This window comes from Equus przewalskii, chromosome 8 (assembly GCF_037783145.1).
Source record: "Equus przewalskii isolate Varuska chromosome 8, EquPr2, whole genome shotgun sequence".
Lineage (NCBI taxonomy): Eukaryota > Metazoa > Chordata > Mammalia > Perissodactyla > Equidae > Equus > Equus przewalskii.
Genome location: NC_091838.1, coordinates 2588882 through 2660970, shown reverse-complemented (window position 1 = coordinate 2660970; position 72089 = coordinate 2588882). Strand labels below are relative to the sequence as shown.

The window sequence follows — 72089 nt, the reverse complement described above, 5'->3', positions numbered from 1 at the left end:
ACTGTCTTTCTAAGTTTTCTTGTAACTCCTTGAATTTCTTTATGACAGTTATTTTGAATTCTCTGTCATTTAGATTGTCTTATTTTGTGACATCAGGTTTGGTTTCTACAGAGTTGTCATTTTCCTTCTGTTCTGCAGTGTTATGGTGGCTCTTCATGGTGTTTGATGAATTGATCCTCTGCCAATGCATTTGTGGCAGTAATAGCCTTTTTGTATTTGGATACGGCTTTGGTTACTTTGGTTCTGGTCACCTGGGTCTTGTGTTCCTCCACTGGCTCTCCATGGTCTCAGATGCTGCTATCCCATGTACCACCTGCGTTGCTGTTCCAGGGTTGTCTTGGGGTGAGGGTTGCACAGCTGCCAGGGGTGCTGTGTTCATGGATGTTTCTGTCACTGGCAGGGGAATAGAGCCCCAGGGACTTGTATACAACCCAAGCTGTCAGTGGAGCTAGTAACAGGGCTGCTGCCACTGGGAGCTGAGTCACTGGTTTTGCTGTGGTTCCTGTTGCTTCTGGTCAGATTCCACTTGCCACCAATTTGTGAGGAGAAGGGGTTGTTTTGTCTGTTCCTACTCCATCTGCTCATAGTTGGGCCAGTCAGACCACTGTGCCTTTGCATGGCCCAGGCTACAGACACCTAGCAGGGTGCCTTCAGGCTGGCCAGGCAGCCACCTCTTGGTGGGTTGCACTCATGCAGGCTGGGCTACCAGCACTCAGCAGGATGCCTTTGCATGGGCTGAGGGGCTGAGTTGCCACCAGTCCATGGTGAGCATTCGCATGGGCAGGACCATTATGGCAGAGTGGGTGTTCCTGCTCTGCAAGCATTCATGCATAGGCCAGGCTGCCCCTGCATCTACTCACAGCCACGCTGGCCTCTTTGGTAAGAACTCATGACCTGGAGGGAGCAGGGGTGCACTCCCCTAGTTCCACTGCTTGTTGGGGGTCCAGTCCACCCACCTTCAAATGAACAGCTGCATGGATCTCTCAGATGTCTTGTCGTGCTGTGCAGGGAATCCTCTGTTGGTTAACAAACGTCATTTAGTTGTAACTTAGAAGGGAGAGACAAAGGGAATAATTCACTCTGCCATGATGCTGGTATCACTCCCTTTTTGCCATTATTTAACGCTAAGTGCCAAATACATAAAATCATTTGGAATGCTGGTTACCAAAGCTTTGGTTTAAGATTTTAAATTTAAAATGTTAATAAGTAAATTACATCATGACATCATAATCTCCCTCATCCATCATATACAACCCATCAATAAATTCTCCTAATTCTACTAACAAAAATATTTCTTTAATCCACCATCTCAATCCAATTTTTTATCATCTTTTGTGTAGTTTAAGGCCATAAGCCTCTATCTGATCTCTATTCTGTCCTTATCCCCACTACAGTTGAGAAAGCTTTTAAAAACCTCAGACTTCATCACTCCCTTATTTAAAACTCTTTCATTGCTTCCCACTGCATTAAAATAAACTCAGACTTTACTATGACCTACAAGGCCCAGAATGGTGAGGCCTTTGCTGCCTTCCCATTCTCTTCTCCTACTGGCTTCCCCTGTCCACTATCCAGCTCTCACTGGCCTTCTTTCAGGTTTCCAAAATCCTGACATGTTCCCATTTTGGGGCCATCTTGCATGCTCTTCTCTCTACATGGAATCCTTTTCCACTGAATTTTCATGTGGCTGGCTCCTTTCTTCCAGGTTTTAATGTCACCATGTTGCCCAGCTCCAGAGGGCACCTTTCGTATCTTTGGAATTGTGCAAAGCACCAACACTACAAAAATGCATGCTCACCACCTCAAAGAGGTCCTCCAGTCTTAAGGAGGTACACGGTCTGGCTCAAAGCATCCTGTTCTTTCCCTCATGATCCTTACCACAATTTGTAATCATGAATATGTTTGTTTTGTAATGTTGGTCTTCTTCATCCAGCTATGCTCTGTGAGGGTAGAAAATTCATTCTTTTTGATCTCTGCTGTATACTCATTCTTTGGCACAGAACCTGGCACATGGCAGTATTTAATACATATTTGTTTAATGTATGAAGGAGCAAATTCTCCCACTTGTGAAATTCTATGACTCAAATCATAGAACTGCTAAAAGATAAACTGAGGCATATCCAAAATTTTAAGATCTTAGAGGCCAGCCTCATGGTGTAGTGGTTAAGTTTGTGCACTGTAGGAGAGGAAGACATTTCCTCTACCTGCTCTGGGTCCTTCTGACCAGGCTATGAATTAAATTCACATGAGACAGAATAACAGGAGAAAATCAAACAAAGCTTTATAATATGTATACATGGGAGAAAGCCAAAAAAACTGAGCAACTCACCAAAATGGTAGAAGCTCTCACCTTAAATACCATCCTCACCTAAAGACAAAGGAGGATGTTGGGGGTGGGGGGAGTCAGTTATGGAGATGACCAGAAAAGCACAGTAAACGAGAGTAAGGTCATCATGCAGATTAAAGTCCTTGCCTTCCACATTGATAAGAGTTTCCAGAGATAAGGTCGTCCCCCCTTCTTCCTGGTACAGAGAGGCAGACACCTTTACACATGGAGATTTCCCTTAAAAATGTAAATGTCTCTTACAAAGGGTAACTTCTACTTTGCAGAAGTCTGCAGTTTTTAAAAGTAACCAGCCCAAAATAATCCTCATGCCAAAGAGACATATCTTGAGGTGTCCCATTCCAGTCCCCCACAGTGCTATGCTTTGGCAGCCTGGGGTTCACTGTTTGGATCCTGGGTGTGGACGTACACACTGCTCATCAAGCCATGCTGTGGTCGCATCCCACATAGAAGAACTAGAAGGACCTACAACTAGGATGTACAACTATGTACTGGGGCTTTAGAGAGAGAGAAAAAAGGGGAGATTGTCAACACATGTCAGCTCAGGGCCAATCTTCCTCACCAAAAAAACATTGCATGCATTGCTTAAAAAAAACAATTAAGATTTATCTGAGCAAAAATCAGTTCCAGTCAGGCAGCTTCCAACCAGAAGTAGTTATAAATGCTCTACATACAGGTGCTAAGGGAAAGACTTTTATATAGAAAAGGCTGAAGCAAAGCGAGGAAATTGTTCAATTGGCTATACTTTAAGCATTGGCCTTATTTGGAAAAGCCTAGTTGGCTGTTTGTGGTTGGTCATCCTCAGGTTTTCACTTCTTAACCTTGAGGCATCGGCAGACCGAGGTCTTGGTTTGCCCTCATAGGCTGCTAAGGCATTAGAACCACCTCAGTCTAATGGCCTCCTAGTTTAATTAATTTAACAGAAGGAAAGGCCAAAACATAATTAAGCCAGGGATCCATAAATTTCCTTTGGGGCATAGACATTTTCAGTGACTAGGAAGACAAAAAATGCAAAGCAACTGAGTCTGGAAGATTGCCGCTGCTCACTCAGGGAAAAGATAGAATCACTCAGTGGTGGGGACCTGGCCCATTCCACCACCCACGGACCTCTGGAGCCACTGCAACACTCACCACGTAACAGGCATCCAACACGTATTTGTGGAATGAATAAATCCACGTCTGGGGCAAGTACTGCCTCAGTACCCACACTGGACCTGTGCATCCAAAGGGGAAAATGGGAACCTGGGATCTGTACCAAGCACAGCACTCGCCAGGAGAACCAGAGCAGCCAGATCACCATTCTTTGCTAGAGGTCATATTTGGCACAGCACTTGCAGTCAGACGTCAAGCCAACTTGATCACAGAAATATACTTCATCCTAGAACTACTTAGCTAAATGGAGCCTGTTTCCTGTGGTCTACAAACACAGATGTCTACCCAGGACAAACCCGAAGGACAGGTAAATTCACCAAAATTGCTCCATGGGGTCCCTTGAACATCAAAATACACCTGGGTAATGGCTCTCAATCCCATTTGGCTGCCTGCTCGAACGCTCAGTGTCGACCTTGAAATTCACGGGAGTCTGGAATGCAAAAGAACTGGCTGATTCTCTCATTTATGGAGTGTATGAAAAGAGAAAAATTTAGACCGAATTATCAAGTGAGATTTACTCTGCCAGGCACTGTGTGTTTATTCAACCAATGATGGTCTTTCTTTCCTTCAAAGGCTTCAAAGCATGTAGTGAAAAGCAGAAGGACAGAATATTCTACTTTAGGGATGAAAATTAATGGGTTTTAAGGGGGAAGACGATAAGTGATACTTAGAAAAAGGAGAGGGATAGAAATCATTTCCAACAACTGCAAGTGGCATTTAAGGTTGACTGCAAAGTCCCCGACTTTTCTGAAACCGGGGTCTGTCTGTACGCCAGCACCGAGCCACACCCCACTCAGCAGGTCAAGATTGGAAAGGACTCAGAGTGGCCGCTCCACTCTAAACTAGAGGAGGGTCTGATGTTTTCTGAAATAATTGTTTTGAGGGTTTCACATTTATTAAATACTCTTAGGATGGTCTCCTGACTATTAGGTAGCATTTAGGCATGTGTTCAAAGCAAAGAACAATGTGGAACCCTTGGGGAGAGAGGGAGGGCTGTTCCACCACGGACTCCTTCAGGCTAGGCTGAGATTAAGTAAACCATGCCCAGACACGGACTAAAAGCCACGTGAACACTGGAGTCTTATGAAACCTTTGTAGTTAAGCAATTCTTCTCTGAGGTGAGGAATGCTAGAAATGCACTCATTGTGGAGTAGCATTGTGTTTCCTCAGCGACACCCACTCCTCCCGGGCACTGAAACAATCAAACTGGTCCGCCAAGTGTTTCTCAAATGCATCATGCCAAGAGAAGGGAGCTTCAAAGGAGACACTCCCCAAGGAAGCCAGTTCAATAGTCATCATGCTTCAATTTATTCAAACTTAGGAAGACGTGAAATGTACGCCTAGGTGAAGGAAAGCAACCAAAGATGAAGATGTTTTGGACATGCTGGTCATTACTTTGTGGCTTTTCTGACCTTCTATCTTAATCCCTTCTTCAGAACCTACTTCACAGTCATGGGGAAATATATCTTAAGACAAGGCTACTTCAAAGCCTGTTAATTGCTTTGATAGTATGGAGGAGTGGGGATTTAAAAAATCAGTGTGAACTGATTTCGGAGGTGAGCTTTATGCTCCATATTCACCCGTCAGGATAATAGCGAGGTGCCTGTCCTTCGTGGATTCCTTCCCTCTCAGTCCGTTACTGCTCCACCCTCCCAAACAGCTCACCTTCCCTCTGCCTGGCAGAGCTCAGCAGAAGACGTCCTCATGAACAAATGTTTCGAATCTTGTTAGGCATCAAACAAACAAACAATTTCTAAGAAATTAATTAGTTAGAGCAGAAAAGCCTTTGAGGAAACAAGTATGAGAGTCAGAGGAATTTGAATCTATTTTCCCTAATTTCCAGAACTTTGTGGTCTTAGGCAAGTTCCTGAACTTTTTTATTTTTGGTGAGGAAGATTGGCCCTGAGCTAACATCTGTGCCAATCTTCCTCTGTTTTGTATATGGGATGCTGCCACAGCATGGCTTGATGAGCAGTGTATAAGCCTGCACCTGGGATCCAAACCCCCTGCCACCAAAGCAGAGCACATGAACTTAACCACTACCAGGCCAGCCCCTTACTGGGTTTCCCCATCTGTGAAAGTGAGATAATTATATCTACTTAATATTGCTATAGGATTTAGATTAAATGATATGTTGAAATGCTTAGTACACAGGCTGACAAAAAGTAGGAGCTCAATTAGTGTCCTATTCATGCCTCCTTTGGACAGACTCGTGTTACAACGACTTGTGAGTGTAGCCATCCCAGTCACTAGATTAAAACCATCTGGAGGGCTGGGCTGGTGGCTCAGTGATTAAGTTCGTGCACTCCACTTCCGCAGCCCAGGGTTTGCCGGTTCGCATCCCGGGTGTGGATCTATACACCACTTATCAAGCTGTGACAGGCATCCCACATATAAAGTAGAGGAAAATGGGAACAGATGTTAGCTCAGGGCCAGTCTTCCTCAGCAAGAAGAGGAGGATTGGTGGTTGATGTTAGCTCAGGGCTGATCTTCCTGAAAAAATAAAATAAAAGCATGTGGAAAGTGAAGACCGTCTCAATTATCTTTGTGTCTCCATTAGTCTACAACACACTTGCTCAAAATCATACAGACGTTTTAAATAAAATCAAACATCTGCTGCTGATATTGACACGAATAGATACGCAACTAAAATAATTTCACGGTATCCTCAGATTACAGTTGGTTGCAGATTAATCAATGCTAATAAACGAAGACCATCTTCTTGCATGTCAACCTGCACACACTGCATGGTCTTTTCTGTACAGCTCTTGCTCTGTTACTGATCCAGGGCCTCCCTTCCCCAAATCCTTAGAGCATTTCTTGGGCTTGCCTTGGGTTCCAGCTACTCCTCCCAACCCTCCTGGCCTCTTCCCCTCCAAGCCCCTCATTGGACTGTGTGCGGCGGCACCACTCAGCCTGCAGTCGCGCCCCCTATTCCGCTTCCTGGGACTCATCGCTCTTCTTCTTCAGTCTCCTCCCCTCCTCATGCCTCAGCCCAGTTCTAGAACAAATTCTTACAGACATTTAGATAAATACATCCCTGCCTTCTTAAATAGAAGGCTCTGCACTGGATAGAAACTCTTCTTGATTCTTGAGATAGTTCCCTCCGCTCCCCCGACTCCCATCTCCACCACCGTTGTTTTCTTGTTGCTATTTTTGCTTTCGTAATTTATATTTTAATGATTTGCCTTTTTAGAAAGCATCTATGGGGCTACAAAGTCTGTGTTGACAAGAGGTCCCGGGGGACCCGGACACCTGGAGTCCTGCTCTGCCTGTGTCAAGGACACGGGCACCTCTCCGCACCTGAGGGACAAGCGCTCCCATGGGGCAGCCAGTGCTCAGAATGTGCCCGCTGCGCCCACCTGTCACCTGACACTTACAGGCAAGCGTGCCCATGGGCGACTGCTCTCTCCAACCCTCCCTTTGGCTGCTACATGCGCATGTATAGGTATATATTTTTTTCAATCCACAGTATATACTTAGGTCCAGGAGTTAAATTTATTGCAGCCATTCTAAAAATACTAGTTATAAAGTAAGTATATTTCATTATAATTTCACAATATAAAAAGGCAAAAAATAACAATAATAACGCCGCGTTGCCTGGCAGGCTACTAAACTGGATAAGCCCATTTGCCCTTCTTTGAAAGGACGCCAGACAAGTCCAGGTGGGGTAGTTCTATGCTTGCTTTTTCTCTAATTCTCTTGCCCCTTCCCTCACTGTCAGTGTAATAGAAGTTATTTGTTATTATTTTTCTCTAGCTTTCTGATTTGCTGCTCACCTCCTGGGAGCAATACAACTAACCTTTTATACCGTTTAGAATGAAGCCTGAAAGAAGAGGAGATGGAGGTCAGGTGGAGCTGAGAGTCAGTACCTGGGCGTCGTGACACAGCTTCAAATGCTCAGGAAGGCCTTTGGCTTCATGAATTATTTTCTGTTTCCTGAGAGCCGAGATTACTTTGTTAAATCACCACTAGTACGTGAAGAGTTTTTATAACATTAGCATTCTTGTTGACAGGAAGTGGGGGAGCTGAATCAGCAGCCTGCTATGTTCTCTAAATTGGTAATAAATCACGTCTCCTGACGATCCTTGAAGATCTCGGGTGGTGGAGATGCCAATTGCCAGACTGCATCGCAAACCCGCGCCTTGCATTCCTCGGATTATTAAGGATTCCGCTGCGTGTGTGCGTGATAACAAAACAGGAGAGGATATTTTCTTCCCAGTGTTCTGCCAAGTCGCAGCTTGACTCTTAACTCTTTGGCTGAGCATATTTCCCCTTTCTGTTTCGTCTGGATAAATTCTGCTTTTTTGGTTTCCTGTCATATAAGGTTATGTTTACAAAAAGGCTGTAGCTTATAACCTCTCATCTTTGGGTAGCAGGAGTTTCAGAGGGTACTGTCGGGCTAATTGGTAAGTAAAGCTGCTTAGTAGAAGCTGCAATAGAAACGTCGATGCTACGTTATGTCGGCCTGTGTCACTTTAGCTGGCACTGATGGAAAATAGACATAATCTCTAGGAACAACCTAAGCCCAAATCCTCTATTAACGTGACATGTATTTTAAATTTGAAGTGAAAAATCAGTTTCTTGAAGGGGAAAACTATATTCTTTTGGTGAAAAACATGAGACTAGGACACCCGAAAAGAAGAAAAAAAATTGATTTAAATTGGGTTGATATGGTTTGTGGAAAAGATTCTAGTGTATTTGTCTACCTCTGTTTCTGCTAAATCTAATCTCTTAGAGAGCTATAAACTCTGTCTGCTCAAAGAGCTGCGCCGTGTGACTCTATGAGAACCGAATCATTAAGCCACAGAACAGAGAATCTGCCAATAACAGTTACCATCCTTCAGTGTTTTATAATTGGTTCTTTGGTTAAGATGCTTTTATTTGCAAGCAACGGAAACTGACTCTAGCTAATCCAAATGAAATAGGAGAGCGTGTTAAAGGGAGTGCTGGCAAAATCAATGGAAAGGCAGAACATAGACCTGGCAGAGGACAGAAATCAGAGCAGATCCAGGGCAGTCCTCAGGATTGGCTGCTCACAAACCTTTTCCCTAGGACACTAGATGTCACATCACATCAGATGACTCCGGTCCGAGAACCTTCCGTTTCTGCATATTTCAGTTCATTTCAAATGTCTGTGGAGGGCATATCCTATTGGCCCAGCCAGACTTAGCATCTCTACCCTTGGACTGACAGCCACTGCCAAGGACAAGAGGTGGAGAGTGGAAGGGAAGGGAATATAGTCAGGGCCTCCAGGAGAATCACTGTGCACTGAGCCGCAACCCCAATTTGCATCTACTGTGATTGGTGACCTCATAATCAGGCTCTAGATTCACGTAGCTATAAATAGAACCTTGGTTCTCCTGTATTTTTATCTTTTAAAATTAATGAATAATTTCAACGCTATTAGATCCCCACAGTCTGCCAGGGAGAAGACAAAACTCCAGGTATAAAGAGATGTCACTCAAGTAAGAGATGCAGATGTGTAAGTAACATGATTAGCATCATATCAGATATAATTCAGGCTTGTGCATATTTAGGGAGTTATTAGAGCTTTAAAGAAAATATCCATCTACATACACCTGAAGATGTTAGGGAAAGCTTTTCAGAAGAAAGAATATTTGGGTTGAGTCTTGAAGGATAAGGGAGAATTTGTTATGAGATGGGGGTGAGAGTCACGCCCTGTGTAAAAAGTACATTTCGAAAGCGTACGATACTTACAAAGAGTAGAAGTAAGAGACAGCATGGCTCATTTGGGAGATGTGAGTAGTTGAATATCGTTGGAGTTTGGGGATTTGAAGGAGAAGTGGCTGAAAATGAGTCTGGAGGAAGAGGCAAGTCCCTGGAGTTTCTATTATGCTACATTAAGGTGAATAGAGTAGATGCTTTAGACAGTAGAGGGTCAATAAAGGATTTATGATTTGGGTGAGGGGTAACATAACAATGCTGCTTTTAGAAAAACCACTTTGGCAGCAGGGTGAAGGAGAGTTTGAAAAAGAGAAGAAAACCGGCCATGGGACAGGAGCAATAGAGCAGAGAAGGGATGCCAGGGAAGCTCAGTCTTCGCTCTCAGGCAGCAGACTAGCTGGCGAGGTCACTGATGGAGACGAGGACCTAATGAAGAGAGCGTTGAAACCGTGAGAAGCCAAGCGCATCCATGGATCTGCAGTCAGGAGAAGAGGGAGAAACTAGAGACTGGTATTCCTGAGTCAACAACACAACGGGGTCGTTCAAAGTGTGGGTGTTGATGAAGTTTCACATGCAGAATATTTAGGATAAGCACAAACCTCAGGATGGAACCGTGAAGGCAACAATTAAGGGCTGGATCAAGAAGAAGAAGAGTGAGTTCGAAAATCAAGAAGAAAAGAAAGAAGAACTGTGAAGAGCAGATATCACAGAAAGTGGACAGAGGAAAGGGAAGGGAGTTTCAAGAAAGCATGGGTATCAGTTCAGATTCGACGTAGCTGCAGGTTCCAGTTCCTTCTCACATAGACTAGCTGTGGAGTTAGGCAGCTGGTACCAGCATGAAGCTCCATTATTATCTGGCTCTTTCTGTACTCTTTTCAGTATCGTGACAGTATGAATTGGTTCCTCAAGATTCGTCCCAATGGGAAAGAGGGCATGCTGAAGAGGGGAGTACCCCCTCCCTTTAAAGATACTTACTCTACATTTTACACACTCCTACTTCCAATCCGTTGGCAGAACTTAGCCACGTGGCCACATCTGACTTCAAAGGAGGCTGGGAAATGTACATCTTACTCTGGGCAACCATGAGTCCAGCTGAAAACACAGCTCTAGTTTATTAAGGAAAAAGGGGAAAAGAGATCCTGAAAGCAACTGGAAGTCTCTGCCACACAGGAATTGGTGAACAAGGACATAAACTAAAGAGAGTTCTTATAAGATAAGTACTGAAAAGGACTTGCTGAATTAATCAGTGACAACCTCGGCAAAAGTCCTTTCTTGATGTGTGAAAGAAAATGTAAATCAAATGACAGTAGAGAGGAGACTAACGTGAAGATAAGGAAGATGGAGATGAGTATAGATTCTGCTTTCAGCAGGCTGGGCTGTGAAAAGGAAGAAGAGGTAAGATGTGATTAGCACAGCACTGGCATGAGAATGGAGCCTGCGAAGAGTCAGGGCTGACGCTTTGCTGAGCCGTGTGCAACCTGACACGGAGGAAGCCAGCCATCAGAAAGAGGACAACGGAGCAACCTCTTCTCCTGGAAACTGCTTTCTCCTCCCACCTCCTCCCAAAGTAGTTTGATTTTTTTTTTTTTTTTTTTTGAGGAAGATTAGCCCTGAGCTAACATCTGCAGCCAACCCTCCTCTTTTTGCTGAGGAAAACTGGCCCTGAGCTAATATTTGTGCCCATCTTCCTCTACTTTATATGTGGGATGCCTACCACAGCATGGCTTGACAATCGGTGCATAGGTTTGTAACCGGAAGCCCAGCCAGCAAACCCCAGGCCACCAAAGCAGAATGTGTGAACTTAACTGCTGTGCCACTGGGCTGGCCCCAAAGCAGTTCAATTTTTATGTGGTTTTTTTTTTTTGAAATGTCATGTTCTTATATGACCCATTTCTTGCTTAAGGTTGATTGGTTGAAAGTAAATCTAATCCAAACTGGTTCAAAGATGCCAACCCCACGAACCACTTGAATGAATGAGGAGTGGCAAATTTATTCAACTGAGCCAAACCATCCCTACAATGGGATTTTAAGATTTTATACCAGAGAAACAGAGAGTCGATTTCCTGCCAGTGATTGAAACTATCAGCCGTAAAATCGGCGGTGGGCAGCCATGTTTTTCATCATGTTTTGAAGAGCAACGTGCAATGGGAGAGACAAACGAAGCCACGATTAGGAGGAATGCAAAGCTAAAAGACTGACACACAAAAAGAAAGGAAGATGGGAGTCCTGGCAACATTTAGCTCCTTGTTTCTGGTTGTTCCTGAGACCCAGCAGCATTCTTTCCCCTGAGATCTACGAGATCATCCAGATCCTTATAATGAAAGTCCCTTTCTGGCTTAAGTAAATTCTTTCTGTCATTTACCATCAAAGTGTCCAATTAATACTGAGAGCAACATGCTTATTCGTTTAGGAAAGAGAGCCAGGAGATGGGCTGAAGATACAAAAAGACTTAAAATTTGAGACTGTGTCCCAGACGGCAGTCCTGTTCTTGCTTGTCCCCAGCTCCTTACCAAAGCAACAGTCCCTGCCCCAAATCCCTACTGTCCCTGTCGCCTCAATGCCTGGACACAGCTGTTCGGATCACGAGGGGCCCCTGCCATCCTTCTGTATCCCAGATGAGCTGGTCTGAGCCGATTCCTTCGTGAGGTTTGGAATTGAGATGCGTAGAGACTGCGCTCTGTCTGTGTCGAGTCAGAGACCCTGTGCCAGCTGCGGTGCGGGAGGCCAGCCACGGAAAGGAGAGAACGGCACGCTCCTCCAGAGGGAAGCAGGGGTGACTGTGACCCTGAAAGAGAGGGCAATGGAGGAAGTGGCTGCCGTGCTCCATGCCAACTTGTATGTTGTTCGAGAGTATGAGCTTCGGAATCAGTTAAAACCAAATTTGAGCCCTGGCTCCCTATCAACGCGTGTGACCTTGCACAAGTTACTTAGCCTCTTTAAAACTCAATTTTCTCATCTGTAAAATGGAGTTAAAAGTAGTATCATTCTCATAGGATTGTTATTAGAATCAAAAGAAACGTGTATGAAATACTGAACAGTGTCTGACCCACAGTAAACATAATTAATGCTAATAATATAATTATATATTATATATAATATGTTATTATAAAATAAAATGACAAATAATTAAAGTCTCTCCAGTTCCAGTTTCCATCAATCCTAGATCCTGTCTTTATTTCTCAATGAAATCTTAGTATCCTTGTCAAACTCTTTCTATCTGATCTGGTTAGGCTGAGGTTTTGTTTCTGAGGAACGCAGAGTGAGAATGCCTGGCTCCTGGTCCCCAGGGCACGTTCAGACAAGTTCCTCCCTGAATCGACATCCAGCAATATAGCCCCCTCCGCGTATGCTGAAGCACTCTCAACCTTGGCTTCTGTGACACCACACTCTCCTGGCTCTCCTCCTCCTCCACCGGCCGTGGTGACTCTCTTGCTGGCCCAGTCTCTTCTGCCTGACCTCTAAACGCTGCAGGTCCTCAAGGCTCATTCCTAGGTGTCCTCCACTTTTTCACTGTATATTTTCTTCCTAGGCAATAATACGAGCACACCGTGTCAATTATCATCTAACTGAACCCTTGACTCCCAAAAGCTTATCTTTAGCCCAGCTCTCTCCTAATCTCCAAATCCTCGTATCTGCTGCCCACTCCATATTTCTCTTGGAGATGTGAAGGGCAACTCAAAATCTACGAATCCAAAATTGATCGCATGCTCTTTTCCCCCAGGGTTTTCTGTCTTGATACCATCACCCACCCAACCCATCCAGTTTTGCAAGCCAGAAACCTGTAAGTTATTCTTGACACCATCCTCTTCCTTAACACGCTAATGCATCACTAAGTCCTGTTGATTTTACCATCAAAATATTTCTTGAGTCTTCTATTTCTCTTTCTCCATTGCCACCACCCTTGTCCAAGCCATCATCTTTCACTTGAACCCCTCAACAGAAGTTGTTTCATTACATCCTAACGTATTTTTCTCCAATCTTTTCTCCATCCTGTAGCCAAATTTATGCTTTAAAATACAATCTTTTCCAGATCGTTCTGTTGTTCCTTAAGATAATAAAAATTTCATCATGGCATACAAGGCCCTGGAAGGTCTGGCCCCTGTATGAGAAAAGGGGTGTGTGGGAGCTGTGGCTCGTACCGACTGGCACCAGCACTCAGATGGTTAAATTCTCTGGCACTTTGCAAACTGATTGTTGAATCGACAGTAGTTTAAAGTTGGTTGTGGTAGGAGTATGTACGCTGTGGAAAAGGGCAAATGCTACAAAGCAGGGCTTTTTTTTCTGGGAGAGCCAGTTGACCAGCACTGCCTCTCTCTCTCCAGCCTCCGACTCCCTCTTGCATTCTGTGCTTTAGCTCACAACCAACTTTAAGTTCCTCTGCTATGTCATGCTTCCTCTTATTTAAGAACTATGACATATAGCCCTTCTTTCCCAGGGAACTATAAACCTCAAGAGGTCACTGACTCTGTCTGTTGGCCCAACTTCACATTTTCAGTGCCAAGCAGTGGCTGGCACCGAGAAGATGTTCAATGATACCCATTGACAGAATACCTGCTTTCATGGATTTCATAAATCTCAAAATAATGTGATGCCTGTGATAATAACTTGAAAAAATAAAATAATATGTAAGTATGATTATGTATATTAAATATGCTTGGCTTCTTGAAAAAAATGTATTTCTTTCTATTTTTATTAGCTTTTTCCATTCTCCACTTAAGCTACTATCACAATTTATTTTCTAAATGATGAATTTTTATTTCCATAAAACAACTGAACTCTGATATTAATGCTTATTTAATTTGAGTTAGATAGGACTTTTAGTATCATAATAAAATTATGTCAGAATACATGAAGGTGATGTTTACAATGAATTCTTTGAAATGCCTTCATTCTTATTTTAAAAGACAACTTTCCAGAAACACATATTCTTCCTCTTTTTACAATGATGTAGTTAAAACATAATGTTAAAGGATTTCCTCTAAAAAGAGATTGGTTTAAATTAGCAGAACTCTCTTGGAAAACACTCCCAGTAACTTCTAACGAAGTGAAAAATGCATGAGCATCATAATTATTAAGATAATACCCACTAGTAGAACTTTCCATTTATATGGAAAAGAAGTATGTTCATGGCTATTTCTCTATCAATACTTTTCATACATACATACATACATACATACAATACTATTGTTGATGAAAATAATCCATAACAAATCTATAAATGAAAATTTGGGTGAGTTTATTCTGAGCTAAAATGTGAGGACCATGGCCCGGGGCCTTTCTTCCCAAAGGAAGAAAGGGCACCAAAGAAGTGGGGTGCACAGAGTGGTTATGTACCCCCAAAGAGGATGTTTCACATAGGATTGAAATGTCCCTTTTACAATAGTCAGGAGACTGCTCTGTCGGCACAGCCATTGATGGACACAGCAGGTAGGTCTGCTGTCTTGGTGGACACAGCAGGGTGGCAGGTCTGTTGTCTTGAGCTGGGTGCTAACAGGTGAGCTGGGTGGTCACAGGTGACCTGGGTGGCCAAAGGTGAGCACAGCCATCAGTTCCTAGCCTAAGGAAAGATGCTTATCCTGGAGGAAATGGCAATGTGGTGGCAAGTTGCACCTTTGTCTTAAAGCCATTTGTTCTTGCCATAGGAAATGTTTAAAGCAGATATACAATGCATGCTCGATGGCCATGTCAGGCCCTTTTGGAAAAACAAAGTCAGGCTGAATTAGGTTTACACCAAATGGCTTCCTCATATACTCCAGTATATCCTATTGCTTGCCATTTCTGTTTGTTACTATTCATACATTTTTCATGCTGCTTTCTTCCTCCCAATGAATATTTTCTTTTGTCCTTAAGGCACTAAATGCAAATCATTTAGCATGTGAACTAATTAGCCAAGGCAATAATTCTTGCAAACATCATAGTTTTCCTTGATATATCTATTTCTTTCTCATAATCGCATCTTAATTTGGGGAGACTAAGATGCTCCATCATGGAGTAATATGGGATAACAGTTCAATATGTAGAGTAATATGGGGTAAATAGCTACTCCTTGCCATGATCACTGGCTGTTGTTTTTTAAGTTTTGCTACCAGATATGATTGAGTAGATATGATCTAGATTAATATTAATAGATTAATGGGGACCTAGTCAATCCCATGTAGTTCCAAGTCCAAATTATTCCCACATTAGACAGAACAGAAAAACAGACCTGTATAGAATAATCACCTCAAGCTCTCATGGAACATTCACCAGGATAGACCACATTCTGGGCCGTAAAACACATTTTAACAAATTTAAAAGAATAGAAACCATACCGTGTCTGCTCTCAGACCACAGTGGGGCTAGACTAGAATAATCAGATGTGCTCACCTCTGAATCCATGTGTTGGCCTCTCCCCACTGGTTTTCTTTCTCTTGTATCTGGAGGTCACCCAGCAATGCAATGTCCCCTGGTGGTAAATTTGCATATTTGTGCATCCCCTTATTAAAGTTGCTTGTGTGTCTATCATTCTAAAAATGTTTCCTGCTCCTCAATGAAGCATTGCTTGAATTTTATGTTGTTTTTCCCTATTAATACACAATAGTAGTTGTAATTAGTCTCTGGCTCCAAGTTGACACGAAGTGAACAGACAGATGCACATTTGCATTCAATCAGCGTAGACAACAAGCCAACAACTTATACCAAAAATACCTCATTCTTTTCCTAGTAAGAGAAATAGCTTGTAGTTTTTGCTTGGATTTCTTGTGCTTCAGCTGTCCTCATGTGTTTGTCCATGTAGATTTACCTATAGAAACATTTTTCTCTGCTGTTTCTTTAATAAGCTGAGCATTATAATTTAAATACTAAGAACGTTCTGTTTGGAATCTAAGATTTTTTTCTCTTTATAAGACTTATAGCTTATACAACTTACTAGACACCAATGTTGGATAATTCATCCTAATGCAGTGTCTTACAAGATGCTAAATATTTTTCATTTTATTGTAGTATTTCACTTGACTATTCTGTATACAAGACACTTGAAATTGCTCCTTCAAGTCCAAGGGCCACATGAGGCAGAAAGGTATTTAGGTGATGGCCTTCAAAAAACTGGCTTAACGTAAAAATTACTGTTTTTTAAATTATCAGATACTGTGTCCAGCACATCTCTGGTGCTCACTCCGTTCTTGCTCTTTTTCCAGTCTTCTCCGACTCCCTCAGAAAAGGTCAAATCTCCTCATTAAATGCTCTTATATTACCATGTTTTTTTCTTATGTAACTCTTATCGCAGTTTGTAATTGTACATTCATTTTGAGATTGGTTGATTAGTGTCTAAGATTCTCTGTAGAGTGTAAGCTCCATGAAGGCAGGGATTGCATTAATTAGGGTACAGACTAAAATGCTTTAACAAAGAGAACTCCAAATAATGCAACTTATGCATGTTGCAAGTTTCTTTCTTTTTCCTGTAACATTCCATATCTGGACAATCTGGAACTAGTAGGATGGTTCTGCTTCCATCCGTAAGTCCAGAGAGCTGCCAATTCTTACTATGTCCCTGTCAAGTAGAAGAGGAAAAGGACCAGGTCCGCACATGTTCAACACTTTAAAAGTGAGATCCCTTAAGTGGCAAACAAACGTCACTGCTACTCACATCCTGTCAGCCACAACTTAGTCACGTGGTGGAATCTAATTGCAAAAGAACCCAGGAAACGACAGCTTTAGCTGGCAACCACCTCTAAGAGGAAAGAAGAGGAGATTAAATTTAGGGGGACAGCTAGCAGTCTGCCACCATATCTGTGTCTATTATTACTGAACATTGCATTTCCAGAGCCTACATTCCCACTCCATAGCAAGTGCTCAATTAATAAATATCCATAGGGCGAATGGATGACTGGATTTCACATCTTCACGCCATCGCTGACCTTCATTTGCATTTGACCCTGCCCTCCCACTGATCTGAGACAGCTGTGGATCCAGAAGAAGACAAGAAAGCCCAAGACGACTTACAGTAATGGAAGAATGGGTAAATGCGAAGCCCAGAAAGCAGCTTTCTTGCAAAGTTGAAGCTAGTAAGATTAACTGATACCTGTGTCATGAGAATCATTAATCCTTAAGATGAAATGAAGATATTTCAGAATATACTCACGTAGGCAGGGTCTTCCAGCTCTAGTCATCCTTTGCCACATCACCCTTCACTCTAAGCTGAAGACATGGCAATTTCTTCCTCCAATTGAACAGAAAGGATTGTTGAAAGGAACACATGCACATTTCCAAAACCCAAATATTAATTCTGAGCGATAATGCAGTACTAATACATAATAAGGAGAAGAAACATTTTTCTCTTTCCCAGCTGAATTGCTACTTACCATTAACAATGGAAATAAATGGGCAATAGAATCATGACTCCCCAAGGAAAATTTAATTGCAATTTTATCCATGCCCACCCAGCACATTCTATCGTACTTTTCACATGGTATTATGGTTAATTACCCCATGAGATATTTGTGGACTGAAAGCATACCTTACTTATATTTATATTTCTCCCAAGTACCAAGTAGCACAGAGTAGTACTCAACAAATGTAACAAATGTCTGTTGAATGAATCAATGAATAAACAAAAAATTAATGAATTAATTAATAAATCTCCTGAGTTATTGTGTTAAAAATGTTACTGAATGAATAAGAGGTAACTAGAAGAATAAACCTTCTCTTCTGCCCCCTCAAAAGAACATGAAGGGATCTCAGGGCCTTGCTAGGGCATTTGTGGAGAAAAGAGGTTGTCCGCTAAAAGGAACACTTGGAAACAAGGGAAGAAGGAATATATTATTTTTTGCTTAGCCTAAAAAATGTGAAGCAGTAATTTGGTTATGGATGAGAAAAATATTTCTCTACCTTATTACAGGATTGGAATTCACTATTTATCAGAATTAGTATATAACTTTGGGAGGTGAGTGTGTGTATGTGTAAGTATGTGTGTGTGTGTGTGTGTGTGTGTGTGTCTGAGTATTTTAAATCTTCCTCAATGTACAATTGAGGGAAGAAACTGGCATTCCTTCAACTTACAGTGCCCTTGCCCTGGAAGACCCATGCCCATCCACACCAAACTACTTAGGGAGTGTCGGCATACATCGTTGACTCCCCGCCACCTCTCGAGAACGTTGCTTCCAAGTGAATGACTTGGACTCAGGAAAATGTACTTCTGTGAAAGAGAAGACTGGACTGTGGGAGGAAATCAACGTTTGTGGTGAAGAGGCACGGTTTCCTAAAGGGAGGGCAGAGATTTGCAGAGCAGAAGTCAGAAAATGAAGTATGAGGCGGAAGGTGCCAGATTAGGAGCATGCATGTGTTCCATTGTGAATGTTTTAGCTCCTTGGGTGCTGTCTCTCAAGGCCTTGGGAAAGTCGTATTTGGGGCACATTTGGTGATGGCCTTGAATTACACTGAGCCGTGCAATAAAGTCTGAGAAAACTATTCTGTGTATGGTAGTGGTGGGAGGCCTGCACTAGTGAGCCTTGCCGCCTTGGTGCCCATGGACAGGGGCAGGCGGCCTTCTACCAGGCTGGGATGGGGCCAGAGGAGGGGAGGGGTGCTACGAGGGGACCACTCTCACACAGAGGGGAGGCAACATTTCCAATTAGACAGAGCAGCCTCCCTTCCCCACAAGGCAGATAACTTTTCTCTAACCTGCTCTTTGTTGGAAAGTCACTTGGGTTAACTTGTCAAAAAGTTTAGAGATCCCAGAATTCTGAAAATCATCATAACTGTGGTTCCCTTTATCCTTAATATTTCCACTTCCGAAGAGTTTGCGGGTAAGGAAGAGGCCAGAGGGCCTGTGGATATTGGACAACTTATGTTATCTGCGTGGTCCCAGTGAGCCGTGGAAACACTGGTGGGAAGAGAGTTGTCATAGCAGTACTCTGCATTTAAAGAACTCTAAGGACTAAAATAGCTACATAACTGATCTTTATCAAATAGCATTTATTTCATAAACTTAATATCTCAGTAATTAGTTCAGTAACTACTGAACAAGATTATAAAATACTTTTGAAAAATTGTATTGCTTTCAACATAGATTGAGTATCACATGTTCTCAATTTGAATGTATCGTCTCCAATCTAGACATTAATTCAAAGCCAAAACAGCCATTTGGCTATCAATATGCATTCATTTTACATGGATATGTGTATTTATATACAGTTCAATGTTCAATATAAGATCACTCATTTCCCTGTTGAGTATCCCAGAAAGTCTGCATCAGTTTGCCGTGGCTTATAAGAGCTCCACAGATCCCAGTTAAAGGGCATGTACCCAGCAGGCACTCAATAGTTACACATTGATGATGACATGCTAATGGTAACATAAGATGTAAGATAAATTTATCATTTTGTGCTTATCCAACGGGTGTGGATTTTTTTCCCCCAGGGCATAATGTCAGTGGCAATGATGAAATCTCAGGGCTTCCACAACGGAATCTGACCCTCATTTGTGTGCACATTCCTTCCTTTTGCTCCAAGCCCTTTTCCAGAGCTTTCTCCAATAAGCTTAAAGGACTGTATCTAGGCCCCGCCTGGAGCTGGTCAGCTGCTGTTTGGAAGTGATGAGCTAGCTGCCGCTGCCGTAGCGGTCCAGAGCCTGTCTTCCTCCAGATAGGCCCCTTGCTGGAGCACCTCCACACCCCACCATCAGCATCAATTAAAAACAGCTCCCAAGGGGCTGGCCTGGTGGTCCGGCGGTTAAGTTCGCACATTCTCCTTCTCCGCGGCCCGGGGTTCGCCGGTTCAGATCCCAGGTGCGGACATGGCACCGCCTGGCACGCCATGCTGTGGCAGGTGTCCCTCATATAAAGAAGAGGAAGATGGGCACCGATGTTAGCTCAGGGCCAGTCTTCCCCAGTAAAAAGAGGAGGATTGGCAGCAGTTAGCTCAGGGCTGATCTTCCTCAAAAAATAAATAAATAGAAAACAGCTCCCAAGACCTTGCTGTGAAGGGGACACGTGGCCCCAGCTCCTTGGAAAGGCCCCTGCCCCCTAAAGTGGATAATTAGATAGCTAGATCAGTGCAGTGCCATCGTTGATGGCAATCAGGGTAACAAAGCAGGACGCACAGAGGGGTCAGTGCTTTTGTGTCTGACCAGGTCTGCACATCCACCAACAACATGGCAGCAGGACGTCAGTTGTGCGAAGTTTCTTGAACCAGAAACCAGTTAGTCTGAGTTTTCCTTTTAAACTTGAAACTACTAACCTTGGATTCTCCTTTTATGAGTTAATTAAGCAAATTCATTAATTAAGTAATTTTTTTAAAATGTATTTTATTGAGGTCACATTGGTTTATAGCATTATATAAACTTCAGGCGTCATCATTATAGTTCAACTTCACTAAGCAGTAATATTAGCTGGACCAAACCTAGAGGTAAGCTTGTCCTGAGTCAAGTGCAATGCTGACCTGGTCTCTTTCTAGCTCTGTCCTTATTCTCAACTAAAACTGTGTCACGTAAATTCTACATTGACTCATAGCATTGTCTCCAGGTACCAGGAGAGCAGCACCATGTAGAGAGAACTTATCATGTTAAATACATCATGATATTATAGCTTCCTATTTATAAGATTATGTACCATTTCCACCCTTAGAACACATTTGAAGTCGTGAAAATTTTTGCCTGGCAAATAGCAGGCATACAAATATTCCTTAAATAAAAAAATTTAGCTTACTCTCTTTTTTACTTTATAGGACAAAAATTTTTTCATTTATTATTTTAGGTGTAGGTTTTCCAAATTCTGTACCATTTGTTTTAAAAAGTAGTACAATTAAAGGGATTTCTATGGTCAAATGTTTTTGAGCATCTTTGAGTATGATAAAGTTAGAGAAGTTTATTTACTGAATCATTTGGGAGAACTAGCTGGTTTGAGGTCATAACAATCAAAATAAGGTATTTTGGAAATGCCCAGAGCGTGATTTATTTTATTTCCTAAAAATCAGTGGTAATTTTTATTGGCAATCATAACTCAATATGCCTTGGCTATGTTAATTAAAACCAAATGAGCTGGATTTGCCTATTCCAGGAACTAAAAGAATTTCAAATAATGCTACTAAAAATTGTTCTAGGGGCTGGCCTGGTGGTGTAGTGGTTAGGTTCGGGCACTCCGCTTTGGCAGCCTGGCATTCGCAGGTTCAGATCCTGGCTGAGGACCTACACACTGCTCATCAGGCCATGCTGTTGTGGCATCCCACATAAAATAGAGGAAGATTGGCACAGATGTTAGCTCAGCAACAATCTTCCTCAGCAAAAAGAGGAAGATTGGCAACAGATGGTCACTCAGGGCCAATCTTCCTCACACACACAAAAAAAATCCTAAAGCTAAAGGCCTCACAAGCTTAGAATTTAACACATGGCCTAGATTTAGTAGAAATATAATAAATATACTTTTAGGAGTTATCTAATTGTGTTTTTATTTTCAGATTTCTAATTTATTTTATATTTCTACACAGCAGTAATAATAATCAGTGGTATATCATTTTCTAGTGATATTCACAAGGCACTGGTTCTTGGCATTTTATGAGAAATGAAGACAGATAATACATGGAAAATTTGTCAAAGATTTGGAAATGGCCAGTAGAGACTACCGGGTACCCTTTCCGTGGAGTCCTGGGTGTTAACAGGAAGACCCACGAGACAGCCCCTCATTCAGATGCCAATAGCAAATCCTGGGTCTCCCAGACTTCTGACTTACTAGCTATAAATCAGGACTTCCAAGAACTCCTCCTCCAGCTCAACAATTTGCTGGAACGGTTCACAGAGCTCGGGAACACACTTTACTCACGTTTACTGGCTTATCAGAAAAGATGTTATAAAGGACACGAAGGAACAGCCAGATGAAGAGGTGCAGAGGGCAGGGTCTGGGAAAGCCTGGAACATGGAGCTTCTGCCACCCCAGAGCTGCAGGGGGCACCTCCCAGCAGGTGACGTGTTCACTAGCCCAGATGCTCTCCTAACCCCATCGTTTAGGGGTTTTTGTGGAGGTTCCATTACAAGAGCATGGTTGATTAAATCATTGGTCTTTGGTGATTAATTCGTTCTCCAGCCCTTCTGCCCTCCCCGGAGGTTGGGAAGGCGGAGCTGAAAGTTCTAAGCTTCTGTTGGAGGCTTAGTCTTTCTGGCGACCAGCCCCCACCCTGAAGCTCTCCAGGGGCTCCCCGAGAGTCATCGCCTTAGAACAAAAGAAGCTCCTATCACCCTTATCACTCAGGAAATTCCAAGGGTTCAGGAGCTCTGTGCCAAGAACAGGGGACAAAGACCAAGTAATCTTTCTATGATACCACAGAAGGGTTTTGCAGCCACTGCTGGCGAAAAGAGAATTGGTTGTTGGTGTTGGAAAACGCCCCAGAATTAGTGGTCAGAAATTAACGATTCCTACTGGAAAAGTAAATGTGGCAACGGAAAGGAGAGGAGCAATGTGAGAAACACTGTCAAGGTGGAACTTGTAGAATTTAGACAGCCAGCTGAGGATGGGGGAGTGAGGAAAGGAGGGGCTCAAAGCTGGCTCTAAACGTGAGTTTACGTTGCTAAGAGGATACTGATACCACTTTCTGAGGGGTGAAATTAGAGTAGATTTGGTAAGGAAGATGCTCAATTTTGTACATGCTGCGTTTGAAATACCAGTAAAAGATTCAAATGCAGTAGCTCAAGTGGAGAGATGGGAAGATTAGGGTACAGTTAGGTGACGATTTTATGCTGTATTGGAAGAATTGCTTCCTTGAGATTGGATCAATCCACATACAACTTTGGGACATGTTGACATTTTATCCTCTCCATCAGATGATAACTTTTAAAAGAAACTCAAGCATTTGGAAACCATTTTCACCACCTAAAAAGCAAGTTGAGAAAAATAGTCATTCCCAAGATAAAGAGAAAATATAAATTGTAAATAAATCCTTGAAGATCTCACCTTTAGACTTTACGGAAAATTTACTATCACTGACCCAGGGGTCAGACAATGCTTTTGTCTGTGTGGTATGTTAATTATATTCCTATTTCTGCAGATGGGTTCATACCTCCCTTGGCCACTCTAGCTTTGAAAGCTGTCTTTTTTTTCTGTGTTCTGAAATGTACCTCTTCAAATTTGGAAAATAATACAGAGCTTGGCCTTGTCCTTAAATATACTCAACTTTTTCTCAAGCGGCCAACCATATCTAATCCTCGTTGGAAACACTGAAAGGATGCAATAGAAAGTTGGCAGGATGTAATGGGGTAGGGGAAAGAGGAGGAGAGAATTTTTGAGGCACACTAGGCCAGAGGTAACTTCTGCACAATTTCAGACACACTATTTGGCAATGAGCTCTGATTCTAATAATCAGCTTTATCATTTTCAACTTTGCTGAACATTTCTAGTGCTTTTTAAGGATATTTGATACTTGTGAAATGAAAGACAATTCTCTCTTAAAATGTCAGAAATTCTTTTATACATTCTTTCTTGTTATAAAAATAAGAATCACTAACGCATGAATGTCTGATTGACTTGCTCATTTCGTAGTTGCTCAATTTAGAGTAGCGTCTAAAAATAACCTAAATAATTGTCTCTGTAGAAAAGCTATTTTTACGGCACATATAATAACAATTGCTGAGTCCTTATTATAGGATCAGCAATTTATGTGCATAATTTCATTTAAGCCTCACAACAGCCCTGCGAGGATGGAGCATTGTCTTAGCTCTCCACCGTCGGTGCGAACCTGCAAAGAAAATCTCCATCTCCAGCATGGAGAGTGAAAATTGTCATTCTCAAATTTTTTGCATACCCTGATTTAGAAACTCTTTAGCTGAACCTTCTCTCACATGGGATTTTGACTCCTCGTTTTACTGGTTTTACCACAGCTGAAAATTTCCTCAATGAAGTCAGGTTCCACCTAAATCAGCCCACTGTCCCCTCTGTCATTATTGATTCACAGGCTTGTGAATGGACATTTGTCCTCATCAGACCACAGGCTGAGCCTTCCTCTGACTGGTGCTTGAAGACCGCCCATCCCTTGAGACTCAACCAGGACCATTTTTCAGTTCACATTCAAGATGAAAAAAGTAGACAGCAGTGTCCCATTGACGGCTTTTTTCCCTCGACTGCAGATGTGTGCCCATAGTCTTTCAATGGCTTTCCAGAAGAGCAGACAAAGAAACTACAGCATTAATTCTTGGATGGCATTGGTTTTCAAACCCGTATCTCTCAGATTCAGCCTTTAGGCTCATAAAATATTTAGACATAAATCATTTACTTCTTTCCAGAGGACTTTACACAAATTTAATCATTGGTTTAAGTCATTTCCTTTATATTGACCTCAGGTAACTCAGATTCCATTGAACCAGCATCAAAAACATCACAAAGTTTTGAGCTCCTGCTTTTTAAATTATGATTTCTACAGAACTGGCAATCAGGCTTTTAAAACATTCCAAAACAAGGATGGACTCTGAGTTCAATTGTGACGTTAAGAGTTATGCGCGCCAGAATTTTTCAGTGAAAAACACAATGTATGTTTCCTGTCAGCAAAAGAAAATAATATTATCTTTCAATTTTGTGTATTTCTTTTAAAAATACAAACTGTTGTGATAAGATTGGGACCAACGGACGATGAAATTTGAGTTGGATCTCTGCTTGGCGCTCAGAAAGAGGCCATCAGTTCAGAGAGGAAGAGAGTTAGAGAAGCCACAGGCTTTTATGAGGAACATCTTGTACTGTGGAAACCTCTCTGGTACATTCCATTTGTTTTAATGAGTTCTGTTTATGGCAAAATGCTAAGTGTGTATTATATAAATTGAAATTTGATGCTATATAAGCCTGTAAGATTCTCTAATAAAATCCAAGATAGAGTGAGAGACAAGGTCTGTGCTTAATGCAATTCAAAGAGATTCCCCATGAGGGGCTGCAGGATAATTCCCCACGACGCAATGAACTGCTTTATCAGTAGTAAATGGCACAATTCAAAGTTCTATGGAGAGTTCACATTTTGCTCCTTATCCTGCTTTCTTAAGTTCTCTAGAGGAACTGGATCTATTAAATTTTCCACAGAATTTATTTGGATACCATGTCACGGTTCCTTCTAGAAATTTAGACTAACCAATAGTCGCTGGAAACTATTCACAATCCTTAGTTCACTCACTCTCTCATTTATTCTTTTATTTATTCATTTGTAAAAATATATTGCATACCTACTCTGTTCGCTTGTTTTATAAATTTTATGGAGCACTTACCGTGTGCCACATACTGGACATGAAAAACAGATATTTAAGTCTGTGCTTGCCTCCAATTTTCAGAGCCTCATTAGGCCAACTCACGAGTGTTATTAAGACAGTTGTCAAAATGAAAGAAGCTAGAGGTCTCGATTAATTTAAAGTAATGTTAACTACTATTTATTTAGAGTTTACCACGTACCAGGCACTGAGAGTAACACTTTATCTCATCTTTAATATGTTATCTAATTTAATTCTTATAAAAACCTTAAGTGGTAGGATTAACTCCAATTTGTAGGTGATAAAACAGGTTTAAAAAGATTGATTACCATTCTTGTGACTACATGACCACTACATACCCTGCCTTTTACTGCTTTTGCCAGTTAAAATGTTTTTGGCCTACAGTAGAATACCTGGGGAAAAGTATCTTAAATCACAAGTATATTGAATTAAGTCACATAATAAGTCTGGAGGCAAGCCATTCCGGGTTGGGTAAGTTTTCAGCTTAACAACGTGAGATTCTGTCTGTTTCTCCATGGTTCTCCTGTCACCTCAGGGGGACCAGATGGCCAGCACAGGTCCACCATCACATCTTTACAGGAAAAAATCCAAAAAAGGAAGGGAAAGAGGAGTTTTCTGTTTTCTGTCTTTTAATCAGGGAGGACAGGCTTTCCTATAACTCTACATCAGACTCTCTCTTACATTTCACTGGGAAAAACTGGGTCAGGGGGCCAGCCCCATGGCCCAGTGGTTAAGTTCGAGTGCTCTGCTTTGGTGACCAGGGCTTCACGGGTTCGGATTCCAGGCGTTGACCAAGCACCGCTCATCAGGCCACGCTGAGGTGGCGTCTCACATAGAAGAACTAGAATGACCTACAACTAGGACATTCTATGTACTGGGGTCAACTATGTACTCGGGTTTTGGGGGGAAAATAAGAGGAAGATTGACAACAGATGTTAGCTTAGGGGCCAATCTCCCTAACCAAAAAAAAAAAAAAAAAGCATACTTTAAAAAAAACAACTGGGTCACATGCCCGTGCCTGAGCCAATCACAGGAAGGAGCATGGGATTACAGTGATTGGCTAAGACCGCCTGTGATTCATCCCTGAAGCTGGAAATGGTTTTGCATTTTACCCAAATAAAGTTAGTTTTCTCTTAGCAAGGGAGATGGGGGCAACCAACAAGGTCTCCCTCATATATTAAGGCACTCAGAGATTCCATATACTAAAACAATTTCCAGCTTGCCAGAAGACACAACATCCTCCCTAAGACTAACCCAGGCAGAAATTTTGAATGAACCATTAACCTAAAATGTGGGACTGGAGAGTGATAAAACTATAGACTATCTTAGCAGTTTGTATGCCTTGTGTACCATATGTAAATGTGCTGCCACCAAATTTAAGCTGGAAATAAGGCCATTGAAAGGGAAGAAGATATTGCACTACACCATGGGACGCAATGAGGAAATTTTGTTTTTATTTTAAAACAATTTACATCACTGAGGCAAAGATTTATAAGTCAAATCTCTTTGGACACCTTTCCTTCTAACTTCATTAAGAGCAATTAGGCTCATCAATTCAGTTTCTTGACTGATGTATTATTTGTAAAACAATCTTTGCTGTGTATTTTTTTTAATTCTTAAATGTATTGAAACTTAGGCTTCTAGGTTAAGATGGTAGACTGAAGAAATATCTATTTAAGTCTCCCTTCTGGAACCCAACTGAAACTACAATAAAGGCAATTTCAAAATAAATAACCCTACAAGGAAAGGGGGAAAGCAGAGAGCAACAAAATATTGGAAACTGGAAGGCAAATGTCCAAAAGGTAACTGATTTAGCAGATTCAAGATTGTGGATCCCTAAACCAAAAATAAGGCAAGCTGAGAAAGAAACAGATTTACACCACAGAATGCTCAAAAGCAGCATATCAATTTACGGAATTCAGCATGACTGGGGGGTGGGGGAGGTTTCAGCACTTAGAGAAAATTATGTAGAAACAATTTCTAGATTCCCTGTTTTACTCTTCACCCCTAGGCAACAGCTCCTGCCCTGCCATAGAAAGAACTAGAGGTCTATTTCTGGGAGAAACCAGCCCAACTGAAGTTCTAGGAATCATGTAAAAACAAGAGACTTAAACGAGTTTATATACACTGGTTACTAAATGCCAAGACTGCGCCCTCTAGCCCAGTTCCCCAGCTCGGCTCCCAGGACCCAGCAGTCAGAGCCTTGCCCTTCAGGGAGAAGATTGGAGACCCCTCTGGGGAACCTGACTAGCCCAAGGTGAAAGATCTACAGATTCTGACTTTGGGGGTTCCTTAGCAATTGATCAAGCTGGATTACCATATAGTCTATTTTAAAGTCCATACGCCTCATGCATCCATTTAGTTTCCCATCAACTTTAAGGTCCCTTACTATTCATTATGAGAAGACAACTAAGGCTCGTAAGACATCTGAGGAAAGCCTCTAATCCAATATGGAAGATAGAAATACAACAAATAGTTAAAAAGCAAATTAGTGGAAACAGAGACCATCCTTCAAAACAATAAAAAATAAAAATATTATTACTTTTATCTAAAGAGATAAATTTTAAAAAATCGCATCCATGAATCAAAAACAATATGCTATTAAAAAATAATACCTTAGAAATTAAAACTATGATAATTAAAATGGGGGAGAGGGAAGCACGAAGACATCTCCAGAGAGTAAGAGAACAAACAAGCAAACAAAGAAATAGAAATTAAAAAGAGGAGAGAAAAGATAAGAAAATGGGAAGACTAGTCTAGGAGGTCCAACACCAAAATAATAAAGATTCTAGAAAAAGAGAACAATAGAAGTAGACAGGAGGAATTTTTCAATGAAATGATTCAAGAAAATTTCCCCAAACCAAAAGAGAATATTTTCCATATTGAAAGGGCCCAGTGAAGGTCCAGCAGAAAGGGTGAAAATGGAGTCACATCAAGATAAATTACTATTAAATTTCAGAATACTGCAGATGAAAAAAATAACCTAAAAATTTTGGGGTTTGAGGGGAAATTAGGTCACAAGACACACACAAAGGATTAGGAATTAGAATGTACATACTAGACGATCTAGCCAGAGCAATTAGATAAGATAAAAAAATTAGAATGATTTTGAATTTTTTTTTTCTTTTTGAGGAAGATTAGCCCCAAGTTAACATCTGCCGCCAATCCTCCTCCTTATGCTGAGGAAGACTGGCCCTGAGCTAACATCCATGCCCATCTTCCTCTACTTTATGTGTGGGATGCCTGCCACAGCATGGCTTGACAAGCAGTGCCATGTCTGCACCCAGGAAGTGAACTGGCGAACTCTGGGCAGCTGAAGCGGAGCACGTGAACTTAACCACTGTGCCAATTGGCTGGCCCCCATGATTTTGAATTTCTTGACAACAGTGTTGGAAGTTGGACTCCAATGGGGAAATGCCTTCAAAATTCTGAAGGAAATTATTTCCAAAGAATTGTAGGACATACAAACTCTCTCTCAAGTCAGAGGATAAAATATACATTTTCATACACACAATATGTCACAAAATTTGCCTCCAGCTACCTTTTTTCAGGAAGTTACAAAAGAATATGCCCTCCCAAAACAAAAAAAGGAACCAACAAAGAGAAATACGTGGGACAAAAGAAACAAGAGGGAGGCAAAGAGAATCCCCAGATTACTGGTAAAGGAGGATCTCAGGATTATTGCTGTGCAGGAGGAATAGTGGGTAATCAGTTCAGGTGGATCATGTTAGAAATGGTTTAGAAAAGTGCAGCGGTCCCCAATCTGTCACCAACGGACAGCCACCGTGACAGTCACTGGAACCATCCCCACTGTTGATTTCACAGAGATGATGGAGGATGCTTGAGAGAGAAAGGCGAGAGAGAAAGGCGACACAGTGAAAAGTACTTTCCCAACGAAGCTTCATGTCTCTCTTTGAACCAACAACTTAACAAGAGCCTTCTGGTGACCATAAACTGCAAGGCAGGGGGAAAATGCTGGAAGAAGAATTCTATAAACACCCATGTGCCTGTCTACACGTCTTAGTCACGTATAATTTTAAAACATGAAAATTATTTCCATTGAAGTTAAGATCAGAACAAAGATGCAAATATCACTACAATTTGTAACCTTTTTCTGGAAGTAATGGTCAATGCCACGAGACAAGAAATACAAATGACGTCTAAAAACAAAAGTGGCATGAAACAAAACCCATTATCTGAAGATGACTTAATTATCTTCCTAGCAAATGAAAAAGGTTCACCTGAAAAATAATTGGAATAATGAGAGAATTCAGTTAGGGAGCCAAATACAAGATCAACATACAATAAAAATGGTTTTCCTAAATGCCAAGAATAACAAGTTGGAAAACACAATGTGGGGTTAAAAGTATCCTGTTCATAATTGCTGTCAAAAAGAAAGAAAATATGAAACACAGGAATAGGCAAGAACAGTGTAGGATCTTTATGAAGAAAACTGTAAAACTTCTTTGAAAACATAGAGGTGACCTAATAAACGGCAATATAATGTTTTTGAAAAGAAATACCAATAGTGGGAAGACATGAGTTCTTTCTGAACTAATAAATATAGTCAAGTAATAGCAATCAATACTCCAGGGCCAGTCCCATGGCCTGGCGGTTAAGTTCGGCATGCTCTGCTTTGGCGGCCCAGGTTCAATTCCCAGGCACAGGCCTACACCCCTCATCTGTCAGTAGCCATGCTGTGGTGGCGGCTCGCGTAGAAGAACTAGGAGGACTTACAACTAGAGTATACAACTATGTACTGGGGCTTTGGACAGGAAAAAAAAAAAAGGAAGCTCAGGGCAAATCTTTCCCAGCAAAAAAAAAAAAAAAAAAAAAAAATCAAAACTCCAATGGAACGTGCTATGGCATGTGAAAAGATACTAATAGCTAAGACATATATTTTTAGATAAACATTGTTTAGAGCATTTGAAATATAAGTTTCCTAGTTCTGCCGTAACAAACTGAGTGACCTAAAGGAACACAAATTTATTTTTTCATAGTTCTGGAGACTAGAAGTCCAAAATGAAGGGGTCTTCAGGTCCGTGCTCTCTCTGAAGCCTAGGCGAGGACACTTGCTTGCCTCTTCCTAGCTTCTGCGGGCTCCTGGCCATCTCTGACGTTCCTTGACTTGTAGATGCATCACTCCAGTCTCTGGCTCTGTGGTCACCTTCTCTCTGTCTCATCACATCCTCTTCCCTGTGTCTCTGCTCATCTTCTCATAAGGACACCAGGCCTATTGGCTAAGAGCCCGCTCTACCCCAGTATGACCTCATCTGAACTAATTACATCTGCAAACACCTTATTTCCAAATAAGGTCACATTCTGAGGGTCAGGAAAAGACACGAATTTTGAGGAGACTCTATGTAACCCAGTACGTAACCGAAACATTATTTCTAGAAAGTGCATATTAGTGCAAAATAAGCAAAAGGATCAATAGAACAGAATAAATGATTCAGAAACAGATTCATATAAATTTATTTTAGAATTAAAGATTATGAAAACAAATCAGATTGGTAACTGGCTCTCCATTCCAGAAAAAAGAAAATAAATTTAGAGGACTTCTTCCAAACGTCACCCACGCAAATTAAAGAGCTGTGTTTTAAAAGCAAAACCATGAAACATTAGGAAGTTAACGTAAGCAATTCGTATTAAAGAAAAGACTTTTCAAGCAATGATATAAAACCAAACAAAATTAAACAAAAAGCCACAGACTTGCAGGAAGTCTTTGCAGGACATATATATAATAGTCATCCTTACTAATAAGCAAAGAAATATAAAATGTATATATGAGCTATTACTTTGGCAAAATTCAGATAATTTGTTATTTCCAGGGTAGCTAAAGATACAGAGGGAAAAAGACAACTGCACATCACGTGGTGGGCGGTAAGTGGACAGTGAAGTCTTATTGAGAGGGGATTAGGCAGTCTCTCGAAATTAATACCTGTACTGAGCAACATCACTTCCAAAAATCTCTCTCCAAAAAAAACATCACTAGTAAATGTGGACAGGGTTATCTGTACAATGCTGTTGATTTTAGCATTACTTTTCACAGGAAAAATTGAAAAAAGTAGTTATACTCCAGAATACTAAGAAGGCATGAGAAAGAATAAAGCATAGTGGTGCATGATGATACAGAAAGATTTCCAAAATATGGTGTTCAATGAGGAAAAACAAACAAGTCACTAAATAATGTCCATATTATGACATACTATCAGATTAGAAGATAGTTGCAAAGTATTGCAAATAATATGATCTTATTATTTAAAAAATAGAATATAGGTGTAAAAGTGTACATATTTGCCTAATTTTATGGAACCAGAACTGTAAGCTGCTACACCACGCTTTCACCGATTTTGCCTATGGATAGGAGAGGACTTTGTGAGTCCTGGCTTACTCACTTTGTTATAAACATTTATGTGTAGCTGGATCTTTTACAATGAGGATATATTACTTTTCCAATAAATTTTTATTTTAAGAAAAGATAATAATAAGGTTGGGGGTTCACCCTAGACCTACTAAATTAAGTTTTCCAGGGGCCTTCCATCTGTGTTCTTCAAATCTTCCTTCACGATTTGGACAATAGGTCAGATTCGGGAGTCTCTGCGTTAGGAGACTATTCCAGCAATAAAATGGAAAACTGAGGGTTGCCCAATCAATGCTATGCCAGTAAAAATGAAAGCAAATGGGGAGATTAGAAAGATCCTTATCTATTTTACAGAAATGGGAGAAGTGCTCATTAACACATTCATTAAGTAAATATTAACTTAATATCCCATATCAATAATAAATAGTATGAATGAGCATAGCGGGGCCTTCAAATGGCCTAAAAGAAGTAGGCTGAGTCCTTTGCTGTTGCACTTAGCAATGCATTTTCAAGAATGAATGGGCCCGTCATTTGTTATACCTGGGAGGGACCTGTGACATTACTCACTTTAACTTTATAACTAAACAAAGGGAAGTTTAATTTTTCCTCTCATCTTAAAGCCATAGAAGTCCTTATTTAGATATAATCCTTATTAATCCTTATGTAGATATAATCCTGAAACTTTGTTCTCTACGAAATTACTGTGTGACTTTTCCACATTCAGGCAGTCTGTTTCTCATGCTTCTAAATGAGCACACGTTATCACCATCTGGGAAGAATCCCAATGTGCCTAACCCGTGGCATAGAGCTGACACTTATGCAAAATGACTTTTCTTTCCTTCCTACTGGCTTCGTCTATAAGAAATTGAACAAAGCTGCAGGCGGCAGCAGCTCAGAGAGGTGTCGTCTCTGAGATACCAGCCCGTCTTCCAGGCCTAAGGGGTGGACATGAACAGAGACACTGAAGCACAGTTATTTTCCTTCACAACCACTTCATTGGTCAAGACAATAAAAGACCGCATAAATAGCAACATCGAGACTCTTGCTTATCAAGAATTCCCAGGGCTCTTTGTCTGCTGAGGTGCCCTGACATCAGGATCATAATTATCCAGTTCTGGAGACGATCCGGCTGTGATCCTCAACCCTAGTTTATAGTTTCTTTGGAAATACTGATCCCATCCTTTCAGGAGACAATGCTAACACAGAAGGTCACAATACTAACTCCTGGGTGGAGTTTGAGATTCTTCTGGATTGCATATTCTAGTTCCAACTCTAGCATGCAGATGAGTTGGTACCCACAGAAAGAAGGGAAAACAGGGTGACCTCCATGAAGCAGCCTCTGTGGCTGGAGGAGATGACCACACAAACCAGGAATTGAATTTGATAACTGGGTGGACCTAGCCTGGTGGGTGATACAGTGCCCGCTGGCCCCCTCCGCCCCCACCCCAGCAAAGACACCCACCTGGCGCATCGGAATGGGACCTTATTTTAGAATAAGGGTCTTTGTAGATGCAACTGGGTTAAGGATCTCAAGACGAAATCATCCTGGATGTAGAGTGGACCCTGAATCCAATGACTGGTCTCCTCATAAGAGAAAGGAGGGGGAGGTTTGACACACAGAGAGACACGGGGGGAAAGGCATGTGAAGACAGAGGCAGAGACTAAAGGGATGCAGCTACAAGCCAAGGCCGGCCAGCCAGCACTAGAAGCTGGGAGCAAGGCCTGCAGCAGATTCTGCCTCAGAGCCTCCAGGGGGAACCAATCCTGCCGCCACCTTGATTTTAGACTTCTGGCCTCCAGAACTGTGAGAGAAGAACTCTCCGGTTTTTTAAGCCCCCAGATTTGTGCTAATCTGTTATCACAGCCCTAGGAAACTAAGACACCCTCTCAGAGCTATTGCAAACCCACTCAGGATAGAGAGGAAGTGACAGCTTCCCAGGTGGCGTCTGCTTCGCCCATTTCATGATGCAAACCAGAGGGCACATCTCGGAGGCCCTGTGTGCACAGTACAGATGAAAAGATTCCTTTTAAACTTCAAAGGATGGTTATATGCAACTGATCAAGCTGCACAGTGCACTTGGGCCAAGTAGCTAAGTGTCATTGACTGCACTCCACAGTACAGCAAATAAGCCCCTTGCCTAAGCTTGTCATCAGAGTTCTTGATAGATGGCTTCAAAACAGACTCTCCTTAAAGTAAGTGTGACAGGAAGGGAGAACACTGATGGTCAGGAGTGGTACGAAAGGAATTGGAAAACAGAAGGTTTGCTAAACAAATATCCCAGAAGGACTTATTTCCAGAATATATATATATATATATATATATATATATATAATAAAATGTAAGAACTACATAAAATTCACGTTGCAATTTTCCTTGAAAGATAAGTTTTAAAACCCTAGCTTTTGTTACCATAGGCCCATTTCTTGTTATCTTATTGTGAACGAAAGTTTCCCTGAGAAATGTTACTGACCCATCAGGCTGGCCTGGGGGTCTCCCACGCTGTCTGAGGACGGGCCTGTCTCAGCCATAATTCACAGGAAAGACTCGGGAGGTTTAACCGTGCTGTGGTGCCAGAACAGTGAACAAAACTGTAATATTTAGAACAAGGGAGTAATAGCTGTGCTCTACCATGCTGTGGTCAGACCATATCTGGAAAGACTGTATTGCTTACAGCATAAAAATCTGGGGACTTCTTTTCATAAAAAGCACTTCGCGAGGGGTGGAGGGGTCAAGGTTTTCAAAGGCAGCAACTCTTGAATCCCGGGGCATTTAAACCTGGAGAAGAGAAGACTCGGCCATGAGGCGGGTGCTGACAAATATCGAAGGGATGTAAGGTGAAAGAGGATTAGACCACTCGATAGGTAGAAATAACATTGCAACTTCAGATTAAGAAACAGTTTTGGAAAAGCAGAGCTGTGCGAAGATAGGACCAGCATCTTTTTTTTTTTTTTTTAAAGATTTTATTTTTTTCCTTTTTCTCCCCAAAGCCCCCCACTACATAGTTGTGTAGCCTTCGTTGTGGGTCCTTCTAGTTGTGGCATGTGGGATGCCCACTACATAGTTGTGTAGCCTTCGTTGTGGGTCCTTCTAGTTGTGGCATGTGGGATGCTGCCTCAGCGTGGTTTGATGAGCAGTGCCATGTCCGTGCCCAGGATTCGAACCAACGAAACACTGGGCCGCCTGCAGCGGAGCGCGCGAACTTAACCACTCGGCCACGGGGCCAGCCCCTAGGACCAGCATCTTTAACAAGTAGCGCCCCCCACCCCCCCTCCCAGGGAGTATGCAAGCAAAGATGGGAGAGTTACTTCGCGAGGGTGCTGCAGACATGTAAGCTTCCTTCTAATTCTGTTAGTCAAATCTGTGGTTCTTCTCACTTGTAATTTAAATATCCTCCGGGTCTTCGGAATCTGAGGTTCTGATCCTGAATCTGCAAAATGCAAATGACCGCTATGGAACTAAACCCCAGGAATTGTTTTGCCGCGTACTGCATTGATGCGTCCATCCTGCTAACCTGAATACATAATTGTTTAAGTTTGAATAATGTTTAACAATATGCTGGAAGGAGATGGAGCATGAAGAGCTGGGAGGGGTTATCCTCAGTAAGTAAGAATAGGGCATGTGAGATGGCTGAGAAAATCAGGGTTGTATAGAGAAGCAGAACAAATAGGATAGAGAGAGAGAGAGTTATTTTAAGAAACTGGGTCACACTATGATAGAGGCTGGCCAGTCCAAAATCTGCCATGAAGGCTGACAGGCTGGAGAGTCGATGTTGCAGTTCAAGTCCAAAGGGCATCTGCTGACAGAATTCCTTATTGCTCAAAGGAAGTCAGTCTTTCTATTAAAGCCTTCAACGGATTGGATGAGGCCCACCCATGATATAGAGGGCAATCTGCTTTACTCACAGCCCATTGACTTAAATGTTAATCTCATCAAAAGAACACCCTCATAGAAACAACCAAAATAATGTTTGACTAATATGTGGGCACTGTGGCCCAGCCAGGGTGACACACAAAATTAGTCCTTGCACGAAGGGTTGGTTCCTCACACCTCACGGGTCCTTTGACCTATGTGGATACAACCTCTGAGGGATGAAAGGAGTCAGGGAGTAGAGCTGGTGAACAGAGGTCACTGAATATCTTCTCACGCTGCCTCTGAGCTTTCTGAAAGGACATCTTTAATCTCAGATCTTACTAAGCTAAGTAGACAAATTTCTTATTTTGAATGATACCGGGTGAATGCTTCTCCTGGGACACCACCCACTTAGCATCTGTTACACACACCTTACGCACAACCGCACAGTTATAGATAGGTCTCATTTTAATCAATTGAAGACATAGCAAAGTTGTGCTTCTAAGGCACCTCAGAATTTAAAGAAAGGAGCATAAAGGAAAATAACCTAAATGAATTTTAGATTGGCAAAATACTAGGAGTAAGGAGAAGCTAATAAGACAAATGGAATTATTCTATCTTCTAATCAGCACCAAAAGAAGGACTCAGGAAAGATGAAGAGAATGTTCTTTTATTTTTAGCTGTTAACTTTTATTATAAGAACACTACAAATTCGGTAGAGGAGGGGTGGGGTGCAGAAAAAAATGAGAGAGTGGGAGAGACATCATCGATATATCACCCAATGCAAACCAAGACGTGAGCTTTTCGCCAAACAAAACAGAGCTTGAGTTACTCATAACAATTTTTGTGTGTTTTTAAAGTTAGGTATTGTCCTGAGTGTTTTTTATACATTATCTCATTCTAGAAAGAGAGTTACCATGAGCATTTCATCATTTATGTTCCATCATGTGCTTAATCTTTATTTGTAATTTGACGTATTTTCAGAAGGCTATTTTTTAGCAGTTTCTACTTCTGACATCTGTTCAACAGACACATTAGGGATGCAAATATTAGACAGCAATTGTAAGTAGCACGCCATCTTCTCAAACCAAACCAACTTCAATTTAAAATATACTAAAGGTATATAAAACAGCAGTCCACTGAGAATAAAGAGACACGTATAGACATAATGTATACGTGGAGACTTCACCAAAGGTATCAAAACCGTACACAGGTTGGTGGCCATTGTGGCCAATGGAGATGGCAAAAACACCTGAAAAAGAGCAAAACTCAAAAAAAAATTAGATATGAAAACCCTCATTAAGTGCCTGCATATTTATATAAACGAGAAATAAGCTCTAAGCCAACAATAGAAAGTGGGCTAATTATCTATGAGTTTAGATAAACCTGGCGTAGGAGTTAGGATGTCAAAGACTGTCACTGTCAGAGTTTTCTTTGAAGGGAATGAACATCTAGCAGTTGGCTGTTCAGGAGTAGAAATAATCATGACCATTTGCTGTTAAGATAACCATCTCTGATCCAGGTGGCATGAATTTGTTAAGAGGGAGTTCCTTTTCGCAACAGTTTTCCCAGGAAAATAACTCAAGGCAGTAAGAAATTCATGTTAAAAGCACAGATTATCCCCCCGCCCTCTGTTACCCAGGCAGATATTGACAGGTAAATATTATGGCTTTATGGGCTCAGTCTATTAAAGACAAAATAAATCAAAACAAAAACTGTGGCCAGGACAGTTCTATTTTTGGTGGGTTTTTTTGTTTTTGTTCTTGCCAAAACCCTTGAAGCTCCCCTATCCCTGGTACTTTGTGTTAGGATTGTAAGCATCCTGCACCAAACATTACCCAACCAGGGAGAAAATTCAGTAGGCAGTCACTTCTGAAATGTCTGTAAGAGAGAGATATAAGTCTATAGCTGGTATATCGAATAACACTATAAATAATAACAACTATCAATGTCGGTAGAGACTCTGGATTATTTGCATGCCTTAGCTCATTTAATACATCTTCCATTCCTAGGAGGTAGACATTATTCATTGGCATTTTAGATCTGAAGAAGCTGAGAATCAGAGGTTAGATAACAAGATGATTCCCCTCCCGCAGGTATTCTCTGAGCATCCTCTGCAGGCCACCATGTGGCAATGATCACATGATGCTTGTTGGTTCACCTGACTAGGTGGATTATGCCCTGTCCAAAAGCAAGAGCTAAGTCTCATTCCTTCCTGTACCCACAATACGGCGCAAGAGACTTAAAATATAGTTGCTTCTCATTAAATGACACTCGAATACACAACAGTTAGGGGACGGCTGGATGGAAGAAGAGAACACTGAAATAGAAGGATGGTTGTAACCCAACCGGGGTTAATGATGAGAGCACTGTTTTCTTCCTCCCCGTGTTCCTTCCTATATTCTGTGTGTCCTGAGAGGCAAAGAGACTGCCTGGATTTGAATCTCAGCTCTGCTCCATGCTGTGTGAGCTTGGGCAAGGGACTTAGCTTTTCTAAACTTGCTTTCTCATCTGTAAAATGGGGATAACTTTAGTATCTGCCTTTTGTATTACTAAGAGGATTAAACGTGATAATTCAGGCAAAGCTCTTAAGATGATGCCTATCCAACCAAGACTATTCTCCTCTTCTATGATGCAGCATCAGGACCACCTTTCTCCAACAGCATCCTTATGCTGCCAAGTGTCTGCTTACTTCCTCTTCCACGATTAAAGGGCTCTGCCGTAAAACTCTTCCTCATCTAGACGGAAAGGAAGTTTAAAAGTAAGTACGGCTGAAAAGATGAAATTTGTCAGTGATCAAACTAAGTTGATGTTTCAGGACGAGAGACGTCATGGCTGTGACGCCTCGGCAGCACCTGCCTCTTCTGTCTCCTGCCTGCTAAATCCTGCCCGGACGGTGGAAGATGCTGATGTGCACGAGTAGCTACCTAAGTACACAGCAGTCTCTGGTCAAAAGACTTGTAATGATCTGTCCAACCACCCACAGGTCTATGCTTCTCTCCAATAAACCTGATGGAACCTAAGAGATTTTACACTGAGTAAAGTCTGCCCAATAAAAATGAAAATGAGGGGGCTGGCCCCGTGGCCGAGTGGTTAAAGTCCGTGCGCTCCGCTGCAGGTGGCCCAGTGTTTCGTTGGTTCAAATCCTGGGCACGGACATGGCACTGCTCATCAAACCACGCTGAGGCAGCATCCCACATGCCACAACTAGAAGGACCCACAATGAAGAATATACAACTATGTACTGGGGGGCTTTGGGGAGAAAAAGGAAAAAATAAAATCTTTAAAAAAAAAAATGAAAATGAAAACAGCCCAGATTGTCTTTACGTGTTTCACAATTTGCTAGTAGAAAAAAAGATCTACTTATAGATGTTCTGAATATAGTTTTCAAATACGGTTACACCCAACATCTTCTATTTCACACAGAAAAACTTAGAAAACTCACTTTTACCTTATAAGGTCTAGGTAGATTGGGCTTTTGGTATCTTGGTTTTAGTATTCCTATCATTGACAGTAAAGACCAAATAGAACTTGCAAAATAAAGATACTTTATCAAATCAATTAGGTTTGTGGAGACAACCCCAACAGATGCCACAGTGACAAGTAGTAGCACAGACATAAATGGAGAAAAGGGAATATTAAGCATATTAAACAACAAAGGCAGCTGGCCCTCTTGGCCTGCAATATATGTCGTTCTTGATGATTCAAATATGTTCGCCAGAAGGTTGCTGAATGAAGAGGCAGAAATAGCAAAAGGGATAACCCGTGTTAATGAGGGGATGACTCTGTCAGACCACATGACAACCACGGCATCTGCAGAAAAGCAAAAACGTGGAACAGGAAATGTATTTAAAAAGAGAAACTAAGCATAAACCTTTAAAAATTATTTCAAAACCAAAGCAGGCAATTTAAAAAGTAATTAAGAAAATTGAATTTTAATTTCATTGTTTATTTCCTTACTTATCCTTACATGACACCATTTGCATGTGTGCATTTTAGCCGTATCACGCTGTATCATAAATGGTTATTATCTTATATGTCCTCCCCAATAGACCCCAAGGAGCTTCCCTTCTTGAGGGCAAGGCTTATCCATTTCTTTTCTGTCAAACTAGTACTTCACTCAGGGACAGACATATAGTAGGTTTTCCGTAATACTTGTGGAATGAGTTGATTCTGTTGAGTGGATGATTGAATGTGTGCTTGTTTTCCAAAACTACTTTAGAGAGTGCTGACCGTCAGAGTCAAAAAGCCCAGGGCGAGGCTGCTGACCCGGGACTGAGACTGACGAAGACCCCAGATCACGGTGTCATTGGAAATACTTAACAGAAGTGAAAATGAACCACGTAGACAGAGAAAATAAGTTACACACAGATTAAAATACTTATGACGTTTGGGCGCCCGTCTGAACTGTGGACCAGTGGTTCTCAACTGGAGGTAATTTTGCCCCTCAGGGGTCATTTGCCAATATCTGGAGACATTTTTGGTTGTTACAACTGGGGAAGCAGGAGGTTGCTACTGGCGTCTAGTGGGGAGAGGCCAAGGATGCTGCTAAACATCCTGCAATGCACAGGACAGCGCCCTCAACAAAGAATTATAAGGTCCAAAATGTCTAGTGCTGAGATTGGGAAACCCTGCTATTGGCCATCTTTGGAGAATATTCTGATATTTTTACTTAAATGGGCAGACATCTTCTGAACACTAGTTCAATGTAAGTCAGCAGATATGAAAGGCACCAATGAAGAAAAGCATCCATTGCTTATGAGACTCTATTTGAGTCCAATTCATATTATGTAGATATAAGCTAGGATATCAAAATCCTGGCTTATAACAAATAATGAAATTTTTTCAATACAACAAAATTAAAATATCATCAATTGTTCTTGTTCTTAAAGACTTTTATTCTGAATCTATTTTAAATAAACTCCAGTGTGATTTTCACTTTTCTCTTGAGTGCCATTCTATGATATTTGGTCTTGTTTGAAAATATCTCTTGTCTCACTTATTACTCATTTCAAATAAGGTATTCTTGGCTGTTCCTCCTGGGCACCCTTACTGCCACACATTTTGCATTTCAGACACATTTCAGAAATCCTTCTTGTTCTCTGATTTCCCGTCATGTATTCTACAAACATGGTCGGTTATAATTGGAGGAGATTCTACTTTGGCTCTGCTATATAATCTTCCCCTGTATCCCACAAGTGATTTCTTTTTTATTCCTTCCTGCACGTCATTTCTTTTCTTCTAAAAATTATATTATGTATGCTTTTAGTAAAAGTCAAGTAAATAGCACTGAAACACATGAAGTGAAAAGTAAATATCTTTCTCCTCGCCAATCCCTCATTCATGCACCCCAGATGTAACTACTGTTGACATCTTTTTGGATATTCTTCCAGAAGTTTTCTATGCACATATAAACATCTGTGAGGGGTATGTATGTGTGTACATGTGTGTTTGCGTGTGTGTGTGTGTGTGCATGCTTAGGCTTGCTTTTTTCACTTTCCAATATATCTTGATCATATTAGTACATATGCATCCATTTAATTATTTTCGTGAATTCTTAGTATTCCATTATATAACTGTAAGTTAAGTTGTTTACCAATTTTATATTGGTGGATTTTAGGTTGTTTCCAATTTTTTTGCTAATATAAAATGTGCTTTAATGAACAGGCTTGTGCCTTCAAGATTTGGTAGCTAGGATTCTCCTCATAGAGTAAAATCTTAGAAGTGGGACTCATGAGCCAAAGGTATATAAGGTAGATGTTTAAGTAAGTGAGATATTACTAAATTGCTCCCCAAAAATAATGGAACCAATTTACCAGTAAGTGATTCTAGCATTTCCACTTTCCTCTCAAAATTCCTTTTTTTTTTAATTTTTATTTTTTTCGGATGTGCATCATATTTCGAATTCTGTATACATTACATCATGTCCACCACCCTAACACTAATTATAGTGCATCCCCTCACATGTGACCCTAATCACCCCTTTTGCCCTCCCCCCTCCCCCTTCCCCAATGGTAACCACCGGTCCAATCTCCAATGCTATGTGTGGTTTTTTTTTGTCGTTTTTATCTTCTACTTATGAGTGAGATCATATGGTATTTGACTTTCTCCCTCTGACTTATTTCACTCATCATAATACCCTCAAGGTCCATCCATGTTGTCACAAATGGCCGGATCTCGTCATTTCTTACGGCTGAGTAGTAGTCCATCGTGTATAAATACCACATCTTCTTCATCCATTCGTCCCTTGATGGGCACCTAGGTTGCTTCCAAGTCTTGGCTATTGTGTATAATGCTGCAATGAACATAGGGGTGCAAGTATCTTTATGCCTTTGTGTTTTCAAGTTCTTTGGATAAATACCCAGCAGTGGAATAACTGGATCATATGGTAGATCTATCCTTAATTTTCTGAGGATACTCCAAACTGCTTTCCATAGTAGCTGCACCAGTTTGCACTGCCACCAGCAGTGAACAAGGGTTCCCTTCTCTCCACACCCTCTCCAACATTTGTTGTTTCCTGTCTTGTTAATTATAGCCATTCTGACTGGAGTGAGGTGATACCTCATTGTAGTTTTGATTTGCATTTCCCTGATAGCTAATGATGTTGAGCATCTTTTCATATGCCTGTTGGCCATCTGTATATCTTCTTTGGAGAAATCTCTGTTCAGATCTTTTGCCCATTTTCTAATTGGATTGTTGGTTTTTTTGTTGTTGAACTGGATGAGTTCTTTGTATATTTTCCCATTTACAATTGCAACAAAAAGAATAAAATACCTAGGAATAAACTTAATGAAAGAGGTGAAAGATCTGTACACCGAACACTATAAAACATTGTTGAAAGAAATCAAAGAAGACACAAATAAATGGGAAGATATTCCGTGCTCTTGGATTGGAAGAATTAACATTGTTAAAATGTCCATACTTCCTAAAGCAATCTATAGATTCAACGCAATCCCTATCAAAGTTCCAGCAACATTTTTTACAGAATTAGAACAAAGAATCCTAAAATTTATACAACAAAACACCTCGAACAACAAAAGACCTCGAATAGCCAAAGGATTCCTGAGAAAAAAGAACAAAGCTGGAGGTATCACACTCCCCAATTTCAAATTATACTACAAAGTCATAGTAACCAAAACAGCATGGTACTGGCACACAAACAGACACACAGATCAATGGAACAAAATTGAGAGCCCAGAAGTAAACCCACACGTTTATGGACAGCTAATATTCGACAAGGGAGCCAAGAGCATACGATGGAGAAAGGAGAGTCTCCTCAATAAATGGTATTGGGAAAACCACACAGCCACATGCAAAAGAATGAAAGTAGACCATTCCCTTACACTATGCACAAAAATCAACTCAAAACGGATTAAAGACTTGAATGTTAGACCTGAAACTATGAGACTTCTAGAAGAAAACATAGGCAGTATGCTCTATGACATTGGTCTGAGCAGCATATTTTCAAGTCTCATGTCTGACCGGGCAAGAGAAACAAAAGAAAAAATGAACAAATGGGACTACATCAAACTAAAAAGCTTCTGCACAGCAAAGGAAACCATCAACAAAACAAAAAGACAACCTAACAATTGGGAGAAGATATTTGCAAACCACCTATCAGATAAGGGGTTAATATCCAAAGTATACAAAGAACTCCTCTCAAAATTCTTAATGCCACCTGTTTGGCCAGCTACCTGCAGGCTGCTTCTGCTCAGCGAAACCTTCTTAGCCTCCGCTCCCATACAATCTACTTACTATTTTAGATTGTCTTTTCCTATGCCAATATTCCCTAGTTTTACATATGACATGGAACCCTCAAGAACACCAAATGTGAGCACCGCTGTCAGCAGTGTGTTGTGGGGCTTCCTCAGGCGGAAAAGGCCAGGAACCAGGGCTGCTCATTGTGGCATTTCCACACCTGTCATTCAAGAGGGGCATCGTTCTCTGCCCTGCTGCAGAGCTCATTCTAAATGAAGGCTACTGGTTTTTCTTCTAAGAGAACAATCAATAAAGAAATGTCAGAGATATGACACTGACACAAACAAAAACATTACAATATTAAGATCATTGGTACTTTTTCTCTGTAAACCATAGAATCTAACATTTATCACAAAGTGGTATAATTTTTTTCAATGTTCACCAAACAGAATGTAGCATCCAATTCACGCTGCATTCCAGATGCTCTATATTCCTTTGGAAACTCTTCACGTCTTTTAAATACACCCATTTGATTAAAAACATTCACTCCTTAATCCTAAAACTTCCTTAATTTATTAATCTATTTCTTTTGCTTATAAATTTTCCACCTATCATATAAATTATGCTGTTCATTAAGGAAAATTTAGAAAATTCCATAAAGAATAAAGCAAAAATACTCACAATATCATTCTGGCAGATCTCCATTGTTAACTATTTACTTTCTGTTTTATGTGATAACATAGATCCTGCCTTTTCTCTCATTATTACATTATAGGCACTGTCCTTTTACTTTAAGCATTCCTCAACAATATGATCTTTGGAAAAGCTCAGAGTGGTCTGTTATGTGGGTTTCCATACATTATTTATTTATTTCAAACTTATTGGATATTTTGGTGATCTTTAATATTTTGCTTTCATATGTAATAGCTGTGTTTGTCCCTACACATACATTTTTCATGTATAGCTCTGATTATTTTCTTAATCTGAATTCCTAATACAATAAAAGGTAGACATTTGAATTCAAAAAAATTATTTCAGAGTTTAAACAAGGCCTAAGGATTATACGTCTGTAAGAGAAAGCACTGTAAACCGAATCACAAGCGATTACGGTCAGAACACTTCACGAGTCTTCCACACACGTCCAAACTGCTATGCCACCCACACAACTGTGGCAACTCTTATGACACACCAGAGTTGATATTCGTAATTCTTTAACAACCAGTATGGCCAGAGCACTGGCAGTCATAACAGACGCCAGCTCTAGTGAGCCACAACGGCCAGGCCGGCCGTCCAGCAGCTCTGATCACACCCGTAATTAACTTTGTAAATTTGTTCTCTATGTAATCAGAGTAGTTAATAAATCACTGCTTGTTCTTATCCGATTTGGTTTGTTCCCACAAATTCTCAGAATCTTGATGATGACTATTTACAGGTCGCTCAGAGAGCTAGACCGTCATGAATCAACACAGATGCCACGTGTACGGCAGCGTCCTGCACAGCAGTGGCACAGGAATTGAGGCAAAATATGTAAGGACGTTTATAGTAAACCTCTCTTAGATCGCCGCCAGTACCTCGAAGATTCACCAAGCCAGTAATAACTCCTCAGAAGAGATTAGTCTTGAAGGTCCTGGCTGATAGGCTTTTCTGAGAAGGTGCTGACTCAAGGTTTAACTCTGCTTTTAGGACATTGCTAGTCTTCCGCGTTCCCTGGTCCTTATTTCTTTCCAAACTTCCTTTTATCGCTTGAATCTGTTACTCGTTTTTTAATGTATGTTTATTTCTTTAAGGTTTTCTTATTCTTTCATTCTTTATTCTATACTTAGGGCCCTAAATTACTTATCTTTTAGTCAAATTTCCAATATGCCCAGAGCCCTTTGCCACCATAAATTTTACAGTTACTTATGGTAAACAACAACAGTATATTACATATTAATAATGTTAATTATATGCACCAATTGACCATTAGCATCTACTCTTAACTGCTAATATCCTACATTTCAAGTTTATCACTGTTGATGTCACCTAGAAGAACACGTGGAAAATCAGTGTTGTGAAAGTTGTAGCAGATATAAGCACCGACGACATAGGTCACACTGATGAGAAGAGATCATGAGTGGAATAGGAATATTTTGAACCCAGTCTGCACCATACATCAGCATTATGTATACTTTTCCACGTTATCAGAAAATGCAAAACCATGAGGAAACATGAAACTCTTTTCTAACCCAATTAAGCTTTTTTGTCCCTCTGCTATTTTCAAAAATTGTAAGTTGAGGGGCCGGCCTGGTGGTCCAGCGGTTAAGGTCGAACGTTCCGCTTCTCGGCAGCCCAGGGTTCACCAGTTCGGATCCCCGGTGCAGACATGGCACGACTTGGCATGCCATGCTGTGGTAGGCATCCCATGTATAAAGTAGAGGAAGATGGGCACGACGGTAGCTCAGGGCCAGTCTTCCTCAGCAAAAAGAGGAGGATTGGCAGTAAGCTCAGGGCTAATCTTCCTGAAAAAAAATTATTGTAAGTTGATTCTACATATGAAATAATGTAAAGGAGACAGCAGTCTTGGCTGGTAAAGTAATATTTAGGTATGCCAAAAGGACCAGAAGGGTCGTAATTATTATTTATTCCCTAAGTCATTTGCATACAAACCGGAAGAGAGGATTTCCCTGGGTGTCAGAAGAGTCAGGTAGGAACTGTTAACCAGTAAATAAAGGACAGTCACCAAAGGTAACGCAGTAAGGATGCACTTGGAATTGTCTGTCTGGGTTTCGTCACCTCCCATATATGACATAAAACAGCAAAATCACAACTGCTAAAAATTATTTCTTAAATTTATCTTTAAAATAGCTCCATAGATCAACTATTGGGCTGGATTCTTCCTTTCCACCCCACCCACCACACACACACACACACACACACACACACGCATGAACATCTACATTGGTGAACTGTGACACCCCCACCTCCTTTCTGAGCTTGGTGCTAAATGAAGAAAAGGGAACGTTGCTTCCTTTTCCCCATAGGTGGTAAAATTTCTTAAGAATGAAATGAAAGCTGAGCCCGTGGGATGGTTTGGAACCTACCTGTGTGTTCAGCCTCATCCGTTAGGTACAAGGCACTGAGTTGGGTAGTGGAAATACAGTGGTGAGCAGAAACAAACGTGGAGCCTACCCTCAAGAAGAGGAGCTGTGCGTTAATTAAATGCTCACATCAATGAAACATACAGCAGTGACTGTGGTGAGTGTCCGTGAGAGATGAAGTCCTGGGAGAACGTATTATGTAACAACTGGGCGTCTTTGCTCTCTATGCTATAACCACTCTGACTTTTTCCAGTTCCTCAAAATTGCTGTGCCCCCAGAAGCCATAGAGCCCATTCTCTCATGTGAAATGTTCTTTCCTAGTTGTCTTGTTGAGCATTACTCTTACTTTGGATCTCAGCAAAGTCATAATTTCTGGGAAAATAGGAGAGGAAACTTTCCTTGACCAGCAAAATTGTCCTGGTAGACAGTCCCACAGCGTAGATGGAAAGAGTCAAAGAGTCCGTCATAAGTCGTCTCTCCCTGTAGGCTCTTTACCTTCCCTTTATGCCAAGAGTAAGTGCAAAAAGAGAAAAAAGAGGTCTTGATTAGCAGCATATAAATGGACTTTCCAGGATAGTCTTATTCTCAAATATTGTCCCATTTGTCACACCATTTTCCCCATTTTTGCCATTCTCTGGGAATTATCCCTGACATAAAGAATTGAACGTTATGGTTCTGTGTAACTGTGCCCTGGCCACTGGCAGTAGAACCAGGTACAGACTCTGACTCCCTGCAAGTCAATTGTTGTACAGAAGATTTCTCTCAAGAATTTGAACCAAATGTCAACAAAACTGAGAGAATCAGGAAAACGGCAATGTAATGTTGGCTAAAACGAAGGGCGGCTAAGAACTCTGTTTGTTTCAGTTCTAGAGCTGCCTTAGTTCCTGCTGCTCCTGAAGGTTGGGTGTTCAGGTCTTCCTTGAATTACGGCGTTATCCTTCCAGTAAATTCTTCTTTTACTGTTTAAGCTAATGTATGTAGGTTTCTGTTACTTAAAGCCAAGTTGCTCTGACTAATAGATATCTGTCCTTTCACCTGTGTCGAATTTCTTCCATCTGCACTTGCCCAGGGTTGAATGTCATGTCCATGGTGTACACTAATATGGGCTCATTGAGCAGTTGAAGAGTAAAGAATGTCAAAAACTCTCATTTAAATGCTACCTGCACCACGTACCAGTTGTGGGCTTCTGCACAATTTATTGACTGTCAAAGTTTCAATTTCCTCACCCATGTATTGGGGGAAATGAAAAATATAGCACTCAATAAGTTATTAATGACTATGATTATTAGTTAAAGCTTTTAAACAAGCAAAAAGGCAACTTTTAGGATTAACTCGACTTTTCTCTGGGCCTTTTACTGTTTCTCATTATGTATTAGATTTATAGAGAGGAGGTAGGGAATATAATGCAACATAACATACCGTAATTTAAGGCTATAATGACCCGACGGGGTGAATAGCCATGGTCTCGAACTTAGAAGATGGTTGTGCCCACAATATGCAAAATCAGCTGCCTACAAATTACAATGTTACAGGTAAAACTGTTACTTAGAATTTAGCAGTCCTTAAAATTTATTAAGCAAATTATTAATCCCAGGATACACTGAAATTCCTCCAGCTTTAGTTTACTGCCAGCTGCTTGTGAAGAATTCTACAATTGTTTGTAGGTTAGCAAATTTTGTAAATCTATTTTTAGCAGAGAAAAGTTATCTAGCAATGAAACAAGATGAAATTGGTTCAAATGGAAATCAGAGATATCTCTTCTATCCTTAAAAGAGAGAGGGGCCGGCCAGTGGCACAGCAGTTAAGTCCACGCGCTCCACTTTGGCTGCCAGGTGTTCACAGGTTTGGATCCTGGGCGTGGACCTACACGCTGCTTATCAATCCATGCTGTGGCAGGTGTCCCACATATGAAAAATAGAGAAAGATGGGCACAGATGTTAGCTTAGATTCAATCTTCCTCAGCAAAATAAAAAGAGGATTGGCAGCAGATGTTAGCTTAGGGCTAATCTTCCTCAGGGGGAAAAAAAAAGAGAGAGAGAGACAAAGTGAGAAAAAGAGAAAGCTTCATTAGTTGTGCTAGCCTCTCAAATTGCAGTGCAGCATGTAATTGCAAACTCCATGAAAGGGTAGTCTCCTCTCCTTGCTTTCTTTGCTCCAGACCCCATTTTTTAACTCAGTGCAAAGTAACTTTCCTCTCAGACTCAAAATTCACCGACAACTTCTTACTTAGTCAATGAGATGACTTCTGATCAGTCCTCATGCTCCTCAACTTCTGAAAGCTTTTCACCAGCTTGATTACAAACTCTTTTTGGAACATATGGTGATTTTTTAAAAGAATTCTCTAAACTTCCAGTGGCTTCTTCATTGGATCACCTTTCTTTACCTATCACCTAAAAGTTGGCATTCCCCAGTCACCTGTCTCCAACCCTAAACCATGTTATTCTCTCTCTATGGACTTGCCCCAGTCGTCATATCTACTATCAAGCCCATCAGATGGAAAACCTTTTGCAGTCACCCAAGACTACGTGCCGGGTCTTCAATGCAGGTCTCCACGGCTTCACTCATATTTTTCTACTGCTGGAATCTTCTGGATTCAATTAAAATTGCCACCTTTTCCACATGACGACATAGCAAAAGCTGATCTTGCCTTCTACTAAATTTCCACAGTAATTAAGTTGTTCCCTTATGGCCACTTATTAAATACTGTCATGCCATTATTTGTTTATAAGGCACAGAACCATAGTGATTTTAAGCCATAATCCCCATTTTTCAGATGAAGGAAAAGAAAAAGGAAGTCCAGAGAAGTAAAGACACTTGCCAAAGCTTGTAAGTGGCAGAGGTCAGACCAAAATTTAGGTATTGTCTTTTCTACTAGACCGTAAGCCTTTTTAGGGTAAAGAATAATCTTACTCATCTTAAGGCACCAATACAGCATTTTAAAAATAGTCGCTGTTTGGAAAGATATTTGCTGGTGGAATGATTTCATGAGTGATGGACACATCAGCAACGACAAGGGGTCCTAACATTAAGGGAAAAATTTGTTCAAGGGTAGAGCCTACTTCGTGGTTATACATCAAGGAAAAGAACTAGTAAAAAGGTTGAAATTGAGAAAAATGAAATAAATGAATGTGAAAGATTCCCGAGGGAGAGAGAGGGAAAGCATATAGATAGAGTTCAAGGGAACAGACTGATTTTGAAAATGAAGAGAGAAAACTTTTGTCCTGACATTGAAGGGAAGAGCATTAAATCAGCCTCAGCACAATCTAGGATGTTGATGATCCTCTTCTCTTTAAAAATGCTTAAGAGCCTAAGTCTCATCAGGCCATGCTGAGGCAGTGTCCCACATAGCACAACCAGAAGGACCCACAACTAGAATACACAACTATGTACTGGGGGGCTTTGGGGAGAAGAAGAAGAAGAAGAAAATAAAAAGATTGGCAACAGATGTTAGCTCAGGTGCCAATCTTAAAAAAGAAACTAGATTAACAAGGAAGTCCCATATCTGTGGTCCTAGAAAAGAAAGCTGAAAAAGAGAAGTTGTTCAATAAAATAATTATAGCATAGTTATTAAAGAATAAAATTATTCATTTGAATAAATGGGGGAAAAATTTAAAGTCTGGCATGTTCTCACTTGATTTAGAAAGCACAGAGAAGAAAAAAAAATATTGAATCATTTCTTTACAATAAAACTCCCAAACATGTTAAAAGATGTACATTTCACATTGTGAGCATTAGGTCATGGCTTGTGATTTTTTTCTCAAAGGATTGTTAATTACCTGCTATAAATATAATGCATCCCCCACCTGAATATGCAAAATATCCTTGGAAGACAGCTTCTATATACTGGGTGGCTTCTGGGAACTCAGCAGCAAAAGCGTTCTGAAACCTTCCTACATTCTCCTTCCTTCCTCTCACTAGCAACACCCCTCCACTTAGGGAAATGAGGCCAAGTACGGCCACTTTCAGCGCGGTGCTGGCTGTCTAAAGCCAAGTTATCTCTTTTCCACCGCGAGAATTCAGAATTCCCACAACCCACAATATGGCCAGCGCCAGACATTTCTTTGGCAGATTTGGAGCAGAGCAGCTGGAATAAAGAGGTTGGATGCTGATTACTCGGCGAGAAGCAGGGCTTGGCTGGCAACTGGTCCTCGCTGCAGAAACAAGCTCGTCCAGAGTCTCAGAAAAGACGGGGTTGCCAAAACATCTCTTGAGAAAGTCAACGTTAGCTCCACTGCATGGGAAGGTTGTACCTATCTCCGCTGAGCAGAGGGAAGTCATCACGGCCGACAGGACACGGGCAGCCCAGATGCACAGGGAGAGCCCCACGTTCATGGAAGAGTACTTCAACACTCCTTTGGGGGCCACCAAAATTCCAGCGCCAATTACGTTACCTGTGACAAAACGTGTGACCCAGAAAGATCCAAACACTTTTGAGCTGGATCATCTTCCCTTTATCCATTGTAATTGAAGAATTTTAAAACTTACGATTTCTGAATTTTTCTGTCTATATTGCTGGAAAGGATGTCCGTGGATTCTCTGAAATAAGACAGCGCTGTCCTTTTTGTTCCACCTTCATTAAATCTAGCCCATTTTCAATCATTAAAAAATATATGTGATGCATCCAAGTAAAATAGGGCAAGATGACTTGGAAAGGTTTAGTTTGACTTGTTTTTTAATCATTATCAAAATAATACTTTCAGATGGAAGAAAGGGACTTCAAAAGGCAGAGTATTACAGCAAAAAGCAGGCGTTTTCTGCTCTGCTTCACTCTTTCCCAGACACATTCCCAGTTTTCTCTGGAAACAACCATTTAAAAACATGTATGGTTTTAGTTCTTTCTGGTGGTTGCCTTCATAACTCTGAATAATATGAAAAGACTTTTATTCTTAACCATCTCAACTTGAGAGAGCATCCGTGACTTCCTCCCACGAACGCTGAAGAATTAGCTCCCTTACTATCCTCTTGCTTACCCTGCTCCCTCTTTCTCCCATTTCTTATCGTCAAGCTTTCAAGAAACGAAGTATTTACTTTCCATCAGGCTCATGGATGCCAATTAACAAGGCGAGGGAGTGAAACACCTTGCACCATAAGCCTGTCCTTAACCAGACATCGCCCTGGTAGCGTGGGTCACATGCAGAAAAATGTGGACAGGAAGTACGGGAGAAGGCCCGACCCCATAGACAGAAGGAAGCAGGGTCCTAAACATCTGAGCGAGGCCTGGGCCTCAGTGGCTCTTACATACGTTAACTTTACAACGCCAACCATTGTTTTGAGTATCTTCAAAGCCTCTCAGCTCGGGGCACACCCCCAGCCTCAGAAGTAAATCATTTCCAAATTATCCTCTAAGAGTAAATGAAAATGAAATTTGTATGTTTTTGCTCTGGTTGTGGGTGAACTGACTGTTTTGTAGCAGATTGCATCCGGGAAAATCCAGTGACAGCACCGCATAAATCTCTGTAAACATGACCGGGTCCACGTCCCAGAGAGCAAGGACCTGGGAGCGAGGGAAGGGGACCAGGAAGCTCACCTGAGGATAGAAACAAAGTGTGTGGAATAAGCCAGACAGGGAAAGACAAGTATTGCATAGTTCCACTTCCACGGAGCATCTAAAATAGTCAAATTGATAAAACGAAGGACTGGAATGGTGGTTGGCAGGGCCTGGGAGGGGAGCAGAAATGGGAAGTTATTCCACAGTCATAACGTTTCAGCTAATTAAGATGAATGCGTTCCAGAGATCTGCTGTACAGCATCATTATAGTCAACAATAATGTATGCCGAAAATTTGTTAAGAGGATAGATCTCATGTTGAGTGTTACCACAATAAAATATTTTCAAAGAGAGTAAAATACAATTTAACTCATGAAAAAAAAGGTAGAAACAAAGTCAAAGAAGGGGGCAGAGTTACTCAACGTCCTGTCGCTGAGTCCCCCAACTACTCGTCTACTTTCAGGAGAGACCACGGGGGGACGCTCTGCCCACAGTCGGAATCTCATAGCAGGAAAACAGGACTAGAACCCTCCTACAGGGCCCCAGTAGGAGGCTGGGCGCTCCGTAGCGTGTCTCTTTGGCCAGGCTGAAATGCCTTTCCCCAGTTTCTTGGTTAGAATGGACCATAAGGAAGACTTTCGTGTGAGGTTTGGAGAGCAGAAGTGAAACAGCAGTTGTTTTGATAGTTCATGCTGACAAGAAACCCCTCCTTGAGAAACTTCAGTCCACCTCCTTCGAGCCCCTTTCCCCACTAGGCCGTCTCCTTGATCTGCTCAGAGCAGTTTAGCAAGAATACCCACATCCTTGGTGTCGAATCAATTTCTTCTTGATAATTTTCCATCCGCTGACACCCTCATTCCGCCCGTTGGTTATAAACCCCCAGCTGTCTTTGCTGTGTCTGGAGTTGAGCTCGGCTCTAGGCTGAAGTCTCTTTTGCCTACTGCAGTAGCTTGAAGAAAGCCTGTCTTGCCCTTTTTAAGAAGTATTCTGTGCAATTTTTCTCTTACAACATACACTGTCTCGTATACAAGGGCCCACCTTGTTGCTGTAACTGTCATGGGTCTGCTGGCTCACCTTGTTGGTTTGAGGCCATGACATCCCACAGCCACGTCACTTTCACCAAGACCCTCCTTCAGCTTCTCCAACCTCTGGGTCAGAGGGTGCTTAGCTCAGAGATGAAGGGCCCCAACTTCTGCAAGTTATGCACGCAATAAAGGTTAGTGGTAATGAGAACTAACACAGACTTCACTTCATCCTTGTGGACTCCAACTCGTGCTCGCGAGTTCCAGCTTGTTCTTGTTCTCCTCCACTTTGACATCCATCATTCCTTCTGGATTACCTGAACTTCAACTTCCCAGTATCAGACTTGAGGACAACAGCTTTCAGAGAGACTACTTAATCAGCTCCCACAAATGCACAAAGTCAAACCTCTATAACAAACAAATCCTTTTAATTTATATTGGTTTGCAGCTAAATAGAAAGAGATTCAGACAGAGATACAGATAAATAAAGATAAACAAATATAGATAGACGTAGACATAGATGTGGATATAGATGTAGATATAGATAATTAGACAAAAGATATAAATACAGAGTTCTTAGTGGTTCTGTTGCTCTGATTGATACAAGGAGCAAAAGGCTATGCCATCTCGTGCATCCCAGGAGTCCTACAGTATTTGGGCATGTCTGTGACTCTGAAAATAAGGAATGTGAAACGGGACACTTGGCTGGGCTATCAATCCCCACTTCTGCTGTCTCAGGACTATCAGAGATTCTCCTCACTCAGGGGATGTACTCTACGAAACAGTGCCCCTCGTCTGTAGGGGATATTCTTGAAGATTCTATGTGGGGTTACTACATCAAAGGGGAAAACGTGTGAGTCATCCAACATTAGGCTCACAGGCACAGCTCCTGCAGTGCTGGAATATCTTCCACACAGCGTCTAGGCGAGCTCAGCCCTTGGACAGAAACTCTGGAAAGCTCAATGGGAAGCGGCCATGCGCAGGCCTTCTTACGCAGGACTCAAGAAACAGGAGACTGGAACAGCTGAGAGCAGACATTTCAAAGGACATTAAATTTTACAGCCAGATGTCACTTAGAAGGGTTTACAATGTTGTTTTTTCATCTTTATTTTTCTTTTTCTATAATTGCCCTACTAAGAGAAGATCTGTCATGACCACAGGCCTAAAGGTGTCAGTCTTATTGAGTGTATATCATTAAGTCAATTGTACAGAGATGCAAAAAGATGCCCATAGAAGTCAAGAAGCTTGCCAACGCCTCCAGTCCATGGTCTGAATGTCTAAAGTCTACTTTTTGTAGCCCTGACTTAAAAATAAATGTGGTAGCCAATGGCAGAGTGAGGCTCCCCACGTCTGCTCTTTCACAAGGGTGGCAAAATACTGGAAAATGCGTCAAAATCAACTTTTTCTCTACTTTAGAAACTAAGCCAAGACTTGCAACAATCTGAAGAGAAGTTATTCAAGAAAAGCTTCTGAACTTCCATTAAAATGGTTGAGTTTGTGGGTTTTTTAACTTGGCCTCCTCCCATCCTCCTTTCCCCAGCTCCCAGTAGCCTTGAAAACCAGCTGCCCTGAAATCCTGGCAGCCATAAAAAAACAGTGTTGCAGCCACAGGAAAGGGGCACACCAGGAGCTCGTAGATGGGCACCATCTCCAGATCATTCTTCCCATTGGACACAGCTCCTGGGAAAGGACCAATTGGCAGGGCTTGGACATGACTCAGAGCTGGCTCTGTGGGAAAATCCCTATGGGCAGGGCATTTACCTGAAACAATCAGCTGAAATCATTTATAACACCGTAACTGTGAGGGCAGCAATGCTAGTTCAGGGAAAACATCCCAGCCTGAAATTTAAAAGGAAGATCTGGAGGAAGAGATGTCCAGAAGAGCCTTTGAAAAGAATGACATATTCCTGAATATCTAGAAGGCCATGTGCATGTTCTGGGTGTGTGAACGCCCAGGGAACATCTGGCAGGGCCCCAGTCTCTTGCCTCTGGCTGACCTTGAGGGCTGTGCAAACAGGAAATGAAGCCCAAGGCAAACTGGTAAATTGCCCGAGCAGGGAAGGCACGTCTCGACACACACACAGCGCTCCTTGGCAAAAAGTGGAGGGTTTATTGGCTCCAAGCATTTATGGAAATCTCTGGTCACTCATCAGCTGACTGCTGGGCCCACCTAGTAGACAATTCAGCGGCTGCACACTGCAGGGAATATAGACCATGTTAGTTTCCCAGGGCTGCCGTAATACAGAACCAAAGGATGTCTTAAAACAACAGAAATTTATTGTCTCATTCTTCTGCAGGCTAGAAGTCCAAAATCAAGATCTCAGCAGGGCCATGCTGTCTCTGACGGCTCTAGGTGACACTCCTTCAAAGTCTCTTCCAGCTCCTGGTGGTTTCCAGCAGTCCTGAACGTTTCTTGGTTCGTAGATGCAAGACTCCAGTCACACGTCTTCTCTCCATCTGCATCTTCATGTCATCTTTCTTCTGTGCCTATCCGTCTCTGTGTCTAAATTTCCCATTCTTATAAGGTGAGCAGGCATATTGGGTTGGGGCCCACCCTGATGACCTCACTTTAAATTGGTTACCTCTGTAAAGTTCCTGTTTCCAAATGAGGTCACATTCTGAGGTATTGGGTGTTAGGACTTAAAACCCATCTTTTTGGAAGGACACAATTCAACTCATAATATAGATTTTATAAAAATAGTCCATGAAAGTGATTAAACAAACACACACACACACACACAAAACAGCAGCAATAGCAACAAACTCCAGGGAGGAGGGACCTGATTTCCAGAGTTGTCACATTATATTATCTAAAATGTCTAGTTTCAATAAAAATTTGAATGACTCATAAAGAAGCAGGAAATTATGGTCCATTCACAAGAAAATAAGCAATCAATAGAAGCTCTCCCAGTGGAAGCCCAGATCTTTACATACCAGACAAACGTTTAAAATCAACTATATGTTCAAAGAAATAAAGGAAACTGGCCTAAAAAAAGGAAAAGAAAGTGTGACAATATCTCACCAAATAGAGAATATTAATAAAGAGATATAAAGTATAAAAAAGAAACAAATAGAAATTCTGTAATTGAAAAGTACAATAACTGAAATGAAAAATTTACTAGAGGGACTCAACATCAGATCTGAGCTGGCAGAAGAAAGAATCAGAGAACTTAAAAGCAGATCAATTAGGATTTTACAATCTGAGGAGAAAAAAGGATAAAGAAAAATGAGCAGGGCTTCAGAGGCCTGTGTGATACCATCAAGCATACTAACATATGCATATAAGGGAGGCACTAGAAGGAATGGGGAGAAAAGAGTAGAAAGAATATTTGAAGAAACAATGGCCGAAAAATTCTCAAAATTGATGGAAAACAGATGAATCCCAAGTAGAATAAACGCAAAAAGGTCCGCACCTAAGATCATCATAGTCAAACCGTAGAAAGACAAAGACAGAATCTCAAAATCATCAGGAGAAAAATGACTTACCATGTGTAAGAAATTCTCAATAAGATTAATGCCAATTTCTAATCAGAAACCATGGAGGCCAAAAGCGATGGGATGACACATTGGAAGAGTTGGGAAGAAAACGACCAGCAGCCTAGAATTCCATATCCAACAAAACTACTCTTCAGAACTGTGGGAGAAATTAAAATATTACGAGATCAAAAAAAAAGCTGAGGGAATTCACCACCTCCACTTCTGTCTTAATAGGAGTCTTTCAGTCTAAATGAAAAGATGCTAGAGGGCAACTCAAATTCACAGGAAGAAATAGAAGAAATTAGTAAAGGTAACTAGATAGACAAATATAAAACACAATACAAATGTAATTTTTCTAACCTTTTCTTCTCCTATCTGATATAGAAGACAACTATATAAAGCAATAGAAACCTGTGTTGATGGTCTTCTAATATGTAAAGATAGAATTTGTGTAACAATAATATCACATAGGAGAAGGGAGGGATGGAGATATGTTAGAACAAAGTTTCTGTATACTATTGAAATTGTTAATATTAATCTAAACTAGATTGCTTTAAGTTCAGATGCCACTAATTAACTTTTAAAGAATAGTAAAAGAAACAACTATGAACAACTAACTGAACCCCAAATATATGAAACTAAAATTGACAGAATTGGAGCTAGAAGCAAAAAAATTGAACAGTAGTTATAGACTTTGATACTCTGCTCTCAAAAACTGATAGAAAAACTAAAAGAAAATCAGCAAGAATATATACGCCTTAGAAAAATATCATCAACCCATCACCGATTAATTGCCCCAAGGACCTCGAAGGAGATTTTGGAAGCACTTAACTGCTTCTCCAAATTGTTTTTTTAGTTATGTGAAGTGATGCAATCACCAACCACCCCGAATCAGTTCAAACTCCATGACAGAGCAACGCCTGTGTGGACCAAGAAGTACCTGAGAGTGACCTTTGCTTCATTTTAATATTAAGATCTCCACCCCAGCCAGAGCTTAGGCCTTATTACCACAGTATGCGATGTATGTGGAAATGTATTTTCCAACTGAGACTGCACAAGCGAATACCCACCTCTCCCTTTTGAATATTCATTCCCCAACCGAAATAAAAGGGGATGCTGTCCTATGCTCAGAGAGCCACGGTTTTGGAAATGATTCCCCATGGTCTCTATTTGCTGCAAATAAATCTTACTCTGTAGGACAACCACTTCTGGCGAAGGCTTTGATTTTAGCTCACCAAGAAGTGAACCCACTTTGGTTTGGTAACAAAATTTGACGACCACAAAGAGACCTCTGTCCCTCTGAGTTTCTGGTCCTCTGACCACCCTGGTTTCCAATGGGTGGAGCAGTGGACTGCGGAAGCCCTCTGACGATTGGACCTCACAAGGAGGACTCCCTTCTTCGTGCTTGTGCTGTCAGCTTGACATCGCTGCCCTATTGGGAGACCCAACAGTTGCACTGAGCACTTTGCTCAGAGGATCTCTTGACGGAGGTAAGTGGTGCCGACTCCATGGCATGGCTATAAGAGTTACTTTTTAAGTTGTCTCACAAAGTCTGTTTAAGCCTGGCTTAAGGAATTAAGGTATTTCATGACCTGGCCATTGGAGAGGTCCAATACTTTGGGTCTGGTGAAACAGGAGCAATCCAACCCTTGGCTAGTCTTCCCTGTGGGTTCAAGTCCCCTCTGGAGTGATGAGGTGTGGGTTCAAGTTCCCTCTGGAGTCACCAAGTCTGTGGGTTCAAGTCTCCCCTGGAGTCAGTGGGTCTGTCTTGTGTGGGTTCCAGGCCCCTCTGGAGTTGCTGAGTTTGTGTCTTTTGGTTGCGGATTCCCAACACTGATCTTGTTTTCTACAATCCCTCTGCCATTCTGGCTTTCTGGACTTCTAGGCCCCCCTTTATTCCTTGTCTTCTTTATCAGTGCCCCCCGGGTGAAACCCAGCATCCGCCAGTTCATCTCTTAAAGCAAGAAATTCGGTCTGAGCTCTTGCACATTCAAGAAGCATATCCGGAATCTTTGCCCAGTCATTTTCTCTGAGAGTGACTGGTGGTTGGCGTCGTGGCTGAAGGATGTCCAGAAAGGTTCTGTTTGCTGAGACCTGACCATCCCGATCTACTCAGATGCCCAGGTCTCCATGCATGGTGGTCTGGTTTCAGGCTGCTAAAATCATTGAACTGTACACTTGAAATGAGTAAATTTTGTGATATATAAAATATACCTCAATAGAGGAAGTACGGTAACATGATACGTGAAGTCTTTTTTGGTATTTTCTCTTATCCGTCTTGGTTTCCCCTTTCTCCTCCCAAATACAACTCACATGAGAGAAGAAAGTATATATTTCCTGAAGTGATTTTCAAGGTGAAGGGAGAAAAAAGTAAACGCCAAATTCTTCACTTCTAATCTGAAAAGGTCCTTTCCAGAAAGAAAATATTTTAAAGGGAAAAAACTGATCTGAATGAGCCCTATCAGAGAAGGAGTCCTCTGAGCAAGAAATAGGCGACGTTGGAGAGAAGACAGAGTTGAGTATAGCATAAAGGACTCGCTCGTCTACACTGACCGACTCCAGGACTGTCAGTGTTTTCAAACTGAAAGTCCTGCATCCTGGGAGCCCCCTAGTTCTCAGGCAAATCAGGGGAATTGGCCACCCTGCTCTTAGCGCGTACCTTCTGAGTCAAGTCCTGGGGGATTGATGCAAGGGTGTTGATGGGGAACCAAGAATAGAGGAAATTTGTGCCCTGATTTCCACCTGGAATTTCTGAAATTCGGGAGGCTATGGCAGCCTCAAGGAAACAGGAAAAGAGTGAGGAAGCAGAGATTGTGGTGCGGAACGCCTGTGAAAGAGACATACGCATCCTCCCAAGATGCCTATGGCCCCTGAGCAGCACAGAAGCAGGTCTGAAAGTTCCTTTGGGCCCCACGTGTGGCGTGGAAGCTAACTGGGAGAAAACATGGTGCCCTTGGCAGATGGTCCTACAACTGGGATAAAGAGATACACACCCAATGGGTCCCATATGGGCCATCCTCAAAAAAGAAGTGAGAAGAATGGACCCAGGGAATCACCAGTGCCGTGAAGCAGAGCAGAGGCCAAGATCATTATCCACCTTCTATCCAGGCTGCCATTGAGAAAGCATGCTCCTTAGCCTCTGCCAAGAATCTGCTGGGATAAATTATGTAGCAAGGAAGGCTCCAGTTTAGGACTGAACAAATCAAGACCTGGGTTAGATCAGGCCCCTCTCACACCACCCACAGTGGCAGGTGCATAAGCCCCTACAATTTAAAAATCAAACCCTGGAAAGAGGGTAGCAAGAAAAGATGAATGGGGGTAGCATCCTGCATATAACTAAATTTCAAATTAAATGACTGAAAAATAGCCGAATTTATTTTTATTTAGAAATGACCAAACAAAGTTTGCTGCCTCAGGCAAAATAATAACTTCAAGACAAAATTGAAAGTGAGTTATACAGAAGATGAAGGAATGGATATTCGAGAAGCTTCTAAAGTGAGAACTCTACTCTCCACGGAGGTTCCCACACTTCAGCCTCCAGAGAATGGGCGGGAACAGCAGGCGTGGGATTGGAACGAGGACACATGCGGGCCATCATCCATGCCTGCCTGTCCTTAGCAGACCTGAGGGTGCCGCCAGTCCCTGCGAGTGGGGTGTCAGGAAACAACTGGGTACCTGTACAAGAAAACCCAACGAGGACAACTGGGAATGCATTATTTACTTATTTTAATAATTTACAGCCTGGGAACAAAGGTTTACTTCTACAAACAGTGATTTTAAAATTAGAGACCTTTCAACAATCTTGCCCCTGAACTTTGGATTCTGGTTAAATAATGTCTATTCAGATTTACGGCAGAGAAATGTGGTTTCCATACATTGTTTTAAACTTTCTGGAATTTAGTAACAACTGGAAAATATGTTCTGTTTTGTTTCTCTCATTTACATACTGCCCACATAGCCCTTCTGATGCAAGGAGATCACATAGGCTAGCTTTCTATATGTTTTACCCAACATTAAGTATTTTTTCTGATCCCGTTCACTTTAAAACATTTGTAACATATCAAACTATGTTATTTAACCCTGTCTTATGTCTCAGACACTGATGGAGTTATATCATTTAGTTAGTATGTATAACATTAAAATATACAGCGTTTTTGTACCTATGAGTGGAAAAATATTGTTAAATAATCAAATGTAATCATCATTTATGATCTCATATTTGTTTCGGATGAAAAATCAACAGCTGTGATGTAACAGCATGTACTTCCAACAAGGATTATATTTCTACAGAAAAAACTGGAAAAAATCATTTGAAACAGAATTTGAAAAACTTTTCCATTCCTAGTTCTATTGTATAACATGCTAGCAAAATCCCCACAAAATGCATAAGGAAAAAATGTCTGCCACAAAGATACGTAAATACCAGGAAAAATACTTACATGCTTTATGAAAAATGTATCACATTATACTGATTTAAAAAATCAGGTATAAGACAGATAGGAAAATGGAGAGAGAGAAAACTAAATAAAAAAAAACTCAGAGACGAAAGACAGAGTTGGAGGGAAAGATAAAGAAGAAAAGGGAGGAGGTCTAATTTATCCTCTTGCTCTTAATCAAATTGCACTATTCAAATCTCAGGAGTTCATCCAAAGTAGAAGTTTTTATATTGATTTATAATAATGTTTTGAGGGAAATGGCCAATTTATAAAAATCACTGCTTGTAAAAGAATGCAGCTTGCCCAGTTCATATGAGGTGGTACTTAGAATTAGACTTATGAAGAGAGAAATGGTAAATGGAAAGGGGAAATGACAAACTGGTAAATGCACTTTTCAGTTTTGAAATTGGTCTTCATTTTTTTTGTTTTGTTTGTTTGTCTTTTGCTGAGGAAGATTTGCCCTGTGTTAACATCCATGCCAATCTTCCTCTATTTATTTTATTTTATTTATTTACTTATTTTAATTTATGTTTTTTGCTGAAGAAGATTGGCCCAGAGCTAGCACCTCTTGCCAGTCTTTCTCTTTTTGCTTGAGGAAGATTGTCTCTGAACTAACATCTGTGCCAATCTTCCTCTATTTTGTATGTGGGATGCCACCACAGCATGGCTTGATGAGTGGTGTGTAAGTCCCCATCTGGGATTCGAACCTGCAAACCCAGGGCCACCAGAGCAGAGTGTATGAACTTAACCACTATTCCAAGGGGCAGCACCTTGACATTTTTCATTGCGTTAAAAAATGGGACACTGTCCATTTTGGCTTCAATATCCTCAGTCCGCTTAATCTTTGGTATAAGCATATTTGGTATAAGTATATTTTATTGTGTCAGTAGGACTACATGCAAATCAAGTTAAAGGAAATCTGAGCGGCTTTGAAAAATATGGTCATCTTTTCTTCTTGCACCAGGGGAAGACTGAGGTAGATGCCAGTTCAGCAGCTTCCCTCTGTCAAGGTCCCTAATGGTCACAAGGTGGCTGCTGGAGCTTCAGCGTAGCAGCAGCGACCTGGGCAGGAGGAAGAGGGTGGCGGTGGAACTGCCTCACGTGTTCCTTTCACAGACAACCCAGAAAATTCATGGGAATTCTCCTGCTCAGTCAGCACAAAAAACCATCGGGTCAGCCAACCAACAGTGTGAGCAATCGTTTTCAGGAGCTGTTTTTTATGCCTCGTCCTGACTAAGATCCTTATTATGAAATAAATCGAGCACTCCATAATAAAGTGTAAGGAATTTATTTCAAAAGAACTAAATATTCTAGGAACTAGGGCAAGCTGTAAGTTCCTACCTTGTATTATACCCCAAATGTCCACAGTAGCTGGCGTGGCAGGTCTCTTTCTGTGAGAACTCACTTTCCTTCAGCATCTGAGTCTGCCAGGGGTGGTACTTGGCCCAAGGGCACCCGGCAAATATCAGGTTCAGTGACAGCTGTCTGTGCCCTATGACCTGATCAAAAAGATGAGGCAGGCTCGTCAGAGTCCCCTCTTAAGAAGTTAAAACTGGGGGCCGGCTGGGTGGCACAGTGGTTATGTTGGTGCACTCAGCTTTGGCGCTCTGGGTTCGCTGGTTCAGATCCGAGCATGGACATATGTACCACTCATCAAGCCATGCTGTGGCAGGCGTCCCACATATAAAATAGAGGAGGATGGGCTTGGATGTTCACTCAGGGCCAGTCTTCCTCAGCAAAAAAAGAGGAGGATTGGTGGTGAGTGTTAGCTACGGGCTAATCTCCCTCAAAAAAAGAAAAAGAAAGAAATTAAAACTGAGAAACAGAGGCAGAGACAGTCATAGCTGTGAAGGTGAGAGGGTTCCACAGAGTCGAAACGGATGCATGGTAGCAACTTTCATCTGCAAGGCAAGTTATATTAGAGCAGAAGTTTACAGAGTAAATGATGAGTGCTCAGAATGCACCATGGCAAATTTTTCTACATGATGCAAGAATCAGGAAATTAAAAAACAACAGGCCAAGTGAGCTGCCCACATTAAAGTAGTGGAAAAAGAGTGGCGCAAAGTTTCAAGAAATATCATTTATTTTATAAATAAGGAAGACAAAGTGCTATTTATTCCATTTTTTGATTTATAATTATGAATAAACAAAATAAAGTGTTAAATTGCAACCAACTCACCTAGAAAATTAAACCAAGTCCTTTGCTGATTAACAATGGTGTTAGAAGATCATGACCCAGCGTTTCATGTGAATATATCAAGTTCTACCAGGTGGGAACTTGGAAAGCCCTTTACAGAAAAGACCACTGAAACTTTTTTTTTCCTGGACCAAAGTAGCTGATTTTTTGCATGTGTGTGAGCAAGATTGGCCCAGAGCTAACATCTGTTGCCAGTCTTCCTCTTTTTGCTCAAGGACGATTGTCCCTGAGCTAATGTCAGTGCCAATTTTCCTCTATTTTATGTGGGGTGCTGCCACAACGTGGCTGGACGAGTGGTGCTAGGTCCACACCCAGGATCCAAACCTGTGAACCCCAGGCCGCTGAAGCAGAGCGTGTCAACTTAACCACTATGCCACCAGGTCGGCCCCAATTGCCAATTATTTTTAAGTGGAGAAAAGTGCCAGAATTTGTACCCCTAAGTACTTTGGATGTTTCTCCTCTAGTTTAATTTAGTTTATTTTTCATGTCTCACAGTATTTCCATATGATTGGCGTTCTAGGAAATATCTCAGCGTGGCAATCATTTTTCTTTTTCCTGCTGGCTTCACACATATGTATCGGTCAGAACTGTTCTCACAGGGCAAGTCCCTAAAATAGACTTAGCAATGTTGGAGGCTATCTTCCAGGCCTGACAAAAAGGAGTAAGCAAAGCCATAGGATCGTATTAATGCTTCTTCCAGTAAATTATTAGACGTCGGGTACGACAAGTTAATCAAATTATTGGAGATTCTCAAGTTGTCTGTTGAAGAACTCTCAGCCTCTCTCTCTTTCTACTGCATATTCTGATGAAGGCAGGCCCTGGCCACCGAGCCCTGGTCCTTGTCTTAGAGGTGTTTGGTAGACAGCATGAGACCACTGAACTCGGGGAAATCCACGGGGCTTACAGCGCTATATGCTAGCACCAGGATTGGATCACTTAGATTTTTAAATTATAGTTCACATTTGAAAAAGTCATGCCTCTGCCTCCTGAGACAGGCAAAGGCAGAATAGTCTTGATGGCTCTGTGTCTGTGGCCTGGAAAGGTCACGCACACAAACGAGGAAGCTATTTTTGATGACTTGGCCTTGGAAAGATCAGCTTAGCTCTCTAGGAGCTATTTAAAACCTGCTCTGGATTCTGAGGGAGCACCAGATCTCCTGATTACGTGTTTACAAGCCAGTCCTCAAAGATCTGTGCGGCTCTCCACTCCACAGCCAGGACACCTAGTGCCTTCACCTTTACAGTGAAGTCTGGGTACTAAAGGGGAAACCTCCACAAACATTTCTGCACGTAATGAGGGCAAGTACCCCCATGTTAGAGACCAGCCAATAAGCTCCTTATTTAGTGTTATCAGCAGAATCCACATTAAATCTGGGTCCAAATCTTACACTTTTCCAACTTAGTCACAGCTCTTAGGATAAACCTGATGTACCGGAAATAAAGTATTTGAAGAAACATAAGATGCATTTTGAGGAGCCTGAGAAGATAGTGGTTAAGTTCATAGACTCCACAGCCAGACTGGCTATGACCTTTGGCAGTTTGCTTCATCTTCCTGTGCCTCGGTTTCCCCATTTTACAATAGGGTTAATGGTAATAAGCACCCCATAGATTTGTTGTGAGAATAGAATGAGTTTAATATTTGTAAAATGGTGAGAACAAGTCCCTGGAAGATTGTGAGCACATCAGGAGTATTAGTCATCATTAATGCAAAGAAAGAGATCCTATTCGCCATAAAGTCTTATTTCCCATTACCAAAAATAATTCAGTTACATCTTCTCTCTGAACAGGGAAAGCTGGCATTGCTCTTCTGTGACACCAACGATCTATTTCTTTTCTCTTGCTCTGGAATAAAGAAGTCCCTATCAATGGTGACGTAGTGGGTGTGCAGAGTTGTAACTGCAAATATTGGGTGTGCAAAAGTCTGTAAATAACTTATATTTCTCCACAACTGAAATTAATTTTACTCTCAAGCCCCAATTTGTATCTGTGGCACAAAATTAATTCTTGTCAATTCAAGGTAACTTAGTCACTTCCAGTTTAAAACTCAGCCTCTTATAAGAAGTCCTATTTCTCTCCTTTTTTGTCCCCTTAACCCCAGATAAAGTCCCTGGGATTTTATAAGTTCCTGGGAGACTTTTCTCGTGTCTGTGGGAGAGGAATGCTGAGCTGACCTCTCTCAGGGGTGACTGCAATGAGTGAAGCTGGGCCACCTGACCTTGGGCATCGGCCTCTGTCTCTACTGCCTGCTGGATCTGTCCTCAGCTGGTATAATGTGGGATCTGGGCCTTGGCATGCGTCGTTCAGCCTGCAGACCCTGCTGCAGATGTCCATAACCCTAGGTCTGAGCTGCCCTTTCAGATCTTAATTCTTAACCAAAAGATTTGGGGGTCTGGGGTAGACTAGCACGTGCTCTCTTTGCTCAGACATGCCACACCGCCACTTCTACTGAAGCCGTCTTTTCTTGGTGCTACACTACATTAATCATCTATTACTACAGAGCATGTTACCCCAACACTTGCGGCTTAAAACAACAAACATATATTATCTCAGTTTCTGATGGTCAAGAATTCAGGAGCAACTTACTTGGGTGGTTGTGGCTCAGGGTCCCACATGAAGCTGTAGTCAAGACGTCAGGAGGGCTGCAGACATCCAAAAGTTTGGCTGGGGCTGGAGGATCCACTCCCGAGGTCACTCATGGCAGGAGTCACACACTGGCAGGAGGCCTCAGTCCTCACTGGCTGTTGGCCAGAGACCTCGGTTCCTCACCCTGTAGGCTTCTCCTGAAGACTCCTCAGGACGTGACAGCTAGCTGCCCCCAGAGTGAGTGATCCGAGAGAGAGAGCAAAGAAGAAGCCACATTGTCCTGGTGACCTAGCCTCAGAAGTCACATACCAATCTATTCATCACTTTGATGCAATGTGGAACAGCACTACGAAAGCACGTCAGCACCAGGAGGTGGAGTTCACTGGGCGACATCTTAGAGGTTGCCTCTCACATGAATATTGTCAGATTTCTCTCCCCCCAGAATTCCACGTGGGATGCAAGGCCTGTCATTCTTTCCGATCCCCAAACTCATCAGAGATGATGCTGGCTCTGGATTTTACTATCTGGGTTCTAATTCTGTTCAACACTCATTAACTGTGTGACTCTGGGCAATTCACTGACCATTTCAGCATCGAAGTCCTCATTATAAAATGGAGACGATAATTCCACCTACAATTAGACGTTGGGAGAATCATAAGCAATAACCCACATTAAGAACTTGGAACAGTCCAGCAAATAGTCATTGCTCGGTAAATATTATCACCATCGTCATCATCTTCATCATCATCATCATCAACACCACTTACAGAGATTTCAGAGAGGAAGGGAAGAGTGGACAAGGGGGGAGTAAAGACTTACATTTTATTTAAGTTCTCTGGTTCTTCTTCCCAAATTCTCCCCATACATCTTCCTCAAACCAAGGAGGAATATTTGCAGTTGCTGAGTTTCTGTTCTGGTTTTTGTTTTCTAATTTCCTTACCTTGTCAATTAAAACTGCTGTTTAATCTCTGTCTAACAGCCTCCCTAATGGTGATGGTATATTCTTCGCTTTAGGCCCAACGGCTTTGGCTCTTGGTACTTAAAGCCAAGATTTTGGAATTCAGAGAGCATTTTTCTCTCCCCAGCACCTGGCTCTTGGAAACTTCAATTCCCTGTTTTGAAACTCAAAGCCAATAACTAAAGGAACAGCTAATGCTCAGGGGACCAGGCACGATGGCAAGTGTTTTATACATGAACTCGTTCAGTCATCACATCAGCATAAGCATCACATAAGTATCCTTATTACCCTACTTAACAGATGCAACAGGTGTTTAATGGACCGAGTCCACAACCAGCAGAGCTGACCTTTGAACCCAGGCACTGTAGCTCCAGATTGCTCCTGACCACCTCCTCCCATCCCCCTTCAGTAATATGCTCTCGGTTTTTGCTAATAGGTTACATTCTCCTCTTCTTGTAGCACTGTATGCCAGCCTCAAGGACACTTCTCTTTAGCTTTCTATTTTGATACAATTTCAGACTTACAGAAAAGTTATGAAAATAATACAAAGAATTCCTTACAACTGTCACCCAAATTCCACAAACGTGAACATTTTAGCATTTTTGCTTTGTCATTCTCTCCTGCTCTCTGTCTCTTTCTGTCATGTCTCTTTATGTGTGGAGATTACAGATATATAAATATATCAAACTTCTTGAGAGGAAGTTGCAGACATAAAACCTTTCTGCCCTTAAATATTTCAGAGTGTATTTACTAAGAACAAAGATATTTCCCTTACAAGGTTTAGTACAATTATCAAAGTCAGGAAATTAGCAAAGGTATAACACCAGCAGCGGCATTCTGGTAAATGTTTAACAGCAAGCTCTGCAGGCTTAAGAAACTTTTTTTTAAAGGCCCTGGTTTGTCACACTTGCTACTTCCCGTGATATAAATACTCCCACCGCAGCCAATTTCAAGCTGCCAGCCTGATGTCACTAACTTAGAGTTGAGGAGATGCGTGCCACCAGCTCTTGTGAACCAGTACAAGCTGACTCCAGCACACCGCTGACAAAGAACACTCCAATTGGTGTCATGGCTGTAAAACTTACAAAGCATTAAGGAGAAAGAAAAAAATATATTTGTAATAATCAAAATATTTTCCTACTACTCTATTTATCCATGTCCAGTTAATATCCTCCCCAGTTTCATCAAGGTACTGTTGTCATCAAGTACCAGGAAGAGAAAGTGTTGCTTAACAGTCACAATTTTTGGGGACTGCCCGGTGGCCGAGTGGTTAAGTTTACGTGCTCCACTTCGGCAGCCCCAGGTTTCACCAAGTCGGATCCTGGGCGCAGACCTAGCACTGCTCATCAGGCCATGCTGAGGTGGCGTCCCACATAGCACAACCAGAAGAACCTACAACGAGAATATACAGCTATGTTCTAGGGGGCTTTGGGGAGAGGAAGAAAAAGAAAGTCACAATTTTGTGTAAAAGACTAACATATTTTACTTGTAAAACAATGTTACACATGACTCGATGGTTGACGTGGCTTCCAAAGCAATTAAGGAAAGTTTGATGTCTAGAATTAAAGAGAGAATAATAATCTTGCTCTATGATTATTCTCATTTGTAATTTAAATAGCTGCCAGATATTGTGAATTTGAAGCTGAGACTGAATCTGCAAAAATGGGGATAAAAACAATGAATGTTAAGTCACAAGAATCAAATCTTGCCACATAATTATGGTATTTGAGCAGGAAATTGATATGAATCTTATTTTGAATTGAATACGCACACAAAATAACATAGTTTCTCTGAGGTATTGGAGAATTTTTTCAATGCACACAGGAAAAAATAGAGATAAATATCCCAATATATCAGACTCCCCTCGGGAACAAAATACTGGGAAAAAGTGTTGGTCAAAAGGCATCACCGTCATCTCCAAATCAGTATCAGTAGAAACATTCAGAAAAACTGAAAAGAATGTTTTATTTTATTGCAATTATTTCCTTTTAATTGAGCACAACTTACAAATTCAATAGAGAAAATACAGGAAGAAAGAATTGAATATGATCAACTCTTTTATTTAATGAAACAATCATGCAGAAATTTTAAAGAGATACATGTTGTTTAAAACAATATGAACCTACCATAGCCTAGGTATGAATTTAGGCACATTTACGTAGTACCTCAACTCAGAAATAAATGTATTTTCGCCATTATTGATTTAGCAGACATTTAATCTCTATTTGGAATTTGGGGCATCCTCACAAAACTGTTTTTTAATAGTTTCCCATTCTCGTAATTATTCGTCATCTACATCAGATAAAGAAGCATTTGATAGCAATTATAAACCAATGATTTTCATCAAAACAAAAAGAAATATAACTTAAAGAACACTCAAAGTAAATAAAACATATCCCACAGAGAAAATATTATAGATGGATAAAATGGAGATGTGACCGTTGGGATTAAAGTCAAAACGGATTAATAGTTTAGCTGTGAAAACCAATAAAAAGGCGTCTGCACATTTCTCTGATGGTAGAGAAAGCAGCATCTGGGCTAACAATCTAAAACAAGCTGAGCCACCTCTGAAGTTGTCAAATGAAACTGAGTACAAGGCGAGGATTTCAGAGGGTGTCTTTTTCAGGATTTTGATGAAACAGAAGGAGCACACCTGAGTCATCGAGCCCTGTGCATGTGTCAGGATCACGGCCACTTGCCAGCATGAGGTGCTCAGGAGGTTGTCTTCAGGGCAATCCAAGTAACCAAACCTCAACCTGGAAAAAGTTCATGTTATAAACCCAGAAAACATCACCCAGTTGTGCTATAGTCAGAATGTCCAAGTTATTGGTTTAATTTAAGAGATGCGTGGGAGCGGGATAAAAAGAGGTGCATTATCAACAATTCTCTCAGGCATTTCTGAGTTTTATTACTTTCTCTCCCCCAAAACACCTCCACTGCTGGTGGCAATGTTTCAGCCACTAATCTCAAACCACACCATTAAGGATTTATCCTCCTGTTGTTGAGTCCTTCTGCATTCAAGCATTTTCTCTTAATTTTTAAATACCAGTGTGAAGGGTAAACCTTTCACCTAATGCCTTTTGGTGTACTCAAAAACTCAGGCTAATGGAGAAAGAGGAATGGGCAGAAGATAACTAAACAGGGCACACGAGACAGATGTTAGCCAATTCTCCCTTATAACTAAGGCTGGCTTTGCCGCTTTTAAAATGCAAATGTATGTCATGTAATAATCATAATTATAAAAACTCATCTTTATTAAATGTTTACTATGAGCCAGACGCTGTGCTAAGTGCTTTGCTGTCATCATTCATTTATTTATTCAATTACAAAGTGCCAAATACTATTCTTGGTATGTGGGTTATAGCAATGAAGAAAGCAGATAACATCCCCACTTTCCTGGAGTGTACACACCAGTGGGGAAGGCAGACAGACTGATGAACAATAGATCAGTAGAAGGTAAGGGCTATGCTGAAGAATAAAGCAAGGAAAAGGGCTGGCCCAGTGGCATAGTGGTTGAGTTTGCGCACTCTGCTTTGGTGTCCCGGGGTTCGAGGATTCGGACCCTGGGTGCAGACCTAGCACCTCCCAACAAGCCATGCTTTGGCAGCATCCTGTATGCAAAATAGAAGATGATTGGCACGGATGTTAGCTCAGGAACAATCTTCCTCAAACATAAAGAGGAAGACTGGGAGCAGACGTTAGTTCAGGGACAATCTTCACCAAAAAAATAAAATAAAGCAGGGAAAGATGGTTACACAGTGATGGCAACATCTCATTTAATAGTCACAACAAAGCTAAGAAGTACAAACGAGAAAACACAAGGCTCTGAGAGGTTAAGTAACCAGACCAAAGAGTAACCAAGTAGCAACCAAGTAACCAAGACAACTAACAAGTGGAAAAGGTGAACTTGAGCTGGAAACCATTGTGTGGCTCTCATGGTTATTTATATTTAATTACGTTCACTATGAGATGAAAGAATGGGACAAAGAAGAGCAAAGAAGAAAGGGAGGAAAAGTTGTGCACCTCTTAGAACTTCCAAAGGAGGGTAAATCATAGCGTACCATTGCCAGTCGTACAGACCTCCCTGGTGCCAGAGTGGGGTGCTTGTCCCTACGTGGTCTTTACCACGCCCTATTCACAATTCTGTTTATAACTGTTCCTTGGGCCATGAGCTGCTCACGCTCCAGGGGAGGAGGACATCACACACCATGCAGGGCCACACCAGGGTTGTGCTCAGGGGCAGAGAGAGCCAACAAGGTCTGTGGGCGTCAGGCTTTATAGGAACAAGTGAGTGAGATGGTTCCCAGTTCCCACTGGAGGGTGTGGTTGGCTTGTTGGAATAATTTCGCAGGCTGACCCAGAAGTAAAGCCCATTAGGTCGAGGACCAGGTGTGGTGGAGCTGGTCCAGCTGAGAGGGGAACTAGCCAGGTGGGGAGCCTCTCCTGCTAGGTAGGAGGCACATCTGCTGAGAGTAAGGGGACTCTCATTAAAACCCTTGGTGCTCAACAATGTCACAGCAGCACCTGAAAGTTTATGTCTTACCCCTCTATGCTATCGAGCTGACAAATTCCTGAGCATTCTCTCTAATACTCCATGCTTAGTTTTTGGAGTAAAACTAAGCGAGCCATCCTATTTTTGTCACAGAAATGAGTGATGGGAGAAACTAGTTCAATAGGGGAGACCAACCATGAGATTGAGTCACTCATAGTGAGTAACACTGAGTTAGAAAACTGATCTGCAGCCCAAGGTACTCACTCTTTACATTATTTTATGAGCACCAAAGCAGGGAGTGAATCTGTGGCAGAAACAATGTTACGTGTTCACCAAACCCATCTAATTTTCCTCCTGGGAACACATTTTGTCTGCATCTCCAAGCTCTTTTGCAACTACATCGCAGCCATGAAACTGAGTTTCAGCCAATGGAATGTGGGCAAAACTTACAAATGCCACTTCCAGATCCATACGGCATGCTCCATTTTCTCTTCCCTTTCCACAACGACCCTGGAAGCCTTATGTTGAAGATGGTGACCTTACACGATAAAAGGAGCTTAGTCCCTGAATGACTATGACCATTATGGTCCCCCACAATATCCTTATTGGACTAGGACGTAAGTAAACTATAACAAGCTTACTGTGTTGAATCTGCAAGGTTTGAGAATTCCCTGTTATAGCAGAGAGCTTACCCTAATAGATAACTCCAGGACAGAACATTAAGAGAACTTCAGATATGACAGCAGAGCCCAGGTATTGTTACAAATACTCCATACCTTTTCCTCTGAGTCATCCTTTCCTTTATCATGCCTTGTGCTATAGAAAACGTCTCTAAATCGTATTATAAAAAAGAAAGTCAACTCTTATTAGGCACAGTGGAAAGAGAACCAAGAATTAAATATGTTAGAGCAAAGATAAATTCTGAACTACATTACTCAAATGAGAATAAGGTGAAAAGAAATGGGAAGACAATCTACTATGTTAATAAATAAAACAAGAGCTAAAAACAAGACGATAAGAAAAGAACAGAAGGAGAAGCAATGCGAGATTATGAGAATTCAATGG

The 72089-nt window shown here is 41.4% G+C and overlaps 1 protein-coding gene across 1 annotated transcript; it reads right to left on the bottom strand.

Annotated features, from left to right (window-relative positions):
- Positions 1-36586: 36586 nt before the first annotated feature.
- Positions 36587-50832, bottom strand: SLC7A13 (solute carrier family 7 member 13). Its single transcript, XM_070631343.1, is given in 7 exon segments — positions 36587-36850; positions 39050-39411; positions 45943-46068; positions 50150-50483; positions 50486-50567; positions 50569-50802; positions 50804-50832. Coding segments are annotated over 7 exon segments (1431 nt in total).
- Between the last annotated feature and the right edge of the window lie 21257 nt (positions 50833-72089).